The sequence below is a fragment of the Salmo salar genome, chromosome ssa14, assembly GCF_905237065.1.
Source record: "Salmo salar chromosome ssa14, Ssal_v3.1, whole genome shotgun sequence".
Lineage (NCBI taxonomy): Eukaryota > Metazoa > Chordata > Actinopteri > Salmoniformes > Salmonidae > Salmo > Salmo salar.
In genome coordinates, this window is record NC_059455.1 from 1517877 (window position 1) to 1584201 (window position 66325).

Genomic DNA, 66325 nt, shown 5'->3' on the forward strand with positions numbered 1-66325 from the left:
CAGGGCATTTGAACTCATTCCAGAGGCTGACCCAAAACAACGCCGCTGGAGAAGAGGTAGACGGAGCGGTCGTCTGGTCAGACTTCGGAGGCTCGCACACCACCCACCGCTTCTGAGTATATGACTCGCTAATGTTCAGTCTTTAGATAACAAGGTAGACGAAATTAGGGCAAGGGTTGCTTTCCAGAGAGTCATCAGGGATTGTAACATCCTCTGTTTCACGGAAACATGGCTCTCTCGGGATATGCTGTCGGAGTTGGTACAGCCACCTGGAATCTTCGTGCATGACGCCGACAGGAAAATACATCTCTCCAGGAAGAAGAAGGGTGGGGGTGTATGTTTCATGATTAACGACTCATGGTGTAATTGTAACAACATACAGGAACTCAAGTCCTTTTGTTCACCTGACCGAGAATTCCTCAAAATCAAATGCCGACTGTGTTATCTCCCAAGACAATTCTCCTCTGTTATAGTCACAGCCATGCATATCCCCCCACAAGCCGATACCACAACGGCCCTCAAGGAACTTCACTGGACTTTATGCAAACTGGAAACCATATATCCAGAGTCTGCGTTTATTGTAGCTGGGGATGTTAACAAAGCAGATTTGAGAACAAACTACTTAAATTCTATCAGCATTTTCACTTTAGAACTCGCACTGGTAAAACACTGAATCACTGCTACTCTAACTTCCGCGATGCGTACAAGGTCCTACACCGCCCTCCTTTCGGCAAATCGGAATCCACGCTTCAAGATTGCTTTGATCACATGGATCACATGGATCACATGTTCCGGGTAGCCTCAGAGAATAATATTGACGTATATGCTTATTCGGTGAGTGAGTTTATAAAGAAGTGTTTAGGAGATGTTGTACATCCTGTGACTATTAAAACCTACCCTAACCAGAAACCGTGGATACAGTGAGGGAAAAAAGTATTTGATGCCCTGCTGATTTTGTATGTTTGCCCACTGACAAAGAAATGATCAGTCTATAATTTTAAAACATGCTTACTGCCCCAATAGGTGCAAAACATGACTTAGTACTTGGTGGCAAAACCCTTGTTGGCAATCACAGAGGTCAGACGTTTCTTGTAGTTTGCCACCAGGTTTGCACACATCTCAGGAGGGATTTTGTCCCACTCCTCTTTGCAGTTCTTCTCCAAGTCATTAAGGTTTCGAGGCTGACGTTTGGCAACTCGAACCTTCAGCTCCCTCCACAGATGTTCTATGGGATTAAGGTCTGGAGACTGGCAAGGCCTGTCAGGAAGTCCTGGACCCAATTGCACAGGGCGGGATTAAGACCCAGGGCCTCAAGCTTAATGATGAGCTTGGAGGGTACTATGGTGTTGAATGCTGAGCTATAGTCAATGAACAGCATTCTTGCATAGGTATTTCTCTTGTCCAGATGTGATAGGGCAGTTTGCATTGTGAATACAATTGCATCGTCTGTAGACCTATTGGGGCGTTAAGCAAATTGAAGTGGGACTAGGGTGACAGGTAAGGTGGAGGTGATATGATCCTTGACTAGTCTCTCAAAGCACTTCATGATAACAGAAGTGAGTGCTACGGGGCGATTTAGTTCAGTTACCGTTGCCTTCATGGGTACAGGAACAATGGTGGCCATCTTGAATCATGTGGGGACATTAGACTAGGAAAGAGAGAGGTGGAATATGTCCGTAAACACATCAGCCAGCTGGTCTATGCATGCTCTGAGGACGTGGCTAAGGATACTTATTTCCCTGATTAAAATGCAAATTAATTTATAACATTTTTGACATGTGTTTTTCTGGATTTTTTTGTTGTTATTCTGTCTCTCACTGTTCAAATAAACCTACCATTAAAATGACAGACTGATAATTTCTTGGTCAGTGGGCAAACGTACAAAATCAGCAGGGGATCAAATACTTTTTTTCCCTCACTGTACCTATAGCCCCCTGGGGATCAGACACAACATCTACATATAGCCCCTTAGAGATCAGACAGAACATCTACCTATAGCCCCCTGGGGATCAGACAGAACATCTACCTATAGCCCCTTAGAGATCAGACAGAACATCTACCTATAGCCCCCTAGAGATCAGACAGAGCATATACCTATAGCCCCCTAGAGATCAGACAGAACATCTACCTATAGCCCCCTAGAGATCAGACAGAACATCTACCTATAGCCCCCTGGGGATCAGACATAACATCTACCTATAGCCCCTTAGAGATCAGACAGAACATCTACCTATAGCCCCCTGGGGATCAGACAGAACATCTACCTATAGCCCCGTGGGGATCAGACAAAACATCTACCTATAGCCCCTTAGAGATCAGACAGAACATCTACCTATAGCCCCCTGGGGATCAGACAGAACATCTACCTATAGCCCCCTGGAGATCAGACAGAACATCGACCTATAGCCCCCTGGGGATCAGACAGAACATCTACCTATAGCCCCTTAGAGATCAGACATAACATCTACCTATAGCCCCCTGGAGATCAGACAGAACATCTACCTATAGCCCCTTAGAGATCAGACATAACATCTACCTATAGCCCCCTGGAGATTAGACAGAACATCTACCTATAGCCCCCTGGGGATCAGACAGAACATCTACCTACAGCCCCCTGGAGATCAGACAGAACATCTACCTATAGCCCCCTGGGGATCAGACATAACATCTACCTATAGCCCCCTGGGGATCAGACATAACATCTACCTATAGCCCCTTAGAGATCAGACAGAACATCTACCTATAGCCCCCTGGGGATCAGACATAACATCTACCTATAGCCCCTTAGAGATCAGACAGAACATCTACCTATAGCCCCCTGGGGATCAGACAGAACATCTACCTATAGCCCCGTGGGGATCAGACAAAACATCTACCTATAGCCCCTTAGAGATCAGACAGAACATCTACCTATAGCCCCCTGGGGATCAGACAGAACATCTACCTATAGCCCCCTGGAGATCAGACAGAACATCGACCTATAGCCCCCTGGGGATCAGACAGAACATCTACCTATAGCCCCTTAGAGATCAGACATAACATCTACCTATAGCCCCCTGGAGATCAGACAGAACATCTACCTATAGCCCCTTAGAGATCAGACATAACATCTACCTATAGCCCCCTGGAGATTAGACAGAACATCTACCTATAGCCCCCTGGGGATCAGACATAACATCTACCTATAGCCCCTTAGAGATCAGACAGAACATCTACCTATAGCCCCCTGGGGATCAGACAGAACATCTACCTATAGCCCCGTGGGGATCAGACAAAACATCTACCTATAGCCCCTTAGAGATCAGACAGAACATCTACCTATAGCCCCCTGGGGATCAGACAGAACATCTACCTATAGCCCCCTGGAGATCAGACAGAACATCGACCTATAGCCCCCTGGGGATCAGACAGAACATCTACCTATAGCCCCTTAGAGATCAGACATAACATCTACCTATAGCCCCCTGGAGATCAGACAGAACATCTACCTATAGCCCCTTAGAGATCAGACATAACATCTACCTATAGCCCCCTGGAGATTAGACAGAACATCTACCTATAGCCCCCTGGGGATCAGACAGAACATCTACCTACAGCCCCCTGGAGATCAGACAGAACATCTACCTATAGCCCCCTGGGGATCAGACATAACATCTACCTATAGCCCCCTGGGGATCAGACATAACATCTACCTATAGCCCCTTAGAGATCAGACAGAACATCTACCTATAGCCCCCTGGGGATGTGAACTAGTCTCCCTCTGGTTTAGTTAAGTCCATCCCCCTCACCCATGCCCACCTCACCATTACGAGGCCTTACTTTTTAGTTACTGAGGTAGATCTGCTCAGGCGTCTGCTTGGCATATAAATGGGGGACGTTAGCCTCAGGGCAGGCATATTGACATAGACTGTGAGGTGTCAAAGCCCATATGTTCAATGGCAACATCCCTACTCACACACACACACACACACACACACACACACACACACACACACACACACACACACACACACACACACACACACACACACACACACACACACACACACACACACACACACACACACACACACACACACACACACACAACCCCATGGCCCAGTGGTCCCCTACCAAAATGACAAAGGAACACATATCAAAGTCTAGGCTAAACCATTGTATGCTTGCTTGACAAGCACTTAAAGGTGTCAAATTTGAGACATAATTTTGGGTGATGATGACCACAGCCTGTGTGTGTGTTTGTTTCTTTCCCACACAGAAGAGTGTGGGAAATCTCAGCATTCCTACTTTCAGAGACAACAAACCACCTTTCGTCTGACCTTGAAGCTAGAATCCTCAACTGAAAAAATAACAAAGTGGTAACCCAGCCTCTGTTTTGGTAGAAAGGTGAAGGATGGGCCTCTAGAAATGTAACCATTCGGGAATTTATAGACAGAGCTATCGATGCAAGGACTGACCATCCATGATATCAAAATTATGGTTTTAATCATGTTGAGGCTATACAGCGTTTGTTTACATTTACACTGTTTACAAAAATACCTAGTAAAACATGCTCATCTTTTGATTTCTGATGGGGTACGACAGTTAAACTAAGCTCAAGAGGCAATTATAAGTTTTATATTCTTTAAGAATCAATATGTATATATATCATTGTAATAACTGTTTTGCTAGTACAGACTGGAATATGTTCTGGGATTCCTCCGATGGCATTGAGGAGTACACCACATCAGTCACTGGCTTCACAATATGTGCATATATGATGTCGTCCCCACAGTGACTGTACGTACATACCCTAACCAGAAGCCATTGATTACCGGCAACATCAACACTGAGATAAAAGGTAGAGCATCTGCTTTCAAGGAGCGGGACACTATCAGAGAAGCTTATAAGAAATCCCGCTATTTGTTTTTTTAAATGTATTTAACTAGGCAAGTCAGTTAAGAACAAATTCTTATTTACAATGACAGCCTACCCCGGCCAAACCAGGATGACGCTGGGCCAATTGGGCACCGCACTATGGGACTCCCAATCATAGCCGGATGTGATGCATCCCGGATTCGAACCAGGTACTGCAGTGACGCCTCTTGCACTGAGATGCAGTGTCTTAGACCACTGCGCCACTCAGGAGCTGTGCCCTCCGACGAACCATCAAACTGGCAAAGCGTCAACACAGGACTAAGATCGAATCATACTACACTGGCTCCAACGCTTGTCGGATGTGACAGGGCTTGTAAAATATTACAGACCACAAAGGGAAGCACAGCCGAGAGCTGCCAAGTGACACGAGCCTACCAGACAAGCTAAATGACATCTACGCTCGCTTCGAGGCAAGTAATCCTGTAACATTAAGCATTTCACTTTAAGGTAAACATGTTGTATCTGGCGCAGGTGACAAATAAAGTTTGATTTGAAATGCCAGCTGAAAAGTACCAGTGGTGGGAGCAGGTCCACCGGAGCAATGGCCCAGTGAGACACAGGTGCCGGCCCTCGTAGTCTGAGCCTTTTGGATAAAACACTGTGGTAAATCCTGTAAGGAAATGTGCCATTAGGAATAGAGTGACATTTTGGACTCAGACTTTTGTGTGGGTGGGAGTGTAATGGGACACGCCCTCTCTCCTACACACACATGAGGAAACAAGGAAATGAGAGAAAGAGAGAGATAGTAACATTTAAAGTTACACTTCAAGAAAATAGATTTCTCCCTCTATTCATGGGGGATGGGGAGGAGGGGTGTAGAGGTGAGGGAGTAGGGGAGGGAGGGATGGATGGGTGTGGGGTGAAGAAGTGAGGGAGTAGGGAAGGGAGGGAGACAACCAATGACAGGAATCAGGTGGTGATCGTATCGTTTTTTTGTCCAGATGGCCCAGCAATCTCCTTTTCCTTTACACATGAGGGATGGTCAGGGGTCAAAGAGAGGAGGGAGGAGATGGGGGGACAAGAGCAAAACAAATCCTCCCTGGGGAGAGGTAGTGCTTCATTTTTGTTAGCTTTGGCCTTCGGCAAGGGTTTTTTCTGCTGTTTGTGCACACAAATGTTTTTCTCTAGACAATCTGAAGTTTGAAAGCCGAAGTCTACGCCCCTTTGTCTGTTATTGGTCAACAGTAGGGATTCTTCAATTAAGTTTTTATTGTCATTCAACTATAGACAACATGTTTTCATGCACATTTTTTCACTTGAGAAATAATGCACCAAACATCCTAGTTAAATTGCACAACAAAGATTCCTCTGCAAAAACATCAAAATGAATGCCAGATTTCTTCAGTTAACTTAGATTAATTCTGACTATTTTGAGGGAGAGTATACTGGCTAGGGCATCTCAAGATGGACAAACAATACTGTTGCTGCTTTTTTCTTGTTTTTCAAGCGAAGGTCGAAGCTGCGGAAGCTTTAACCTGTTTGGGATAGGGGGCAGTATTTTCACGGCCGGATAAAAAACGTACCTGATTTAATCTGGTTACTACTCCTGCCCAGAAACTAGAATATGCATATAATTAGTAGATTTGGATAGAAAACACTCTAAAAGTTTCTAAAACTGTTTGAATGGTGTCTGTGAGTATAACAGAACTCAAATGGCAGGTCAAAACCTGAGAGATTCCTTTACAGGAAGTGGCCTGTCTGACCATTTATTGTCTTTCTTTGACATCTCTTTCCAAAACATAGGATCTCTGCGGTAACGTGACACTTCCCACGGCTCCAATAGGCTCTCAGAGCACGGGAAAAACCTGAATGTCGTCATTCCAGCCCCAGGGTGAAACACATTATCGCCTTTCTCAAGTGGCCGATCAAGGGACAGTGGGCTTAGGCGCGTGCACTGGCTGCCCCCGTCTTTGTGTTTTTTCCTCTGTTTACCGAAAAGGAGATTCCCGGTCGGAATATTATCGCTTTTTTACGAGATAAATTGCATAAAAATTGATTTTAAACAGCGGTTGACATGCTTCGAAGTACGGTAATGGAATATTTAGACATTTTTTGTCACGAATTGCGCCATGCTCGTAACCCTGATTTACCATTTCGGATAGTGTCTGGAACGCACGAACAAAACGCCGCTATTTGGATATAACGATGGATTATTTTGGACCAAACCAACATTTGTTATTGAAGTAGAAGTCCTGGGAGTGCATTCTGACGAAGACAACAAAGGTAATAACATTTTGTTATAGTAAATCTGATTTTGGTGAAGGCTAAACTTGCCGGGTGTCTAAATAGCTAGCCCGTGATGGCTGGGCTATGTACTTAGAATATTGCAAAATGTGCTTTCACCAAAAAGCTATTTTAAAATCGGACATATCGAGTGCATAGAGGAGTTCTGTATCTATAATTCTTAAAATGATTGTTATGCTTTTTGTGAACGTTTATCGTGAGTAATTTAGTAAATTGTTAGTAAATTCCCCGGAAGTTTGCGGGGGGTATGCTAGTTCTGAACGTCACATGCTAATGTAAAAAGCAGTTTTTTTATATAAATATGAACTTGATTGAACAAAACATGCATGTATTGTATAACATAATGTCCTAGGGTTGTCATCTGATGAAGATCATCAAAGGTTAGTGCTGCATTTAGCTGTCTTCTGGGTTTTTGTGACATTATATGCTAGCTTGAAAAATGGGTGTCTGATTATTTCTGGCTGGGTACTCTGCTGACATAATATAATGTTTTGCTTTCGTTGTAAAGCCTTTTTGAAATCGGACAGTGTGGTTAGATTAACGAGAGTCTTGTCTTTAAATAGCTGTAAAATAGTCATATGTTTGAGAAATTGAAGTAATAGGATTTTTAAGGTATTTGAAAATCGCGCCACTGGATTACACTGGCTGTTGCATAGGTGGGACGAATTCGTTCCGCCTAGCCCAGAGAGGTTAAAAACTGTAATATCTCATGTTTCACCGAGTAGTGGCTGAATGACGACATGGATAACATACAGCTGGCTGGGTCTTCGGTCCATCTGCAAGATAGAACAGCTGCCTCCGGTAAGACAAGGGGTGGCGGTCTGTGTCTATTTGTAAATAACAGCTGGTGCAGCTCCTACACTACCGGCGCCACCAGGCAGGAGGCGGGGAGTATGGGAGTGGGATCCATGGACCGCTCCTCTGTGTCATACAGCCGGGACAATGCGTCTGCCTTCACGTTCTGGGAGCCTGGTCTGTAGGAAAGGGTAAACACAAACATGGCACACCTTGCCTGACGAGGGTTCAGTCTCCTCGCTGCCCGGATGTCCACCAGATTGCGGTGGTCAGTCCAGATGAGGAAAGGGTGTTTAGCCCCCTCAAGCCAATGTCTCCACGTCTTCAAAGCCTTGACGACAGCTAACAGCTCCCGGTCCCCCACATCATAGTTTCGCTCCGCCGGCCAGAGCTTCTTCGAGAAGGCACAGGGGCAGAGCTTCGGTGGCATACCCAAGAGCTGAGAGAGCACAGCTCCTATCCCAGCCTCGGACGTGTCCACCTCCACTATGAAGGCCAAAGAGGGATCCGGACGGGCCAGCACGGGAGCCGAGGTAAACAGAGCTCTCAGGTGACCAACAGCCCTGTCCGCCTCAGCCGACCACTGCAAACGCACCGGGCCCCCTTTCAGCAGTGAGGTAATGGGAGCCGCTACCTGACCAAAACTCCGGATAAACCTCCGGTAGTAGTTGGCAAACCCTAAGAACCGCTGCACCTTCTTTACCTTGGTGGGAGTCGGACAATTACGCACGGCTGAAATTGGGTCACTCTCCATCTCCACCCCTGAGGTGGAAATGCGGTACCCTAGGAAGGAGACGGACTGCTGGAAGAACAGGCACTTCTCAGCCTTGACGCACAGGTCATGCCAACAGGCGACCAAGCACCCTGCGCACCAGGGACACATGCTCGGCCCATGTAGCGGAGTATATCAGAATGTCGTCAATATACACCACTACACCCTGCCCATGCAGGTCCCTGAAAATCTTGTCTACAAAGGCCTGGAAGACTGATGGCACATTCATCAACCCGTACGGCATGACGAGGTACTCATAGTGACCTGAGGTGGTACTGAAAGCTGTCTTCCATTCGTCTCCCTCCCGGATACGCACCATGTTGTAAACGCTCCTGAGATCTAGTTTGGTGAAGAAGCGCGCCCCATGCATTGACTCAATCGCTGTGGCTATGAGCGGTAGCGGGTAACTACAGTGAGAGAAAAAAGTATTTGATCCTCTGCTGATTTTGTACGTTTGCCCACTGACAAAGAAATGATCAGTCTATAATTTTAATGGTAGGTTTATTTGAACAGTGAGAGACAGAATAACAACAACAAAAAAATCCAGAAAAAAGCAAGTCAAAAATGTTATAAATTGATTCGCATTTTAATGAGGGAAATAAGTATTTGTCCCCCTCTCAATCAGAAAGATTTCTGGCTCCCAGGTGTCTTTAATACAGGTAACGAGCTGAGATTAGGAGCACACTCTTAAAGGGAGTGCTCCTAATCTCAGCTTGTTACCTGTATAAAAGACACCTGTCCACAGAAGCAATCAATCAATCAGATTCCAAACTCTCCACCATGGCCAAGACCAAAGAGATCTCCAAGGATGTCAGGGACAAGATTGTAGACCTACACAAGGCTGTAATGGGCTACAAGACCATCGCCAAGCAGCTTGGTGAGAAGGTGACAACAGTTGGTGCGATTATTCGCAAATGGAAGAAACACAAAAGAACTGTCAATCTCCATCGGCCTGGGGCTCCATGCAAGATCTCACCTCGTGGAGTTGCAATGATCATGAGAATGGTGAGTAATCAGCCCAGAACTACACGGGAGGATCTTGTCAATGATCTCAAGGCAGCTGGGACCATAGTCACCAAGAAAACAATTGGTAACACACTACGCAGTGAAGGACTGAAATCCTGCAGCGCCCGCAAGGTCCCCCTGCTCAAGAAAGCACATATATATGCCCGTCTGAAGTTTGCCAATGAACATCTGAATTATTCAGAGGACAGCTGGATGAAAGTGTTGTGGTCAGATGAGACCAAAATGGAGCACTTTAGCAACAACTCAACCCGCCGTGTTTGGAGGAGGTTGGAATGCTGCATATGACCACAAGAACACCATCCCCACCGTCAAACATTGAGGTGGAAACATTGTGCTTTGGGGGTGTTTTTCTGCTAAGGGGACAGGACAACTTCACAGCATCAAAGGGACGATGGACGGGGCCATGTACCGTCAAATCTTGGGTGAGAACCTCCTTCCCTCAGCCAGGGCATTGAAAATGGGTCGTGGATGGGTATTCCAGCATGACAATGACCCAAAACACACGGCCAAGGCAAGAAAGGAGTGGCTCAAGAAGAAGCACATTAAGGTCCTGGAGTGGCCTAGCCAGTCTCCAGACCTCAATCCCATAGAAAATCTGTGGAGGGAGTTGAAGGTTCGAGTTGCCAAACGTCAGCCTCGAAACCTTAATGACTTGGAGAAGATCTGCAAAGAGGAGTGGGACAAAATCCCTCCTGAGATGTGTGCAAACCTGGTGGCCAACTACAAGAAACATCTGACCTCTGTGATTGCCAACAAGGGTTTTGCCACCAAGTACTAAGTCATGTTTTGCAGAGGGGTCAAATACTTATTTCCCTCATTAAAATGCAAATCAATTTATAACATTTTCTACATGTGTTTTTCTGGATTTTTTTGTTGTTCTTCTGTCTCTCACTGTTCAAATAAACCTACCATTAAAATTATAGACTGATCATTTCTTTGTCAGTGGGCAAACGTACAAAATCAGCAGGGGATCAAATACTTTTTTCCCTCACTGTATACCTCACAGTGATCTGGTTCAGACTCTGATAGTCAAAACACGGGCGCAGACATCCCTCCTTCTTCTTCACAAAAAAGAAACTCAAGGAGGCGGGTGAGGTGGATGACCGAATGTACCCCTGACGCAGTGATTCGGAGACATATGTTTCCATATCCTCCATCTCCGCCTGTGAGAGGGGATACACGTGACTCCAGGGAAGTGCAGCGTCTACCAGGAGATATATCGCACAATCGCCCCGTCGATGAGGTGGTAATTGAGTCGCCTTCTTTTTGGAGAAGGCCAGAGCCAAATCGACATATTCATGGGGAATGCGCACGGTGGAGACCTGGTCTGGACTCTCCACCGTAGTAGCACCAACGGAAACCCATAAACTTCTCCCCGAGCACTCTCGCGACCACCCAGTGAGAGCCCTCTGTGGGAAAGAAACAGTGGGGTCATGACAAACTAACCAGGGTAGGCCTTGCACCACGGGAAACGCAGGAGAGTCAATAAGGAAGAGACTAATTCTCTCCTTGTGACCCCCCTGCGTCACCATGCCCAGAGGAGTTCACGCGGGACGGCTGCGAACTGCCAGGCGTTCCTCTTGCAGATGGACTTGTACCTGACAACCATCCACCGCGCTCCTTCGGGCTGTGAGAGGGTGTCCGCACTCGTCTTGTGCCTCATCGGGAAAGCCCTGGAGTAGGCCAACGCCGTGTGGAGAGCGGGAGATGTGGCGTTGGACCAGTTTGAGGAGTTCACGCGCCGCTTCTGGGCGCTCCACGTCTCCTGCCTCAGATGGAAGAGGCGCTCACCCGCCACTCTACCCTTGTGCGGGTGGTCGAAGACCGCCCAGAAGCGGCGCGTGAACTCCTCAAACTGGTCCAACGCCACATCTCCCGCTCTCCACACGGCGTTGGCCTACTCCAGGGCTTTCCCGATGAGGCACAAGACGAGTGCGGACACCCTCTCACAGCCCGAAGGAGCGCGGTGGATGGTTGTCAGGTACAAGTCCATCTGCAAGAGGAACGCCTGGCAGTTCGCAGCCGTCCCATTGTATTCCTGGGGAAGGGAGAGACGAATCCCACTGGGACCAGGAGAAGGAGGGGCACGTAGTGGAGACCCCGGCTGTGCTGGTGGAGGTGCTGGGAGAACTCCCTGTCTCTCCCAGCGGTCCATTGTCTGGACAACGCGGTCCATGGCGGTTCCAAGATGGTGGAGCATTGCTGCATGCTCCCGGATGCGCTCCTCCACCCCTATACCCGGGGTACCTGCTCCTGCTGACTCCATACGTTTGGTCCGGTATTCTGTAAGGGGTGCTTACTGGCGTCAGAGAAGTCAGACGCAGGAGAGCAAAAACTGTGTTTCCAACGGCGCAGTTTAATAATAAAAACCCATTGGAAAACAGAACAATCAATAAATGGGTACAAAACCCGACGCACACCAGACATAACGTGCACAAGCACTTACTTTAAACAATTCCCGAACAAGGACATGGGGGGAAAAGAGGGTTAAATACACAACATGTAATTGATGGAATTGAAACCAGGTGTGTGGGAAGACAAGACAAAACAAATGGAAAATGAAAGGTGGATCGGCGATGGCTAGAGGACCGGTGACGTTGACCGCCGAACGTCGCCCGAACAAGGAGAGGGACCGACTTCGGAGGAAGTCGTGACATTCTAGCTAAATCTAAGTCTGTGTTTTGAATCCTATTCGTTATATTCCGGTTGAAACATGTATAGTTGAATGTCACCATGTAGCATAAAAAATTCTCCATCTTTGAATTTGTGTTGATGAGAGGAATCACTTGAAGCCACAGTTTTTTCCGTTCTGCCCAAAGGATTGTGTTATTAGTGTTCGACTCCCTTTCCAAAAAGCCAGCCTTGGGACGGGGCCGGAGCACAAAGCACCACCCCTTACCAGTTGTAATCTTCCAGAAACTGGAAAAAATGTGTCAGCTTGTATATTTAGCAATGAATCCGCTGATAGGAACATCGCTGAAAGACATTCAATGGCTCTATCGAACAAGGACAACCACATCTACACACTCAAAAACATATAGTGTGATCAGTATCACATGGAGCCTTCACGAAATGCCACCAAGCAGGACTACATTTATTTTCAGACCCCCCCCTTCAAGACACAGTCTGAGGAAGACTACAAGAGATCAGTGCCTTCAGAAAGTATTCACAACCCTTGACTTTTCCACATTTTGTTCTGTTACACGGTGGTATTAAAATGTATTTAATTGTAATTTCCTGTCAACGATCTACACAAAATACTCTGTAATGTCAAAGTGGAAGAACAATTCTGACGTTTGTAAAAAATGTATGAAAATCCAAACACGAATATACACTGCTCAAAAAAATAAAGGGAACACTTAAACAACACAATGTAACTCCAAGTCAATCACACTTCTGTGAAATCAAACTGTCCACTTAGGAAGAAACACTGATTGACAATAAATTCCACATGCTGTTGTGCAAATGGAAGACAACAGGTGGAAATTATAGGCAATTAGCAAGACACCCCCAATAAAGGACTGGTTCTGCAGGTGGTGACCACAGACCACTTCTCAGTTCCTATGCTTCCTGGCTGATGTTTTGGTCACTTTTGAATGCTGGCGGTGCTTTCACTCTAGTGGTAGCATGAGACGGAATCTACAACCCACACAAGTGGCTCAGGTAGTGCAGCTCATCCAGGATGGCACATCAATGCGAGCTGTGGCAAGAAGGTTTGCTGTGTCTGTCAGTGTAGTGTCCAGAGCATGGAGGCGCTACCAGGAGACAGGCCAGTACATCAGGAGACGTGGAGGAGGCCATAGGAGGGCAACAACCCAGCAGCAGGACCGCTACCTCCGCCTTTGTGCAAGGAGGAGCAGGAGGAGCACTGCCAGAGCCCTGCAAAATGACCTCCAGCAGGACACAAATGTGTATGTGTCTGCTCAAACGGTCAGAAACAGACTCCATGAGGGTGGTATGAGGGCCCGACGTCCACAGGTGGGGGTTGTGCTTACAGCCCAACACCGTGCAGGACGTTTGGCATTTGCCAGAGAACACCAAGATTGGCAAATTCGCCACTGGCGCCCTGTGCTCTTCACAGATGAAAGCAGGTTCCCACTGAGCACATGTGACAGAGTCTGGAGACGCCGTGGAGAACGTTCTGCTGCCTGCAACATCCTCCAGCATGACCGGTTTGGCGGTGGGTCAGTCATGGTGTGGGGTGGCATTTCTTTGGGGGGCCGCACAGCCCTCCATGTGCCCGCCAGAGGTAGCCTGATTGCCATTAGGTACCGAGATGAGATCCTCAGACCCCTTGTGAGACCATATGCTGGTGCGGTTGGCCCTGGGTTCCTCCTAATGCAAGACAATGCTAGACCTCATGTGGCTGGAGTGTGTCAGCAGTTCCTGCAAGAGGAAGGCATTGATGCTATGGACTGGCCCGACCGTTCCCCAGACCTGAATCCAATTGAGCACATCTGGGACATCATGTCTCGCTCCATCCACCAATGCCACGTTGCACCACAGACTGTCCAGGAGTTGGCGGGTGCTTTAGTCCAGGTCTGGGAGGAGATCGCTCAGGAGACCATCCGCCACCTCATCAGGAGCATGCCCAGGCGTTGTAGGGAGGTCATACAGGCACGAGGAGGCCACACACACTACTGAGCCTCATTTTGACTTGTTTTAAGGACATTACATCAAAGTTGGATCAGCCTGTAGTGTGGTTTTCCACTTTAATTTTGAGTGTGACTCTAAATCCAGACCTCCATGGGTTGATAAATTGGATTTCCATTGATTATTTTTGTGTGATTTTGTTGTCAGCACATTCAACTATGTAAAGAAAAAAGTATTTCATAAGATTGTTTCATTCATTCAGATCTAGGATGTGTTATTTTAGTGTTCCCTTATTTTTTTGAGCAGTGTATATTGATTACATAAATCTTGTTAGAATCACCTTTGGCAGGGATTACAGCTGTGAGTATTTCTGGGTACAGTTCCTAGAACTTTGCACACCTGGATTCTACAATATTTACACATTCTTTTTTAAATTATTCAAGCTCTTAAAGTTGGCTGTTGAGCATTGCTAGACAGCCATTTTCAAGTCTTGCCATACATTTTCAAGCTGATTTAAGTCAAAAGTGTAACTCTGACAATCAGGAACATTCACTGTCTTCTTGGTAAGCCATTCCAGTGTATATTTGGCCATTGCGTTTTAGGTAATTGTCCTGCAGAGAGGTGACTGTCTCCCAGTGTCTGGTGGAAAGCAGACTGAACCAGGTTTTCCTCTAGGATGTTGCCTGTGCTTAGCTCTATTACGTTTATTTTTATCCCCCCCAAAAAACGAGTTCTTGCCGATGACAAGCATACCCATAATATGATGCAGCCATCACCATACTTGAAAATATGAAGAGTGGTACTCAGTGATGTGTTGCGTAGGATTTGCCCCAAACATAGCACCTTTATATTCAGTACATAAAGGTAATTTATTTGCCAATTTTTTTTCAGTTTTACTTTATTGCAAATAGGATGCATGTTTTGGGATATTTGTATTGTGTACAGGCTTCCTTCTTTTCACTCTGTCAGTTAGGTTAGTATTGTGGAGTAACTACAATATTGTTCATCCATCCTCAGTTTTCTCCTATCACAGCCATCATTGGCCTCATTGTGAAATCCCTAAGCGGTTTTCTAACTCTCCGGCAACTGTGTTAGGAAGACACCTGTATCTTTGTAGTGACTGGGTGTATTGATACACCAACCAAAGTGTAATTAATAACTTCACCATGCTCAAAGGGATATTCAATGTCTGCTTTTTATTACATTTTTGTCCATCTACCAATATGTGCCCTTCTTTGCAAGGCATTAGAGAATCTCCCTGGTCTTTGGGGTTGAATCTGTATTTGAAATTCAGTGCTATACTGAGAGACCTTACAGATCATTGTATGTGTGGGGTACAGAGATGAAGTAGTCATTCAAAAATCATGTTAAACGTTATTATTGCACACAGAGTGAGTCCATGCAACTTATTATGTGACTTGTTAAGCACATTTTTACTCCTGAACTTATTTAGGCTTGCCGTAACAAAGGCGTTGAATACTTAATGACTCAAGACATTTCAGTTTTTCATTTTTAATTAGTTAAAAAAAAATATCTAGAAACATAATTCCACTTTGACATTAATGGGTATTGTGTGTAGGCCATTGACACAAAATCTCAATTTAATCCATTTTAAATTCAGGCTGTAAAACAACTACATTTTGTTTCTGAAGGCACTGTATTTAAAACAATTTCCTGACTTGGACCTGGTTGACCACCTGCTAAACCTGCTATGCCATTATTACGATATTTTTTAATTGTATTGAACTGATTTAGCCACTGCACAGAATATGAAGAGAGAGGGGAAAGCCTTTTCTTATTCTAAGCATGTGCCAGCCTTTATAAGGCTTAGCATATAATGTACTAAGTCTGAAAGCACTGTACATGGTTTCAAAACCCAAATATCCTTACAAGGCAATCCCTTTTCCTGGTCTCTGTTTCAATGAAAATGTTAAGTGTGTGAAGTGTGTGTATCTCTTGGCAGGGGTACAGCTTTGGTGTTTTTAGAGGTCAACAGGGTGTGTATGTGTGCATATCATTTTTATGTGTGTGTGTGTGTTTTGGGGGGCATCATAAAGATCATCCCGTGGGGTTACGTGGGACTAGTCCAGGTTTCTTCTGACAGAAAGGGACATATTCAAGGCTCAAAGGAAAGAGAGACCAGGGACTCCCTGGACACCTGCTGTCACCCTGACAGAGTCTGGGTCTGCTCCCCAATGTCTGAGACGGGCTCAAGAAGAAGAAGAAGGAGAGAGACAGAGAGAGAGAGAGAGACGGAGAGAGAGGGAAAGATAAAGAAGAAGGAAAGACACTAAATGGGGAATGATAACTGTCACAGATTTGTTGTCCCTACTATGGCTGTGGAGAAAGAATAGCCCCAGGTGGGTAGACACGTTGTGGGTGGAAGAGGATATGCCCCTCTGATATTAGCACAGTGCCGGCATGCTTTCCACGAAAGCCTCGTGTTCCTCAACTCCAGTTCTGGCTCACTGTACCGACTCCTTGCTGCCAGGGGTAACCACAGGTCATGTGTACACGCATACGCACACACCCAGACAGCAGGACAGCGGGGTATGTAAATATACACTGCACTTGGACCCGTTTGCTGCGTTGGCGTCCAGACGTGTTCAGTGAGGGAAAAAAGTATTTCATCCCCTGCTGATTTTGTACATTTTCCCACTGACAAAGAAGTGATCAGTCTATAATTTTAATGGTAGGTTTATTTGAACAGTGAGAGACAGAATGACAACAAAAAAATCCAGAAAAACGCATGTCAAAAATGTTATAAATTGATTTGCATTTTAATCAGGGAAATAAGTATTTGACCCCTCTGCAAAACATGACTTAGTACTTGGTGGCAAAACCCTTGTTGGCAATCACAGGTCAGACGTTTCTTATAGTTGGCCACCAGGTTTGCACACATCTCAGGAGGGATTTTGTCCCACTCCTCTTTGCAGATCTTCTCCAAGTCATTAAGGTTTCGAGATGATATTGAAGAAAATGTGAAGGGAGGCACAGTGATAGAGGCCAAAAGGTTGAGCAGTAGGAAAGAGGGTCAAATACAGGCTCCCGAGTGGCGCAGCGGTCTAAGGCACTGCATCTCAGTGCTAGAGGCGTCACTACAGACACCCTGGTTCAAATCCAGGCTGTATAACAACCAGCTGTGAGTGGGAGTCCCATAGGGCGACGCACAATTGGCCCAGTGCCGTTCGTGTTTGGCCGGTGTAGACCGTCATTGTAAATAACAATTTGTTCTTAACTGACTTGCCCTGTTAAATAAAAAATAAGTAAATGCATATCGATGTGCTGCTGAGGTTTTAGAAGGTTTTTCCTGGAAAAGTACAGATAGGATTCCTTCGTTTCAATATCAGAGAATTTGTCCCATCCCCATTGCGGTGTTTTAAATGCCAAAGAATGGGCCATGTAGCTGCTCAGTGGAAAGGAAAGAAAAGATGTGTGGAGGGGAACATGATTACAGTGACAGTGGAAGCAATGTGAAGGTTAAGTAATGTAATTGTGGGGGGGAACGTAGTGCAGCATTTGGTGGATGCCAGGTACAGAGAGAGTATAGAATGGCCCAGAGATATAGAAACAATCATGATGTATCATACGCAAAGGCTGTAAGACAGATTGGTGGAACTACTAGGCAGACTGATGGAGCTACTATGGCCGCTCCTGTAGTAAGTGGATCTACTGTCAGACTGATGGAGCTACTATGGCCGCTCCTGTAGTAAGTGGATCTACAGTCAGACTGATGGAGCTACTATGGCCGCTCCTGTAGTAAGTGGATCTACTGTCAGACTGATGGAGCTACTATGGCCGCTCCTGTAGTAAGTGGATCTACAGTCAGACTGATGGAGCTACTATGGCCGCTCCTGTAGTAAGTGGATCTACTGTCAGACTGATGGAGCTACTATGGCCGCTCCTGTAGTAAGTGGATCTACTGTCAGACTGATGGAGCTACTATGGCCGCTCCTGTAGTAAGTGGATCTACTGTCAGACTGATGGAGCTACTATGGCCGCTCCTGTAGTAAGTGGATCTACTGTCAGACTGATGGAGCTACTATGGCCGCTCCTGTAGTAAGTGGATCTACTGTCAGAACTGGTGCTTCTACTAGTCCTGACATGTTTTCTAGGCCTGTTCAGAAAACTTGTTCCAATTAATGTGCTGTGTCAAAGGACACTTTGACAGCAAATAAAATTGACTTCATTGCTTTCATTGGAAAGTTTATCAACATGACTCGCATTGTGGAAAGCAGAAATGCCAGGTTGAAGATTATTGTGGATATGACAACGGAGTTATTAGGGGTAACAGATGACATGATTTTTTAAATGCTGAATAATCCTAAGGATGGATTGTCTCGCATGATAAAGTTTGAAGAGGTTGGATGGGGTTTGGAGGAGGGTTTGTTAGCAGTTGATAGGAATTTATTTATTTTTCTTGGTAGTACAGAATGTGGCAAACCATGATTGATTGCACACTCTAGCACAGCAGGCGGCAGCATGAACCTTAAACGTTTGTTCGCGGACCGCCATTAAACCAAAGGAGAAGAAGAAGAAGAAGCCCATTATTTGGTTAATTGGTGTTGCTATAGCGCTCATGTGATTGCAGAGTTTGCAAACAAAATGGCCAATGGATTGATGCAAATAATCATGATATCATTCTGCTAGGTAAGCATAGGCTACTTTGTAGTTAACATTTAATTGAGAAGGTTTTTGGGAAAGTCTTTCCATCTCCACTAGAAAACTGTTCCCACTGGGCACACACTGGTTGAATCAACGTTGTTTCCATGTCATTTCAGTGAAATTGCGTTGAACCAATGTGGAATAGATGTTGAATTGATAACCCACTGTTCCCAGTGGGTTATCATTATCATTAGCACTAACTGCTACACAAAGACTAGCGCGCACTGCACATATACACACAGACAGGGGCATTCCTGTGCCTTTTCAGATTGTTGCATGAAAATACAAATCACTGATGCATTTTGTTCATGTCTATTATTCACTTGGTCAAATTAATGTTTTTTCTAATAAGTTCAATAGATGTAGTTAATTTCCTAGAAAGTAAACTGTTTTTTTTTGTATTGTTGAATTCCATTTTAATTTCTGGATTCTGTGATTCTGTCCACATTCTCCACAACATGGATTTCATAGAGCCCTACGTGTAGTAATGCTGAGGCCAAACTGCCAACACAGCACATCTTAGTTTGGATGACTCTAGGCACAGGTAAACATTTTACGTCTGTGTTGGGTAGTTGAGTGTTTGTACATTAAACTCAGCTCACAGCCTATACACATGGCACGTACTGTATATGGCTGAGGAAAAAGTTTTATGTTAGTTTACCTAAGCTTTTTAGGGCTAGGCGTCCCGCTAGCGGTACAACTTCCGGTGAATCTGGAGGGCGCGCAATTCAAATAAATAATGATAAAAATTATGGATATTAAACATTTAGGTACATACAAGTGTCTTATATCGGTTGAAAGCTTAAATTCTTGTTAATCTAACTGCACTGTCCAATTTACAGTAGCCATTACAGCGAAAGCATGTCATGCAATTGTTTGATATTTTTCCACCGGCACTGTCACAGATTCCTTCGTCGTCAGACGATATAGCGAAATCATCGTCGGAGAAAGTGGACCAATACACAGCGGGTTGCGTGTTCAACATCATATTTATTAAAGGGCGTTGACCACGGAAAAACAAGAAATGCAGACAAGACAACAGAAGACAGTTTCGCAGGCTATACCTAGCAGTGCAAAAAAACAACTAACCACGAAACACAAAGACAAACACACCCTGCTATATAGGACTCCCAATCAAAGGAAACTCAACACACCTGCCTTCAATTGGGAGTCCAACCCCAATTAACTATACATAGAAAAACAAACCTAGAACAACTAACACACCCCACTACACCACACACAAAACCCCATAATAGAAAGAAAAAAATTACCTCTGCCACGTCCTGACCAACTAATAATACAAATAATACCTAAATATTGGTCAGGACGTGACAGGCACAAGTTTCATAAATTCACAAATAGCGATTAAATATTCACTTACTTTTTGAAAATCTTCCTCTGATTTGTCATCCAAAGGGTCCCAGCTATAACATGTAGTGTCGTTTTGTTAGATAAAATTCCTATATTATATCCCAAAGTCAGTTTAGTTGGCGCCATCGATTTGAGTAATCCACTCGTTCAACATGCAGAGATAGGAATCCGAAAATGTACCCCTAAACTTTGTTTCAACAAGTCGAAAAATGTTTCTATTGACTCCTCAGATACCCTAAAATGTAATCAAACTATAATATTTCATATGGAAAGAAGTATGTTCAATAGGAAACCGATTTTAGCAGCTGTGTCTTGTCTTCATCCCGCGCCAAACACAAATTTCCAAGACTGTGTCCCTGTACTAAAACTCATTATTCTTATTCGTTTTGGAAGTTACAAGCCTGAAACCTTGAACATAGACTGCTGACACGCTGTGAAAGCCATAGGAATTGCATCCTGGGAGTGAGAATTAAGTATGCCCCTATAGTTTCCATTGTAAGAGCATGGGCTCTGGTTTTTCTTTAGATTTTCTCCTATCATATCTATTGTGTTATAGTGTCCTACATTATTTTAACATTTCTACAACCTTCAAAGTGTTTTCTTTCCAATGGTACCATTATATGCATATCCTGGCTTCAGGGCCTGAGCAACAGGCAGTTTACTTTGGGCACGTCAGTCAGGCGGAAATTGAGAAAAAAAGGACCCTAAACCCTAACAGTTACCCTGTGGTGATGTACACGAGTTCACTACAACAACAGAAAGCAGTAGTTCCTAAATCACGGGTTACTATTTTTGGGTCATTGTCTAATGGCTGGGTCAAAGCTAGAGATTTGTTTTGTTTATTCAGTCGGTAACAGTAAAAACCCCAAAGCTTTCGGTGGTTCAGAGAATACAACAAGTCTTTCCCAACTCCAGTCCTCGAGGACCCCCAAAGGAGACATTTTTGTTGTTGCCCCCAACAAACAGACCTGATACAACTCATTGAGGGCTTGGTGATTAGCTGACAAGTTGAATGAGGTTTGCTTATCCGAGGCTACAACAAAAATGTGTGCTGTTGGGGGTACTGCAGGACTGGAGTTGGGAAACACTGCCCTAAAGGATCAACAAAACAACAAGACATTTCATTTCTCTTGACCCTGGTATGTTGATTCACAGACGGTATAATTCACATCCTCTTTTTACTGAAGCCTTCATTTTTAAAGCTGTGTGTGTTGCCGAACTTTCATATTACTCAAACTCTGGGATAGACACCATGCAGCGTCCCTTCCATAGGGACGGCAGTTTGAACTGGCAACCTAACTGACCACTTGACTGAATTTCTAAATGAAAGACATTGCTTGATTCTTCCCCATCACCCCTCTGATTTTCTCTGTCATCTGACGGAGACAAATCAAAATGTGCAGCTGGCTTCCAATCGCTAACTGTCTAGGGACACCACCTGCCCCAGCTGAGCCACACTGTCTGTACCCCGTGAGTAATGACGTCTATGTGACACACACACACACACACACACACACACACACACACACACACACACACACACACACACACACACACACACACACACACACACACACACACACACACACACACACACACACACACACACACACACACGCTGTTACAGGCTGTTTACACAGTGAGGCATAACATAAAGCAGAAACAGACGGGCAAAACAGACCATACATACACACACACACACACACACACACACACACACGCACACAGAGAAGCAAGACAAACAACATTTCACAATGTGTGGACAAGGGTCGCCACATATGACCTAATTTTCGAAATCCCAGCGTAGTCAATTCCAAATAGAGTTGAGGGTTTGATAGGATGCACACCCAATGTCACCTCAGTGATCAATCTTATGGTGAAGTGAACAGTGTCGAATGATTGTAAAAGCATGCAAAAAGGTAATATTCATACATTGGTAATAGGGGATATGTGGCATCTTCCCTCTGGGGTAGGCAACACATATACATCAGGGAAAAGGAAAGTGAGAGAACTGGGGTATCCTTCTTGTGAAATGACACTGACCAATGTCCACCTTGTAAATCAACTTGACTGAATGCTTCATTTTTTATAAAACATTTTTACAGACTCAATATTTCATGTTTGTATTATCACAACGTTCAGCAGATTGTCCTAAGAAACAAATAGCACTAGTAAGAATCAGTTGTAAGGGTAAAAAAATGCACTTGAAATCATATTTCAGAAAATAAAATAGATATTGGTCTGTGTCAACGTTGTTAACATGTTCCATCCCCTTTGGCCGAAATTCAAACAATCTACAAGCCTTTTGGTTGTTCGGTGGTTCTTCAGTCATGACTAATCTGCCATAACGTTAGAATTGAGCTCAACCTAATAAGGGGCGTCCTACAGGCCCATAAGAAAGAGAGGAGGTGGAAAGGGGCTATCCCTGTGCCTGCTACCACAGGCCTTGAGCATCGTAAATCCCTTGTCAAATTCTTAACGAGGCAATCTAATAGCCGCATCACACTATGAGGGGCATATTTATGAGTGCTGCACTCCCCATATACCATCATGGGTCGAGACTCACAGCCCAGGACCACCGTCCAGGTCCAGCCACTCAAGGTTTTACCACGCTAGGGATTCCCACAACATACAAATCTTCCCCACTGAAGCAATCAGATAAGAACTTGCCAATTGAGAAAATGTGTACTCCCAAGTTGTGGATATTACATTGAATACACATCAAGTACATACTGTACAGTCGTGGCAAAACGTTTTGAGAATGACACACATATTAATTTCCACAAAATTTGCTGCTTCAGTGTCTTTATATATTTTTGTCAGATGTTACTACGGAATACTGAAGTATAATTACAAGTATTTCATGAGTGTCAAAGGCTTTTATTGACAATTACATGAAGTTGATGCAAAGAGTGAATATTTGCAGTGTTGACCCTTCTTTTTCAAGACCTCTGCAATCTGCCATGGCATGCTGTCAATTAACTTCTGGGCCACATCCTGACTGATGGCAGCCCATTCTTGCATAATCAATGCTTGGAGTTTGTCAGAATTTGTGGGTTTTTGTTTGTCCACCCACCTCTTGAGGATTGACCACAAGTTCTCAATGGGATTAAGGTCTGGGGAGTTTCCTGGCCATGGACCCAAAATATTGATGTTTTGTTCCCCGAGCCACTTAGTTATCACTTTTGCCTTATGACAAGGTGCTCCATCATGCTGGAAAAGGCATTGTTCGTCACCAAACTGTTCCTGGATGGTTGGGAGAAGTTGGTCTCGGAGGATGTGTTGGTACCATTCTTTATTCATGGCTGTGTTCTTAGGCAAAATTTTGAGTGAGCCCACTCCCTTGGCTGAGAAGCAACCCCACACATGAATGGTCTCAGGATGCTTTACTGTTGGCATGACACAGGACTGATGGTAGCGCTCACCTTGTCTTCTCCGGACAAGCTTTTTTAAGGATGCCCCAAACTTTCAAAAGGGGATTCATCAGAGAAAATGACTTAACCTCAGTCCTCAGCAGTCCAATCCCTGTACCTTTTGCAGAATATCAGTCTGTCCCTGATGTTTTTCCTGGAGAGAAGTTGCTTCTTTGCTGCCCTTCTTGACACCAGACCATCCTCCAAAAGTCTTTGCCTCACTGTGCGTGCAGATGCACTAACACTTGCCTGCTGCCATACCTGAGCAAGCTCTGTACTGGTGGTGCCCCGATCCCGCAGCTGAATCAACTTTAGGAGACGGTCCTGGCGCTTGCTGGACTTTCTTGGGTGCCCTGAAGCCTTCTTCACAACAATTGAACCTCTCTCCTTGAAGTTCTTGATGATCCGATAAATGGTTGATTTAGGTGCAATCTTACTGGCAGCAATATCCTTGCCTGTGAAGCCCTTTTTGTGCAAAGAAATGATGATGGCATGAGTTTCCTTGCACGTAACCATGTTTGACAGAGGAAGAACAATGATCCCAAGCACCACCCTCCCTTTGAAGCTTACAGTCTGTTATTCAAACTCAATCAGCATGACAGAGTGATCTCCAGCCTTGTCCTCTTCAACACTCACACCTGTGTTAACGAGAGAATTACTGACATGATGTCAGCTGGTCCTTTTGTGGCAGGGCTGAAATGCAGTGGAAATGTTTTTGGGGGATTCAGTTCATTTGCATGGCAAACGGGGACTTTGCAATTAATTGCAATTCATCTGATCACTCTTCATAACATTCTGGAGTATATGCAAATTGCCATCATACAAACTGAGGCAGCAGACTTTGTGAAAATTAATATTTGTGTAATTCTCAAAACTTTTGGCCACGACTGTAAGTGCCCTGATGATTTAACAACGGATAACCTGGTGTGTACCAATCATTCCCTACCCTAATGGGAGGTGACAACTACCAAAACTAACTTAATTTCTCTGGGAAACTTGGCATGTATTGTAGGCTAAGTATCCTCAGTCTGTTCCTCTTTTAGTCAAAATATCTGAGCTTTTACCATTTGTGATGCCCTGTAAGCTCAATTTGAGGTTAATTGAATCCCTTTCATTTACATTTAAGTCATTTAGCAGACGCTCTTATCCAGAGCGACTTACAAATTGGTGCATTCACCTTATGATATCCAGTGGAACAACCACTTTACAATAGTGCATCTAAATCTTTTAAGGGGGGGGTTAGAAGGATTACTTTATCCTATCCTAGGTATTCCTTAAAGAGGTGGGGTTTCAGGTGTCTCCGGAAGGTGGTGATTGACTCCGCTGTCCTGGCGTCGTGAGGGAGCTTGTTCCACCATTGGGGTGCCAGAGCAGCGAACAGTTTTGACTGGGCTGAGCGGGAACTCTGCTTCCTCAGAGGTAGGGAGGCGAGCAGGCCAGAGGTGGATGAACGCAGTGCCCTTGTTTGGGTGTAGGGCCTGATAAGGGCACTGCGTTTCATAAATGGAAAGTTTATGACATTTCAAGACAACTGAATGTCTGCATACATTTTTATCTGGCCAATAATTGTATTACATCTGAAACAAAATCATGCGTGATTACACCCCTATGTAAGTTGATATTCACGAAAAAGCAATTATCACAAGGTGCAATTTGGCAATGATGCATTGCACCTGCACTTTTTCCATATTCAGACAATTTCAGATATGTAGACTAAGGCAGTGTCACGGTTGTCGTGGGGAAAGGAGGACCAAAACGCAGCAGGAGTGTGGATGCTCATCTTGATATTTATTGAAACCAAGAAAACACCAAAATAACAAACGACGAAGAACTCGCACGAACAACCAAACAGTCTTGTAAGGCTCACACACGCAAAACAAGAGACAATCTCCCACAAACACTAAACCAAACACATACCCATATATAGGAATCTCAATCAGAGGCAACGAGAAAGCACCTGCCTCCAATTGAGAGTCCAACCCCCCATTAACCTAAACATAGAAATACAACCAACTAGACTAGACATAGAAATACATAAACAAGGAACAGTGCCCAAAAACCCCGGAATACATAAATCAAATACCCTTCTCCAAAAACACCACCCCGAACCACATAAAACAAATACCCTCTGCCACGTCCACGTCCACGTCCTGACTACAATAACAAATAACCCTTATACTGGTCAGGACGTGACAGGCAGGCTATATCTCAATAGTGTACAGTGGTTTTTACCTCCCTCGTGTCCCCCTGTCCACCTCACCTGCACTGATCCGAAAACACAAAATAGGCCAATGCGATATGGCAGGAGAATTGGCTTACACCTGCCAAACAGTGTCATCATTATACCAGCCAAGTACCTACATGTCAGTGTGGACTGCAGATGAAGGAAAGAAGACAATGAGAGGAGGCCCCCTTACACTATTGAGATGCACACCAAGTGGTGCATCAGAACATCTCTCACTTGCCAATTTTTGGATGAGATGTTACCACAGTCATGATTCAGTCTGGTCATTTAAGATGTAATACTTCAGAATCAAGTTCCTCTACAGCTCTCTCATGTCTCAATCTGGTTGAAAAACAAAAGATCCCTAGAAAGGCTAAATAAAATTGAGTTTTTCTACATACAGTTGAAGTCGGGAGTTTACATACACTTAGGTTGGAGACATTTAAACTTGTTTTCAACCACTCCACACATTTCTTGTTAACAAACTATAGTTTTGGCAAGTCGGTTAGGACATCTATTTTGTGCATGACACAAGTAATTTTTCCAACAATTGTTTACAGACAGATTTATAATTCACTGTATCACAATTCCAGTGGGTCAGAAGTTTACATACACTAAGTTGACTATGCCTTGAAACAGCTTTGAAAATACCAGAAAATGATGTCGTGGCTTTAGAAGCTTCTGATAGGCTAATTGACGTCATTTGAGTCAATTGGAGAGTTACCTGTGGATGTATTTCAAGGCCTACCTTCAAACGGAGTGCCTCTTTGCTTGACATCATGGGAAAGAAATCAAAAGAAATCAGCCAAGACCTCAGAAAAAACAATTGTAGACCTCCACAAGTCTGGTTCATCCTTAGGAGCAATTTCCAAATGCCTGACGGTACCACGTTCATCTGTACAAACAATAGTACGCAAGTATAAACACCATGGGACCACATAGCCGTCATAGCGCTCAGGAAGGAGACGCGTTCTGTCTCCTAGAGATGAACGCACTTTGGTGCGAAAAGTGAAAGTCAATCCTAGAACAACAGCAAAGAACCTTGTGAAGATGCTGGAGTAAACAGGTACAAAAGTATCTATATCCACAGTAAAACGAGTCCTAAATCGACATAACCTGAAAGGCCGCTCAGCAAGGAAGAAGCCACTGCTCCAAAACCACCATAAAAAAGCCAGACTATGGTTTGCAACTGCACATGGGGACAAAGATCATACTTTTTGGAGAAATGTCCTCTGGTCTGATGAAACAAAAATAGAACTGTTTGGCCATAATGACCATCGTTATGTTTGGAGGAAAAATGGGGAGGCTTGCAAGCCGAAGAACACCATCCCAACCATGAAGCACGGGGGTGGCAGTATCATGTTGTGGGGGTGCTTTGCTGCCGGAGGGACTGGTGCACTTCACAAAATAGAAGGCATCATGAGGCAGGAAAATTATGTGGATATATTGAAGCAACATCTCAAGACATCAGTCAGGAAGTTAAAGCTTGGTCGCCAATGGGTCTTCCAAATGGACAATAACCCCAAGCATACTTCCAAATTTGTGGCAAAATGGCTTAAGGACAACAAAGTCAAGGTACTGGAGTGGCCATCACAAAGCACTGACCTCAATCCTACAGAAAATTTAAAAAGCGTGTGCGAGCAAGGAGGACTACAAACCTGACTCAGTTACACCAGCTCTGTCAGGACGAATGGGCCAAAATTCACCCAACGTATTGTGGGAAGCTTGTGGAAGGCTACCCGAAACGTTTGTACCCAAGTTAAACAATTTAAAGGCAATGCTACCAAATATTAATTGAGTGTATGTAAACTTCTGACCCACTGGGAATGTGATGAATGAAAGAAAAGCTGAAATAAATCATTCAATCTCTACTATTATTCTGACATTTCACATTATTAAAATAAAGTGGTGATCCTAACTGACCTAAGACAGGGAATTTCTACTAGGATTAAATGTCAGGAATTGTGAAAAACTGAGTTCAAATGTATTTGGCTAAGGTGTATGTAAACTTCCGACTTCAACTGAAAGTAGGGTGGGGGGTATAAGCTGACATATGGAAATGTTTTAAAACGTCCATACTATGGATCATTTAGATATTTGATTTTAAATTGTTGGACCCCTTTAGGTATAAAATATATATATATAGTGCATTCGAAAAGTATTCAGATTCCTTTCCTTTTTCCACATTTTGTTACGTTAAAGCCTTATTCTAAAATGGATTAAATAACAAAAAATCCTTATCAATCTACACACAATACCCCATAATGACAAAGCAAAAACAGGTTTTTAGAAAACAGATCTTATTTACATAAGTATTCAGACCCTTTGCTATGAGACTTGAAATTGAGCTCAGGTGCATCCCTGTTTCCATCGATCATACTTGAGATGTTTCTACAACTTGATTGGAGTCCACCTGTTCAATTGATTGGACATGATTTGGAAAGCCACACACCTGTCTTTATAAGGTCCCACAGTTGACAGTGCATATCAGAGCAAAAACCAAGCCATGAGGTCGAAGGAATTGTCCATAGATTGTGTCAAGAGACAGATCTGGGGAAGGGTAACAAAACATTTATGCAGCATTGAAGGTCCCCAAGAAAACAGTGCCCTTCATCATTCTTAAATGGAAGAAGTATGGAATCACCAAGACTCTTCCTAGAGCTGGCCGCCCGGCCAAACTGATCAATTGGGGGAGAAGAGCAGCTTGACAGACCTCTTGGAGTTTGCCAAAAAGTACCTAAAGACTCTCAGACCAAGAAACATGATTTTATGGTCTGATGAAACCAAGATTGAACTATTTTACCTGAATTCCAAGCATTACATCTGGAGGAAACTTCGCACCATCCCTACGGTGAAGAATGGTGGTGGCAGCATCATGCTGTGGGGATGTTTTTCAGCGGCAGGGACTAGGAGACTAATCAGGATCGAGGGAAAGATTAACAGAGCAAAGTACAGAGAGATCCTTGATGAAAACCTGCTCCAGAGTGCTCAGGACCTCAGACTGGGGTGAAGGTTCACCTTCCAACAGGACAACCACCCTAAGCACACAGCCAAGCTAACCCAGGGGTCGCTTCGGGACAAGTCTCTGAATGTCCTTGAGTGGCCCAGCCAGAGCCCGGACTTGAACCCGATCGAACATCTCTGGAGAGACCTGAAAATAGCTGTGCAGCAACGCTCCCCATCCAACCTGACAGAGCTTGAGAGGATCTGCAGAGAAGAATGAGAGAAACTCCCCAAATACAGGTGTGCCAAGCTTGAAACATCATAGCTAAGAAGACACAAGGCTGTAATCACTTCCAAAGGTGCTTCAACAAAGTACTGAGTGGAGGGTCTGAATACTTATGTAAATGTGATATTTCAGTTTTATTTATTTATTTTATTGCTTCGTCAATATGGGGTATTGTGTATAGATTGATAAGGGGGGAAAAAAACTATTTAATTCATTTTAGAATAAGGCTGTATTGTGACCAAAATGTGGAAAAAGTCAAGGGGTCTGAATACTTTCAGCAAGCTAAAAACACAGAGCCTAATGTTAGCTAGCTAGATGCTAGGAGGATGTCATGTCATGCCATTGGATGAGTGTGTGAGTGACTTTTTCCCCTGCTATCGTTTTTCAGTGGCTATACACAGCTAGAGATGCAGCTGTCATTTGGTTAGATAGAAAGAACTTTAACGACTGTTATCCAGTTAGCGTATGTCTTGGATTCGCAAATTCACTATCGCTATATTCTGAGATTTCTGAGCACAGAACTGCTGAATTTACTAATGTGCAACAGCTGCTGAATATGACCGGTATCAGTAAACATAGGCAAAAAAAGTAATAGTTTGTCAAGGACTCTCTAGACAACATGTAAACAGCCTAACCAGCTCTGCTACGGCGAGGAAAATGGTCCGAGTGAGGTGTTCTCTCGTTTGTGTCTTGAAGTAGCTAGGTAGCAAGCTAGCCAACTTTAGCCAGTTAGCTTGGGTGGTTGGTTGGGACAAGCACGCATTGGCAGGCAAGCTACAGAAGGACGTGGAGGCTACAATTCCCCATTGTTTATCAGTGCGATTTTGATGGCCAACTAGCTGAAAAAGTTTGAGAGTGTTTATCTAATGTTCCTTCGTTAGATTTTAGCTCATAATGCTCTGGCTAGCATTAGTTGTTGATCTTGTTGTTGTTGATGTGCATAACTGATGGAGAGAGAACCTGTCTTTTCATGGTTGTTTGATCAATAGGACTGTAAAGTTCCCAAATGTAAGAGGACTCCCGTGGTATTTACATATTTGCAGAAATCCATTCAGGTGTATTTTGTGGATTTGGTCGAATGCGTTCTAATGATCTAAAGTCGAGCTGTTGCAACTGCCTGTAAACACACAGTCCAGTTCAAAGATGGCAGACCTGTGTGACAAATGGCATGTTTCTATAAAGGCCTCTGGAGCTCTGATTGGCTATAGCGCACCGGTCTGTGTAGAATCCAGCCCTGGACAAGACAGATGTTTTTATTCAGTTTTATTTACAGCAGTGTATTTTAAATTGTCCAAACGCAAGGCCGCTTTCCCACTCTATATTACTATAGAATTTTCACAAATGCCTTAATATTACGTCATTCCCAAACATTCCAAGAATTTATGAAAACATGAAAATTGCCAATATCTATAAATTCTTCAGTGTTAACCCTTTCCTGAAGACATTAAATCAGAACATAATTGAAAATATCATTATATTATTCTTTTATAAATCCTTAGCCCTTCTCTGAAGGAGAAGAAGGCCCATTGTTCCCCACTGTGTTTGGGTTAGTAATAATTTGTAGAATGGCTCTATTTTCCCTCAGCATTCATTTTTTTACTGTTCTGAATGTCTAAAGAATCCATATGTTGTTCCGAAATATGAACACAGAAATACTTTGAACTCTTATTATGGTGGTGATTTGACAAAATTACAATCATGGTCTTGAATTGGGCTCACATTTTTCTTGTCTCGGTCTTTACTTGGTCTCGGACCCTTTGTCCCACTCCCGGTCTCGGTCTTGACTCTGACTCGATTTGCTCCGGTCTTGAATCGGTTCTCGCTTTAGATGGTCTCGAACACAACACTGCATTTTACTGCTCAAGATTAACTATAATCCAAACACAGACTGTATTTGTGGCTTTTAAAAATGAGAAATGGCGCTAGGGTAGACACTTGACTAAAACAGAAATATGACTCAGCCTTTCAGCATTTTTTCAGACATTCCTGAGTTCTCGTGGCAGTCTGAGAAGTAGGACAAGCACCTGACGTAAGGATAAGTCATCTCCAAAACATTGCCAGCTGGGGAGGAATAGCAGAGACACTGGGACTGGGGAATGAGGGAAAGGGAAGAGAAGGGGTGTCAAACTACTGCCAGATAAGATTTCCCATTCAAACTGCCAAGTATACAATTCAAGTGAATGTATACTGAACAAAAATATAAACACAACATGCAACAATTTAAAAGATTTTGCTGAGTTACAGTTAATATAAAGAAATCAGTGAATTGAAATAAATTCATTAGGCCCTAATCTATGGATTTCACATGACTGGGCAGGGGCGCAGCCATGGTTGGGCCACAAAAGGGCTAACAGGGATGTAGACAACAGTGCACAGAATTGAGAAATAAGCTTTTTGTACATATGGAACATTTCTGGGATCTTTTATTTCAGCTCATGAAACATGGTGCACTTTACATGTTGGGTTTATATTTTTGTTCAGTTTAGTTTGCTTTAAAAAATAATTTGTAGCGTACAAGTCATTCAAGATCCACCTCTTTAAGGAATACCTAGGATAGGATAAAGTAATCCTTCTAACCCCCCCTTAAAAGATTTAGATGCACTATTGTAAAGTGGTTGTTCCACTGGATATCATAAGGTGAATGCACCAATTTGTAAGTCGCTCTGGATAAGAGCGTCTGCTAAATGACTTAAATGTAAATGTAAGATTCTAAACTGAAAGACACTGAGTGATTAACTAAAATGACTTGAGTGTAGCCAAATTCTTAGGTCATAAATGATAGTCGGATAGCTTGGCTTGTTCAGTGTGACAGGAGCCGTGCGAATACTCATACCTGCGTTTGAGAATGCTAAAAAAGTTTAATAGTATGCAACATTTTGAAAATCAAGTATACTTTAAATGCCCGGATGTCATACCAATTTAGGCTTTGACAACAGCTGATCATTAGATATGGGGATGTGCTACCGATACCAACCAGTAGCGGGAAATAACGCAATCACGCTTGTTGCATTCTCAGCATGCCAAAATAATGTTTTATAGTATGTGATATTTTTTTAAACCTACTATGGTTTAAATGCCAGGATGTTACTCATTTCAGCTCTTCATCTAGTAGAATTCGATGCACACTTTTCCACAATGCATTGGAAGAGGTGGGCTGAGTGACTAGTTCAAGTAGCCAAACAAAACCAGGCTACTTATTTGGGAAGATGCTGAATAGCAAAGCTTCTGCAGTGGTGTTCAAATGTAGGCTAATGTAGTTTTTGTTCTCCTTAAAATGACTAGTATTGCATCGTTTGCCCAAAGCGGATATCTGTTTTGTCATTGAAGTGTTTTTTTGTTCTCCTGGCCTTCATCAGCACAGGGGAGCTGAATGCGGCAGTGTTATTGATGTCAACTTAATCAGACCTTCTGATTTGAACATATGGATTGGTTTAGTTTTGTAGGCTAGGCTACGTATTTCATTTATGGAGCAAGCCTTAGCTGTCATTCTGATCTTGTTCCCAATGATCGGTGCTTTAGTTTTGTTGCCGTTCAGCAGATGTGAATTTGCTATGCACCCCACTCTACACGTTTCTGTGCAATACCTTTTTGAGAGTTGAACAGTTGGTGTGTACTAGAAAGCAAAGTATACAGCACTTTGGTTTCTCTAAATATGTTGAATTCAAACTATTAATGTATTCAGTCCTTTTTAAATAGGATAGACGGGCTATATGCACTACAGTATAGGTAGAATGTGATAGGAATACTGAGTAGGCCTATAACTGCATTTCTATTGAGTTTAGATTAATCAAATTAGAAATGATCTATTGTGATGCAGGTCTGTTGAATTTGGTATACTTTTTACCAAATGGTACGTGCTAAAAAGTATGCGATGAGTACATAGTATGCAGTACGCTAGTACAGGTATTCAGACACAGCAAGGGTCTTGGTTTGTCGATTAATTACCACTACATGTGGTCATAGGCTCCGACAAAGTTCTGACAGTTAGAAATGTTGAGCCTTTATTGTATAGTGTGGCTGGCGTTACAAGATGATCCCTGTGACTGACCAATAGGAACACAGAAATGACACCATGCTGGTTTCTCAAACAAACAGATTGTTCTTCGATACCATGCTTGAGACGCCCAGTTGACGTAGCCAGCCTACGTCGGTTGACAACTAAGCAGAAATCGTACAAATCTGGCCAGGGCCCGGTTTCCCAAAAGCACTGAAGTTACTATTGAGAACGCTCGTTATTTAGAACAGTTAGGCGCATCGTTAGATCTTTTTCTGCCCTTCCTCGTAATTTTATACACGATCTCCACTAAACATGTCTGACCGCCAATAACTTCAGAACAAAATTGACTACAAATACAAAAAGGTTGCCAATTTCTTTACAATTGTTACAAAACAAGCAAAGGATAAAAGTATGCCTCAAATGAAAACCGAGATTTCTGCATAAAAATTTGAATATAGTAAGCTACAAGCCCATTTCAAAAATCATATTGAAATAAATTTCATTCAATTAAGACGCATGTTACGGCAGCTGTTGTAGAAACAATGCATCGGTAAAAAACACTCGTAAGCCTATGTTCTATCGGGAAACCGGGCGGTCAGTGTGATAGGTAATGATCATTAGACACTAACGTAGTGTGGGAAGGCCTTAAGCACATCATGCACATGCCTGTGTGCAGTAAACCTAAGCAGACATGTACAGTGAAATGGAGCTTTGACCTTAAAGGGTTGGCGAAAGGCCAGCTAGCATGAGGCCGCTAGGACTTTGTGTGAAAGTTGTCAGTGTAAGCAGCCATGCTGATGACTATCTAATGCAAATTAAGTTCTAATTTCAAGGTAGGACACGTGACTCCAGTCATACGTGATTTATAAAAATGTATTTGAGATCAATACATTCAAGAATTATGTACAAAACATACAAAAGCATTAAGGTAGATAACTGTGCAGAACCTTTCATCAATAAAAATAAAATACTTAAATAAGAAATTGATAACCCCTAGAAAGTTCAAGTGAGGCAGTGAAAAAAAATAATTCTGATTCCAGCCCAGGTGTCTGGCCGATACCTGTGATAACACGAGTCATTTTTGCATTTGCATGCACCACCACTCTACACAGTAAGTTACTTGAGGCATAAAAACATGGCATCCTTTCATTCATTAAACTTGCTGAGAGTTCCTTAGCTGCTCTAGTCTGCTTGTCAACTGTTCACTCTTTTTCCTCAACTGCTCTTTCAACAATAACAGTTTCTGCTCGTCCATTTGCATACTGAAAATGCACTCCGTTGCCTTTTTGAGTATGACCACTTTGGCTGCCTTCTCATTGTTCGCTACGTCCGGGATCTCGTCCCGTAATGCAAAAAAGCTCAACTTCAGCTCGTTTCGCCTTTGCCTCTCCAGCACATTGTGAGTCCTGCGTTTGTCATTATCCTCAGAGTCTGACGTTCTGGGACTCAAGCACTTGCGGTTGTTGCTGATTTGCTTGAGTACTCTCCCACTGCTCTCAAATTTAATCCTCTTGACGGGCTGCTCGCTCCTCGTCGACGGGTGAGCGGCGTAGTTGTGTTGGTGGATGTTGACGTGACACCGTTTCAGGACAAGGGGGCAGAGGTGTGTGCTGCTAGACATGTGCGAGTCTGACCTCCTTACAGACTTTCTCTTTTCCACTGTCACCACATCAATCTCTTCTTCTTCCTCCTCCTCCTCCTCTTCTTCTTCTGTGAAAAAAAAGAAAGCATTTATTATCCATGTGGACTATATCACCATATCCATTTGATAACTTTGGCTCCCTGCCCCTCAATGATGAAGTTCGTTTTCATGGCCCAGTTCCCCGGGTGGGCGGAGTTTGCTAATTTTAGACCATTCCATTGGTCTTTAGCTGAAATCGCCACCCACCCGGTAACACAAAACGAACTCCACCATTCTGCTGAGCATTGCTGCACAAGGTGGGTGCAATGGCCAACCCCCCCATGCTTGGAAATTGAGGGAGACAGCTCCTTTAAGCAAAAAACAGTGACATGGCAAACCCCATGCACCACTTAAAAGCAGTACTCGCATAGTAGTGTAGTAATACAAGCCACAAAACGCAATTCTAATTTATGCATGTTATCACAATATGAGTATTATCTTTCTGCAAGCGATATGCAGTCCAGCTATGAATAATTTAATTGCAGCATTAACATGTGGCGCTAATACACACCTGAATCGCTATCGCTGCTGCTACCACTGTTTGGTGGGGTATCCAAAGGCAATGCCATGGCACACGCTGTAGTCTGTGTGTGTTTAGGGTTCTCGGCAACCGGGTAAGGGAACAACACCACAGAAGGGTCAATGCATTCCGATGCGGAGTTGTTCAGGTCTTGCAGGTAATTCAAGTTTGGATTTGTGCTGGTTACTGTACTAGCTTCCCCGGTCGCACTAGAGTCCCTCCTCGCTTGCAGCGTTGCTAGTCTCTCGGACACTACTTTCTCCAGTTTAGCGGCAGCCGAGAAACTGCTCCACATACAGTCCTGGATAATGATAGATTTGAGAAAAGACTGGGAGTAGTCCGCATCACAAATGAAACTATGGTTCACCACGTCGTCCCCGAGAAACTCCGTGACCATCTCCAGCTGGTCTGCAGTGGAGGGGAAGAGGCTTGATAAAGACGGTCTCCGGCTGGGAGAAAGCGGTGGTGTCGGCAGCAGCTCGAATTTCTTCCATATATCCTCGCTTGGAGCAGGGGGTTGGAGTTGGCTGTGTTGCCGGTGATAGAAATTTTCCTCCTCAATGTCGAAGTAGAAGTAGGGCTGGACCGAGTCATAGTCGTAATCATAGTTTTTACTAGCCATGTTTGAATTCAGCGGCATTGTGACTGCCTGTAACAAAGTGGGAGAAAATAAATTAGTAATGTTAGATCTGCTTCAGATTCCAGCATGTGAGAACCTTAGCTATCAGTTCATTTAACAGCCCATGTCGAGCCTCGGTTGTTGGGCAATTATTGAATTGCAAAATCCATACATTTAAAATGTCAAAACTTGGATGAACCCATTCCAAGAGTTCAGCAACAACTAACATTGGTTAACTAGGAAGCTAATCCAATGCATGCCAAAGGAGACGCTGTCAATTAAAAAAAAAATAATAATAATAAAATAAAAGCACCCGGCATTTCATGAGTCGATTTCGCTGTTAACAGTCCAGTTTGACATTACATTTTACAGTGAGAAGCCATAATATTAGCCGAGAGATAGTTAGCTAGAAAAGTCTAGCATGACTAAAACGTCAAATTTCAATTTATTGACCAGTTTGTACAAAGCTGTCCAAAAAAAAAAAAAAAAATTATAATACATTAATAGGAATAAAGCATATTTTTTTTACCGTAGCAGTGACACCACAAGCAGGACGAAATAAAACAGCCGATGTGAAGTGAAAGTGGCAGAGAAGTCGACCCAATGCAGTGTGTGTGTCTCTATAACACCCTGCTGACTGCAAGATTAACAACCATTAAAAGGAATACAGCATATTTTTACCGTAGCAGTGACACCACAAGCAGGACGAAATAAAACAGCCGATGTGAAGTGGGCGAAGTCCTTGGACCCTATGCAGTGTGTGTGTCCATAACACCCTGCTGACTGCAAGATTAACAACAGCTGCTCCCGCGGGTTTTAATACTACGGATTTAGTTTCTCACTCCGCCGAACCCAGGCGCTCTTTCCCGCCAAATGCACATTGCGTAGTAACATAAACACTGCATATGGGGATTATTTTACACAACAGAAATGATCCCTCAACTTTATATAATTGGAGTATGTGTTTGATTTAATATAAAGGATGAAGACTTTTAACGCAATGGCGCTGCTATTTCTGGAACTATTTCGCAGGGCGGAGTCATACATAGTGTGACCGTAGTAACAGACGAGACCGGAGAATGGTGATGATGCAGCGGTGGGTGTTCCGGGAAAACTCGCTCACCGTTTTCTGCAGACATCTTTCAGCCAAGTGTGTACCTCCAAATTCTATTTCAATTGAACGGAGTCAGTGATTTATTTTGATATTTATCTTGAATCTAAGCGTTTTTTTTTGTACACGTCATTGATTTTAAAGGGAGTTTTAACAATATGAGTAACACGATCGTATTTTGTTTGAATGAATGGAATTAATAAATAACCTTGTGTAGATACAAGAAACCACGTTAATATATGTCAGCTGGCTCAAATATGGGCATCATGGTGCACTGTTTATTTGTCACAAAACTTCACTCATGGCTTCCTTCACACTTAGACCTAACTAGTAGCTTACATGTAGAAAAGCCAATGGTGAAATGTCAATGATGAACGTTTGCATTGAATGTGAAAACGTTATGCCTTTACTATGGGTGCAAGCCACTGTGAAATTTGAAGACTGCAATATGCATTCTTGAAACATGATCTTTTATCTGCTATAGGCTGTATTCATATAATAAATGGAATGCTTCACATTCATAGACTAGAATGAATCAAACTTAATGTAATATAATGTTTGTAGGGCTAATTCAGTTGCTGTATATATTAAATACTTGTTGTAATTATACAACATTGTCGTTTTTTTTAAGTAAAAAAGACAACATAATGCACATTCCTGTCAGCATTAGTGGTTTACGGGGAATTTTGCTGAATTATATGATAACCTTGACAATCCTGCGGTGTGCCCACGCCTAGTAACAGAGTGCACTGAGAGAACTGAACTATTGAGCAATTGCTCCCTCAGCTGGTGAAAAGTGATATCCCCAATTTCCCAAGTTGTAAGGAGATTGGCTTAGTGCAGTAAATCAGGGACACATTACACAAACACACATGCAGACATAGGCTAAATAAATAAAGACGTAGCAGATAGCTAAGTGCAGCACTACCGCCTTCCTTTCGAAGCACTGCCCCTAGATCTAGATTCCCTGCTACCAGGGACGCAACTTTGGTTTTAGAAGTGGGCAGGACATAACCTGGCAGGGGTCCTCCCTTTTTTGGGCATCTACAACTAATTTCCTGCATTTCTACTAGGGCTGTCCCCGACCGAAAACAAAAAATCTTGCTTCACCAAGAGCAGTCTTTTCTTTCGACCAATCGATTGGTCAACATTTTTAAACTTGTATTTTTAATAAAAGGAACTGATTCTTTAAGCATACTATTTTATTAAATAATGAAGACACACAAATGTATTTTTTTATTTATTTATTTCACCTTTATTTAACCAGGTAGGCAAGTTAAAACAAGTTCTCAAATGACTCAAAGGGAGCCAGAGATCAAGATAGCCTAACAAGAAGAAAAAACCCTGTTCCGAACCCTCCTCCCGCTGCTGCTGGCCTTCACAGATTCTGCCGTTATGCTTCTGAAGTTGTAGGTAATAGGCTACACCAGTGATCGGCAACCTTTTCCATTTAGAGGGCCAATTTATCTTAACATTTCTACCAATCTGCGTGTCAGTTATGATTTTCATATGCACATTTTCGTGGAACAGTTTAATTTAATTTATAATAGACTTTGTATCTCAAAATCATTGTCTGTGGTTAATCTACATTCTATCTAAATCTAAATGAAAATTACACAAATCTAAAAGTAACTTTTATTGCCATTGCCAACTATGTAATTAATAGCCAACATTTTGAGGGCCTATTGTCATTCTCAATTGATTCTAAAAACAGACTTTGTTTACTTGCTATTTGAGGTGAAAAAAAAAATTCTCCACAGCTCATTAGTGGTGGTGAGTTAAGACAATCAGACATCCCCAGATTGGCACATTTGTGACCGACCTGCTCAAAATCGGTCTTATGTAAGACAATTTGAAATTGTGTTTTTACATTGGATAAAAGTAGAGACTCCGAGCTACAAAATGGTATATCATACACAACATTTGAGGAACAATAGGAAAGTCATTTTTCTTTGAAAGTTGATAAACTTGTAAACTCACTTTTGAGAAAATGGCCTTTGAATGTTTTGGTACTACTACTGGAGAGCCCTCCTTTGTCTACACCCATTCGGCATTGTTCACACCCTCTTAAACTTTAGCCCCACCCATCTCTTTAACGGTTGATCCGAGCGTTCTGTACTAACAACAGCAGTCAATACCTTTATTATACACAAATTCAAAATAGCTATTGATAACAAATGTGTATTTTCTTGTCATAAGATTTTGTAATGAGCTAGAAAATTTTATTTTAAAATAAACTACTACTAATGTTAATTTGAAAGACTCTGATATTATGTTTTATTTTGATCCAAATTATATGGACCCTGATTTAACTTTCATTGTTAAATTGTTTATTTGTCATGGCAGATTCTTTATCCATAAAATGAAGTGGGCGGAGAACAAACCCCTCTTCACATTGTTTAAGATAGAATTGAAATATTATTTTGAAATGATCATTAAGTCTAAAAACAAAGCAATAGGTACCATAAAACTTTTTAACAAATTGAAAATGTATCTTAATATGTAAAAGTCTGTTAGGTTTATGTACTCTTGTTTGTATATTTCTGTTTTTGTATTTGTTTTGTTCATAATTATAATAAAAAAATGTAAAAGCAGTCAGGCAAGCTAACTTGCTAGCTACTTCCAGACACAAATGAGAGAACAGCTTACTGAACATTACTCACCTAGCAGAGCTGGTTAGGCTGTTACGTTATCCAGAGCGCTGGTGACTGTGCTGTCAGATTGTCCGTTCGTAAATTCAGAGTGTTTTACTCTCGGAGCAATCAAGCGCACACTGGACGCTCTGGCCGAGGAGTAGTGTTGATCCGAGCGTTCTGACTTCACAACGGCAGTCAAGGACCCAAGCTAAAGTTAGCTAGCTTGCTAGCTGCTTCCAGACACATCATGAGAGAACACTCCACTCTGACCATTTTACTCCCCCGAGCAGAGCTGGTTAGGCTGTTTTCATGTTATCCAGAGCGTTGGTGACTGTAAATGTGCTGCTGGCAACAATTTAATTATGCTTTTTTTGCCAATGTTTACTGACACCGGCCATATTCAACGGGTGTTGAGTGTTCGTAAATGCATCAGTTATTCTGCAATCTGGCACACTCAGATGAGAGTCTTTTGATAACACATGTAGCTAGCTAACTAGGTTGGTAAACATTGAACCATAGTCCCAAATCATGACGTTACTACCCTGCATGAATCTGTAGGTAGCTAACCAACCAGGTTCAATGTTAGCTAGCTAACATTAGGCTATAACTAGTCAAGCAAATGGGTCTGAGATACGAATAATAATATCATACACGTAACATTAGCTAGTGAGCCAGCTAGCTAACAGTACACTTTAACTTGAAATGAAACCACTTTGTCAAAATTATAAATGTGTAATATCTGAAAATGTAGCTAGCTAGACTATCTTACCCATGGTCTGAAATCGGAGTTGATAGCCAGCGGGAATTTACCCGCTAATACGTCTATCAACAGTTGTTGCAGTGACATTCTATTCAAATGTATACTTGTGTAGTGGAATATTTTGTTAAGCTATGTAGCTAGCTAGCTAAACAGTTTATTTATTTTACCTTTATTGAACTAGGCAAGTCAGTTAAGAACAAATTCTTATTTTCAATGACGGCCTAGGAACAGTGAGTTAAACTGCCTTGTTCAGGGGCAGAACAACAGATTTTTACCTTGTTAGCTCGGGGATTCGATCTTGCAACCTTTCGGTTACTAGTCCAATGCTCTAACCAATAGGTTACCTGCCACCCCCGAACCATAATACCAACTCATGACGTTACTACCCTGCATGAATCTGCAGGTAGCTAACCAAACAAGTTCAATGCTAGCTAGCTAACATTAGGCTATAACTAGTCAAGCAAATGGGTCTGAGATACGAATAATAATATCATACACGTAACGTTAGCTAGCGAGCCAGCCAGCTGACGTTAGCTAGCTAACAGTACACTTTAACTTGAAATGAAACCACTTTCTGTCAAAATTAAAAAACGTGTAATATCTGAAAATGTAGCTAGCTAGAATAACCCATATACATCATCGATAGACGCGTCTCCTGCCGAATGCCATGATTGCCCTTAGTTTGAAGATGTAATCCGAAGACAGTTGTTTTCTCAATCTCCATTTCTCCATAACATTAGCAAGCTAACAGTACACTTTAACTTGACATTAGGCTTATGCAGTTTTACTATGCAATACATAAAAAGAAAGCCATGTTAGAGAGGATTACCTAGACATACTGACAAGCTCAGATAGACAGAAGCGTGCTATATGGCAGACCAATCCAAACTCATCTCTCGGCATGTCCAGCCCACTCATTATCTCAGCCAATCATGGCTAGTGGGAAGGTTCCTGCCTTTTTCTGTGGCTAAACTAACTAGGCTCGTAATTTAACAATTGTATTCTCATTTACAGATGGCATACAAGTTTGTTATTAAAGGCACATGAAAGTTCACATGTTTGAGAAGGCATTTCTGCTCCAAAAACGTATTTTGATAATAAAAAAAAGGTTTCCGTTCAGATGGCGACATAGGCCTAGTTTCCTGAAACGGGTCACATTTATAGGCCTACAATTGCGCACAGGCCAGGTAAACTAGTGCTCCTCTATATGCGTAATCAGGTGCATGTCCTTACTCAACATTGACAGGAGCATTTCAAACAAAAGACGATGAATAAATTGATAAAACTCGTAAATGTAATAAAATAAACAAAAACTTGTTCCTCACAAGTGTAGTATAGGTTGTGAGTTCTGCAAAACACATGTCCACTCCGACAATGAGAATGAATGATAAATGACTAATAATAATAATAATAATAATATGTTGAATGCATTAACAGAAATTACCATAACCAAACAAAAATTGCAGATTAGAAATTATGGAAATGAACAGTAAATAGGCTACTACTGGTGATGTATGTAATGGGGAATTGATAGACACAGCAAACAATGCACACAATGAAGTTATCTTCTCTAGGCTTGGGGGTGCAATTTTCACGTCTGGATGAAAAGTGTGCCCAAAGTAAACTGCCTGCTACTCAGGCCCAGAACCTAGGATATGCAAATAATTGGTAGATTTGGATAGAAAACAATCTAAAGTTTCTAAAACTGTTTCAATAATGTCTGTGAGTATAACAGAACTGATTTGGCAGGCGAAACCCCGAGCACAATCCATCCAGAGAAAAATCTGTTTTCCATTGTTTTCTATGGTAAGCCCGTTTTAATAGAAATATGCTTGCAGTTCCTATAGCTTCCACTAGATGTCAACAGTCTTTAGAAATTGGTTGATGTTTTTCTTTAGAGAAATGAAGAAGTACAGCTGTCCAGAACGAGGGTCCAGCCTAGGGCTCTCTAATGTTTTGATGCGCGCGACCTGGAATGCGCTTTCTTTGTTTTCCTCCGGTATTGAACACAGTTTATCCCGTCTTAAATTTTATTGATTATTCACGTAAAAAAATACCTAAAGTTGTATTAGGAAAGTTGTTTGAAATGTTTGGATTAAGATTACAGGTAATTTATAAGATATTTTGTAGTCATGGTGCACGAGTTGGAACCTGTGTTTATTTCAATCAAACGCGCCAAATAAATGGACATTTTGGAGATATAACGACAGAGTTAATCGAACAAAAGGACCATTTGTGATGTTTATGGGACATATTGGAGTGCCAACAGAATAAGTTCTTCAAAGGTAAGGCATGAATTAAATCGTTATTTCTGACTTTTGTGTTGCGCCTGGCGGGATGATATATGATTGTCTGTGTTTGTTTGATGGGGTGCTATCCTCAGATAATAGCATGGTTTGCTTTCGCCGTAAAGCCTTTTTGAAATCTGACACGGTGGCTAGATTAACAAGACGTTCAGCTTTAATTTGGTGTATTGCACTTGTGAATGTATGAAAGTTAAATATTTGTAATAATTTATTTTGAATTTGGCGCTCTGCCATTTCATCGGATGTTGTCAAATCGATCCCGTTAACGGGATTTGAGCCATAAGAAGTTATGAAACAATGAATACCCATGAAATGGAGGGAGAGAGCGCATTTTGGAGAGAGTTGGAGAGAGACGTGCCTTGTGCATCTGAGCCACAATCCCCATAATCTTGGAACGTGGATCCCTGTGGCATCCTCAATGGACAAGTCCACTGAGACAGGCACAAATCACACAGGTGTCTCATGTGCCATGAAAAAATATATATGTTTGTGACTGCTCGACTAAAAAAATCTAATGTTTTCAATACAGACCCCTTTTGTCATACAGTAGGCTATTCAATATAAGGAACCCAGACCTTGTAAAAGTTGCAAGGTATACCCTTGTAATAAATCAGATTGAGTGATACATAACATTTCTGCCATCCATTGTGACATTGTGAGAGGATAACCAACCTTCCAATTAACGGCAATGCATTTCTTAGCCGCTAGAAATGCTAGGTTACAGAGTTTTCTGTTAACAGTATCAACATTTCCAAGCAAACAAAAACAGGGAGAATCTGTAGACATGCTGAGATAAAAGAACATACTCTGCCAAAATTCAGCCAGCCTTCACAAGATCATAGCATTATGAAAATGCAGTGCATTCAACAAGTATTCAGACCCCTTCACCTTTTCCACATTTTGCTATGTTACAGCCTTATTCTAAAATGTATTAAATTGTTTTTTTCTCTCTCATCAATCTACACACAATACCCCATAATGACAAAGCAAAAACAGTTTTTTATTTTTTGGTGCACATAAAAAATAGCATAAGTATTCAGACCCTTTACTCAGTACTTTGTTGAAGCACCTTTGGCAGAGATGACAGCCTCGAGTCTTCTTGGGTATGACGCTACAAGCTTGGCGCATCTGTATTTAGGGAGTTTCTCCCATTCTTCTCTGCAGATCCTCTCAAGCTCTGTCAGGTTGGATGAGGATTGTCGTTGCACATCTATTTTCAGGTCTCTCCAGAGATGATCGAAAAGTTCAAGTCCAGGCTCTGGATGGGCCACTCAAGGACATTCAGAGACTTGTCCCGAAGTCACTCCTGCATTGTATTGGCTGTGTGCTTAGGGTGGTTGTCCTGTTGGAAGTTGAACCTTCGCCCCAGTTTGAGGTCCTGTGTGCTCTGGAGCAGGTTTTCATCAAGGATCTCTCTGTACTTTGCTCCATTCATCTTTGCCTCGATTCTGACTAGTCTCCTAGTCCCTGCTGCTGAAAAACATCCCCACAGCATGATGCTGCCACCACCATGCTTCAACGTTGGGATAGTGCCAGGCTTCCTCCAGACGTGACGCTTGGTATTCAAGCCAAAGAGTTCAATCTTGGTTTCATCAGACCAGAGAATTTGGTTTCTCATGGTCTGAGAGTCTTTAGGTGCCTTTTGGTGAACTCCAAGGGGGCTGTCATGTGCCTTTAACTGAGGAGTGGCTTCCATCTGGCCACTCTACCATAAAAGCCTGATTGGTGGAGTGCTGCAGAGATGGTTGTCCTTCTGGAAGGTTCTCCCATCTCCACAGAGGAACTCTGGAGCTCTGTCAGAGTGACCATTGGGTTCTTGGTCAGTTTGGTCAGTTTGGCCGGGCAGCCAGCTCTAGGAAGAGTCTTGGTGGTTTCAAACTTCTTCCATTTAAGAATGATGGAGTCCACTGTGTTCTTGGGGACCTTCAATGCTGCGTACATTTTTTGGTACCCTTTCCCAGATATGTGCCACGACACAATCCTGTCTCGGCACTCAATTCCTTCGACCTCATGGCTTGATTTTGGCTCTGACATGAACTGTCAAAAATGGGACCTTATATAGACAGGTGTGTGCCTTTCCAAATCATGTCCAATCAATTGAATTTACCACAGGTGGACTCCAATCAACTTGTAGAAACATCTCAAGGATGATCAATGGAAACAGGATGCCCATGAGCTCATTTTTGAGTCTCATCGCTAAGGGTCTGTATACTTATTTAAATAAGGTATATCCGTTTTCATATTTTATAAAATTGTAAAATGTAAAGAAAACTGTTTTTGCTTTGTCATTATGGGGTATTGTGTGTAGATTTCTGAATGATTTCTGAAAATGTTATCCATTTTAGAATAAGGCTGTAACATAACAAAATGTGGAAAAGGTCAGTGTCTGAATACTTTCCGAAGGCACTGTTTATCCACTGTATACATGAATATAGCCGTGGAAATATGGGTCCTGGATGACAGGTTGCCACTGAGAAAGGACCATAGCTTTCACCTGGTCAGTTTATTCATTGTATTGTTCTATTAACCAAAATGATGCATTTTGCAGAATGAGACTGACAGTTAAAAAAATAAACAAACATTGGCCTTGGGATATGATTGTTTATGGCAGTTTATTTTCTTCTGTTTTATCTATTTCCTCTATGAGATAAAGCCCCAGTTTTTGTTTGATTTTCTTTCATTTATTTCCTAGTATATTTTAATAAGTTGGATGAAAAATACATAATAGATCTAGTTTTCAAAGAAGTCCTTTTAAAGACATTGAAATTTAATGAAAAATGGATGCATAGGCATAGAGTGTAAGAATAGTTTGAATCTCCATTAAGGGCTGAAAAACATATTGCTGCATTCTAAGTGAAATGCTAGCCCTTTCAAGCTACAGAAGAAGTATTACACGTTCATACAAACTACAACCTAAGGCCTGAAAAGGCCACTGTTGCATTGAGTTATTGTTTTGTAATGGATCCCAACCCTTAAAATCTCTGGAAAGTCTCCTGAGGTCAAGGAGGTGTCTTTTCTCACCCCATTTTGGACTGCTGCCTCTCAAATGTGCACTGCCCCCCATTTGGATGTTATATGTGATTACCTCAGCTCCCTAATGCTTGATCGTCAGTTGAACCCACACTCACTTGACTTTTCTGGCTCCCTCTTAGATTCTTCTAGGAACAGCCTGTGCATTTCACTAATCGCCCCCACCCCAGTACCATCACCTCCGGTTTCACCAAGTAGGTTTCACGCCATCCAAAATGTGGGGGGACAGACAGATCCCATGTTTAGTCATGAAATAAGGCAACAGGGTCGAGTGGCCACCTGTTTTGACCCCCACCTGTTTAGCTAAAATATAAAATACATTTGTTGCCTGTTTTGCATTTTATTTTTGGCATTAATCCATGTCGCATATCAGTTTGCAATTTTTTTTAAATAATCATTGATTTAATATAGACATATACAAATATGGCCTCTTTTTTGCTTTCTTGAGTAAGGCAGCTCCAAAAGGCAGGTGTTTCAGCATAGCTCAGTTTGGCTCAGTGTTCAGGGCTCAGTACGTCACCCCAAAATCAACGGGGAGAGCTCGGAAATTCAAGCCCATTGGGTGCTGCCATAAATTTACATTAGAAGTGCCTATCCAAGAAGGCTCAAGGTCATTGGCCACAGATAAAATGATTATGTCAACATCATACGTTCAAAATCTTAGCTAGACAAGCAGTCATCACCATGAATCAAGTTGACAATCTACAGTGCCTTGCAAAAGTATTCATCCCCCTTGGCGTTTTTCCTATTTTGTTGAATTACAACCTGTAATTTAAATAGATTTTTTTTGATTTCATGTAATGGACATGCACAAAATAGTCAAAATTGGTGAAGTGAAATGAAAAAAATTACTTGTTTAAAATAATGATTTAAAAAAAACCCCGGCAAAGTGCTGAGTTCATATTTATTCACCCTCTTTGCTATAAAGCCCCTAAATAAGATCTGGCCCAACAAATTACCTTCAGAAGTAATATAATTAGTTAAATAAAGTGTGCAATCTAAGTGTCACATGATCTCATGACCTGTTCTGAAAGGCCCCAGAGTCTGCAACACCACTAAGCAAGCGGCACCATGAAGACCAAGGAGCTCTCCAAACAGGTCAGAGACAAAGTTGTGGAGAAGTACAGATCAGGGTTGGGTTATAAAAAAATATCTGAAACTTTGAACATACCACGGAGCACCAATAAATCCATAAAAAATGGAAAGAATATGGCACCACAACAAACCTGCCAAGAGAGGGCCGCCCACCAAAATGCACGGACCAGGCAAGTAGAGGATTAATCAGAGAGGCAACAAAGAGACCAAAGATAACCCTGAAGGAGCTGCAAAGCTCCACAGCGGAGATTGGAGTATCTGTCCATAGGACCACTTTAAGCCGTACACTCCACAGAGCTGGGATTTATGGAAGAGTGGCAAGAAAAAATAAGCAAACACGTTTGGTGTTCGCCAAAAGGCACGTGGTCCCCAAACATATGGAAGAAGGTACTCTGGTCAGATAAGACTAAAATGTAGCTTTTTGGCCATCAAGGAAAACACTTTGTCTGGAGCAAAGCCAACACCTCTCATCACCCCGAGAACACCATCTCCACAGTGAAGCATGGTGCTGGCAGCATCATGCTGTGGGGATGTTTTTCATCGGCAGGGACTGGGAAACCGGACAGAATTGAAGGAATGATGGATGGTGCTAAATACAGGGAAATTCTTGAGGGAAACCTGTTTCAGTCTTCCAGAGATTTGAGACTGGGCGGAGGTTCACCTTCCAGCAGGACAACGACCCTAAGCATACTGCTAAAGCAACACTTGGGTGGTTTAAGGGGAAACATTTAAATGTCTTGGAATGGACTAGTCAAAGCCCAGACATAAATCCAATTGAGAATCTGTGGTAGGACTTAGATTGCTGTACATCAGTGGAACCCATCCAACTTGAAGAAACTGGAGCAGTTTTGCCTTGAAGAATGGGCAAAAATCGCAGTAGCTAAATATGCCAAGACATACCCCAAGAGACTTGCAGCTGTAATTGCTGCAAAAGGTGGCTCTACAAAGTATTGACTTTGGGGGGTGAATAGTTATGCAAGTTTTCTATTTTGTCTTATTTCTTGTTTGTTTCACAGTAAAAAATATTTAGCATCTTCAAAGTGGTAGGCATGTTGTGTAAATTAAATGATACAAACTCCCCCAAAATCCATTTTAACTCCAGGGTGTAAGGCAACAAAATAGGAAAAATGCCAAGGGGGTTGAATATTTTCGCAAGCCACTGTACTGGCAAATCCTTTTTAATCCTTGTCATATGAAGATAAAACATACCGGTCCTTATTGCCCATTGGACAAAAACATTACACAACTAGTTGGAAATTGCAAAATCAACAACGAGTGGTTTGGAAGGAATCAGTGGCTAACTGCAAGCTTTGCAAAGCAATCACTAGCCTGCTATTCAGTGGATAAGGTGTGATCTACAAGTCTAAGTTTAATGGTCGCTTTTTCAAGCTTAAAAGGATAAACATTAACATGCAACACCATAAGCCAGAAAAGGTTGAATACATTGGCCATGCTGTCAATCCAGCATGACTTCTGCCGCGTTCAAAACAACTGGAAACTCTGAACTGGGAAATCTCAGATTTCAGTGAATTTGAGACAACTGGGAACTCTGATAAAAATGCGCTCCGACTGGGAAAATACGTTTTGAATGGTCATCTGACTCGGAATTCCAAGTCGGTAACTTGGCCCTATTTCTAGAGATCACTGACGTCATGATTTGAGCTTGTTTTTTTTTCAGAGTGTCAGGTGATGGGTGTAGCTGGTGCATGAAGTCAGGTGCAGGAGAGCAGAGATGAGTGAACAACGCACTTTACTTAAGAAATAGCACAAAGTAACAATACCAATGTACAAACAATAACGGTTACCACAAAGCACGAGTGAAAACAGCACCTGGAAAAAAACAGCCGGAAACATACCGACCTGAACAACAAACAATCACACACAAAGACATCGGGGAAACAGACGGTGGAACTCCCGCAGCATAGAAGGGTCGAACACGTCCTCCAGCAGAACCCAGCGTCTCTCCTCCAGACCGTACCCCTCCCACTCCACGAGGTACTGAAGGCCCCTTGCCCGACGCCTCGAGTCCAGTATAGATCGAACTGAATACGCCGGGGCCCCCTTGATGTCCAGAGGGAGCGGAGGAACCTCCTGCACCTCAGACTCCTGGAGCGGACCAGCCACCACCGGCCTGAGGAGAGACACATTGAACGAGGGGTTAATACGGTAATCGGGGGGAAGCTGTAACCTGTAACATACCTCGTTTAGTCTCCTCAGTACTTTAAATGGCCCCACAAACCGCGGACCCAGCTTCCGACAGGGCAGGCGGAGGGGCAGGTTTCTGGTCGAGAGCCAGACCCGGTCCCCCTGTACGAACACCCGGGCCTCACTGCGGTGACGGTCTGCGCTGGATTTCTGGCGCAGCACGGCCTGCTGAAGGTGAACATGAGCGGTGTCCCATGTCTCCTCCGCGCGCCGGAACCAGTCGTCCACCGCAGGAGCCTCGATCTGGCTCTGATGCCAAGGTGCCATTACCGGCTGGTACCCCAATACGCACTGGAAGGGGGATAGGTTAGTGGAGGACTGGTGGAGTGAGTTCTGTGCCATCTCTTCCCAGGGCACGAACTCTGCCCACTCCCCCGCCGGTCCTGGCAATAAGACCTTAGAAACCTACCCACATCCTGCCCATTACTCTCTTAGTGAAAACCCGAGGTAAGGCTGACCGAGACCCCCAGACGTACCCATGAACGCCCTCCAGGTCCTCGACGTGAACTGGGGACCCTGATCAGGCACTATGTCCTCAGGCACCCCGTAGTGCCGGAAGACGTGTGTAAACAAGGCCTCCACAGTCTGTAGGGCCGGAGGGAGACCGGGCAGAGGGAGGAGATGACAGGACTTAGAAAAACAATCCACAACGACCAGGATTGTGGTGTTACCCTGTGAGGAAAGAAGATCGGTCAGGAAATCCACCGACAGGTGTGACCACGCCGTTGTGGAACAGGTAAGGGTTGTAACTTACCTCTGGGCAGGTGCCTAGGAGCCTTGCACTGGGCACACACTGAGCAGGAGGGAACATAAACCCTCACGTCCTTAGCCAAAGTGGGCCACCAGTACTTCCCACTAAGACAGCACACCGTCCGACTGATACTATGATGACCAGAGGAGGGTGACATGTGGGCCCAATAGATCAGCCGGTCGCAGACAGCAGACGGAACGTACAGATGCCCAGCTTGACACTGGAAGGGAGCGGGCTCTGTACGTAACGCCTGCTCAATGTCCGCGTCCCTGCTCCCACACGACCGGCACTACCAGGCAGGAGGCCGGGAGTATGATCCATGAGCCGCTCCTCTGTGTCATACAGCTGGGGCAGTGCGTCTGCCTTCACATTTTGGGAACCTGGTCTGTTGGACAGGGTAAACACAAAACGGGTAAAAAACATTGCCCACCTTGCCTGACGAGGATTCAGTCTCCTCACTGCCCGGATGTACTCCAGGTTACGGTGGTCAGTCCAGATGAGAAAATGGTGTTTAGCTCCCTCAAGCCAATGTCTCCATGCCTTCAAGGCTTTAACCTCTATGGGCTAGCGTCCCACCTACTCAACAGCCAGTTGAATCCTGTGGCGCGTTATTCAAATCCTTAGATATGCTATTACTTCAATTTTTCAAAAATATGACTATTTTACACCATTTTAAAGATAAGACTCTCGTTAATCTAACCACACTGTCCTATTTCAAAAAGGCTTTACAACGAAAGCAAAACATTAGATTATGTCAGCAGACTACCCAGCCAGAAATAATCAGACACCCATTTTTCAAGCTAGCATATAATGTCACATAAACCCGAACCACAGCTAAATGTAGTACTAACCTTTGATGATCTTCATCAGATGACAACCCTAGGACATTATGTTATACAATACATGCATGTTTTGTTCAATCAAGTTCATATTTATATCAAAAACCAGCTTTTTACATTAGCATGTGACTAGCATGTGACTAGCATTCCCACCGAACACTGCCGGTGAATTTACTAAATTACTCACGATAAACGTTCACAAAAAGCATAACAATTATTTTAAGAATTATAGATACAGAACTCCTCTATGCACTCGATATGTCCGATTTTAAAATAGCTTTTCGGTGAAAGCACATTTTGCAATATTCTCAGTAGATAGCCCGGCATCACAGGGCTAGCTATTTAGACACCCAGCAGGTTTAGCACTCATCAAAGTCAGATTTACTATAAGAAAAATGTTCTTACCTTTGTTGTCTTCGTCAGAATGCACTCCCAGGACTTCTACTTCAATAACAAATGTTGGTTTGGTCCAAAATAATCCATCGTTATATCCAAACAGCGGCGTTTTGTTCGTGCGTTCTAGACACTATCCTAAAGGCTAAATAAGGCTGACGAGCATGGCGCAATTCGTGACAAAAGAATTTTAAATATTCCATTACCGTACTTCGAAGCATGTCAACCGCTATTTAAAATCAATTTTTATGCCATTTTTCTCATAAAAAAGCGATAATATTCCGACCGGGAATCTGCCTTTAGATAAACAGACAAAGGAAAAGAAACCATTCGGTCGAAGCGGGCACGCGCCTAAGCCCATAGTACTCTGAGTGGCCACTTGCCAAAAGCGATAAAGTGTTTCAGCCAGAGCCTGCCTCGATATCGTTCAACGTTTTCCCGGGCTCTGAGACCCTATGGAAGACGTATGAAGTGTCACGTTATTGCACAGATCCTGAGTCTTCAATAAAAAGAGCCAAGATGAAACACTACTTCTCAGATAGGCCACTTCCTGCTTGAAATCTTCTCAGGTTTTGGCCTACCATAGGAGTTCTGTTATACTCACAGACACCATTCAAACAGTTTTAGAAACTTTAGGGTGTTTTCTATCCAAAGCCAATAATTATATGCATATTCTAGTTACTGGGCAGGTGTAGTAACCAGATTAAATCGGGTACGTTTTTTATCCAGCCGTGCAAATACTGCCCCCTATCCCCAACGGGTTAACCACAGCCAACAACTTCCGGTCCCCCACATCATAGTTCCGCTCCGCCGAGTTTCTTCAAGAAGAAAGCACATGGACGGAGCTTCGGTGGCGTGCCCGAGCGCTGAGAGAGCACGGCCCCTATCCCAGCCTCGGATGCGTCCACCTCCACTATGAACACCAAACAAGGATCCGGATGGGCCAGCACGGGAGCCGAGGTAAACAGAGCCCTCAGGTGACCAAAAGCCCTGTCCGCCTCAGCCGACCACTGCAAACGTACAGGACCCCCCTTCAGCAGTGAGGTAATGGGAGCTGCCACCTGGCCAAAACCCCAGATAAACCTCCGGTAGTAATTGGCAAACCCTAAAAACCACTGCACCTCCTTTACCGTGGTGGGAGTCGGCCAATTACGCACGGCTGAAATGCGGTCACTCTACATCTCCACCCCTGAGGTGGAAATGCGGTACCCTAGGAAGAAGACGGCCTGCTGAAAGAACAGGCATTTCTCAGCCTTGATGTACAGGTCATGCTCCAAGAATCGTCCAAGCACCCTGCGCACCAGGGACACATGCTCAGCGCGTGCAGCGGAGTATATCAGAATGTCATCAATATACACCACTACACCCTGCCCGTGCAGGTCCCTGAAAATCTCGTCTACAAAGGCTTGGAAAACTGATGGAGCATTCATCAACCCGTACGGAATAACGAGGTACTCATAATGCCCTGAGGTGGTACTGAACGCCGTCTTCCACTCGTGTCCCTCCTGGATATGCACCAGGTTGTACGCACTCCTGAGATCCAGTTTAGTGAAGAAGCGCGCCCCGTGCATTCACTCAATCGCTGTGGCGATAAGAGGTAGCGGGTAACTGTACCTCACCGTGATTTGATTTAGACCTCGATAGTCAATACACGGGCGCAGACCTCCCTCCTTCTTCACAAAAAAGAAACTCGAGGAGGCGGGTGAAGTGGAAGACCGAATGTACCCCTGACGCAGGGATTCGGAGACATATGTCTCCATGGCCGCCGTCTCCGCTTGTGACAAGCAATACATGTGACTCCTGGGAAGTGCAGCGTCTACCAGGAGATTTATCACACAATCCCACTGTCGATGGGGTGGTAATTGAGACTCCTTCTTCTTACAGAAGGCGAGAGCCAAATCGGCATATTCAGGGGGAATGCGCACGGTGGAGACCTGGTCTGGACTTTCCAACGTAGTAGCACCAACGAAAACCCCTAAACACCTCCCCGAGTACTCTCGTGACCACCCCGTGAGAGCCCTCCGTTGCCACGAAACAGTGGGATCATGACAGACTAACCAGGGTAGGCCTATCACCACAGGAAACGCAGGAGAATCAATAAGGAAGAGACTGATTCTCTCCTTATGACCCTCCTGTGTCACCATGCCCAGGGACGCGGTGACCTCCCTAATCAACCCGGACCCTAATGGTCGACTGTCTAGGGCGTGAACTGATAAGGGCATATCCACTGGAACAATGGGGATCCCTAATTTATGGGCAAATGATCTGTCAATGAAATTCCCAGCTGCGCCTGAATCAACGATCGCCTTATGCTGGGAATGCGGGGAAAACTCAGGAAAAGTAATTTTCAAACACATGTGGGCAACAGAGAGCTCTGGGTGAGCATGGTGCAGGCTCACCTGGGGTGACGCGAGAGTGCCCTGCCTGCTGCCTCAACTCCCAGAGGAACCTCCCCAGAACCTCCTCCGGTCTCCCTAAGCGCAGCACTTCCCAGCTCCATGGGCGTCGGAGCAGTGGTGCTGGGGGATGGAACTGACAGACCCCGATCTGGATGTCCGCGGGTAGCCAGCAGGTTATCCAACCGAATGGACAGGTCCACCAGTTGGTCGAAAGTGAGGGTGGTGTCCCTGCAGGCCAACTCCCGACGGATGTCCTCGCGCAAACTGCAACGATAGTGGTCGATCAGGGCCCTGTCGTTCCATCCCAGGGTCTGGAAGTCCAGAGCGAACTCCTGGGCGCTCCTTGTCCCCTGCCTCAGATGCACGAGACATTCTACCGTCAGGCGGGTGGTCGAAGAAGCATCGGGTGAAATCTTCAAAGTGGTCCAGCGCCCCATCTCCTTCTCCCAACACGGCGTTGGCCCACTCCAGGGCTTTCCTTGAGAGGCATGAGATGAGGGCGGACACCCTCTCTCGGTCCGAATGCGCCGGGTGGACAGTTGCTAAGTAGAGCTCCAGTTGTAATAGGAAACCCTGACATTGTGCAGCCGTCCCATCATATTTCCTAGGGAGGGCAAGACGAATCCCACTGGGACCGGGTGAAAGAGGGGCGAGTAGTGGAGACCATGGTTGAGCTGGCGGAGGCGCTGAAGGACCTCCCTTTCTTTCCCAGCGATCCATAGTCTGTAGGACGCGGTCCATGGTGGCGCCGAGATGATGGAGCATCACCGCTTGCTCCTGGATGCGCTCCTCGACACCAATAACAGGGGTACCTGCTCCTGCTGATTCTGTCAGGCAGTGGGTGTAGCTGGTGCATGAAGTCAGGCGCAGGAGAGCAGAGATGAGTGAACAATGCACTTTACTTAAGAAATAGCACAAAGTAACAATACCAATGTGCAAACAATAACGGTTGCCACAAAGCATGGGTGAAAACAGCACCCGGAAAAAAACAGCCGGAAACGTACCGACCTGAACAACAAACAATCACACACAAAGACATGGGGGAAACTACATGTAAAATACATAACCAGTAATTGGGAAATGACAACCAGGTGTGTGGGAAACAAAGACAAAACCAATGGAAAATGAAAAGTGGATATGCGATGGCTAGAAGACCTGCGACGTCGACCGCCGAGGGCCGCCTGAACAAGGAGAGGAACCGACTTCGGCGGAAGTCGTGACACAGAGTTCCCAGTTGCCTTGAAGGCACCATAAATCCAGACGATGCCAGACTTTAATGACAAAATTTGCCCACAAGAAGGACTGCCGTGCCACCTTCCTGTTCAAGGAGGCACAGCACAAAAAGGTGAGTCCAAAAATGTATTGTATTCTGCTTCATAAATTATGTAATATGCCAGGGAGATTTGTATACTGTAGCTAAGAAAGTAATACTAAGTGTATGTTGTGTAGTAAGCTGTTGTGCCTCACCCTAATAATTTGGTTGCTGTCCCCCTCATAACTTAGCCTACTGTTCTGGTGGTGAACGATGGCTAGAAGACCTGTTTTAGAGAAATGTCGTCATCGAATATTATTCATCAAAACACAAACACAAAACAAACGTAACATAATGCAAAACAAGAAACCACGAACAACACACAGACATGACACAGAAACAATGACGCCTGTGGAAGGGCCCAAAGGGAGTGATACATATAGGGAAGGGATGGAATCCAGGTGAGTCTGACGACACGCAGGTGCGCGTAATGATGGTGACAGGTGTGCGCCCTAACGAGCAGCCTGGTGACCTAGAGGCTGGAGAGGGAGCACACGTGACAGTAGGACACTTTTTTCTGTAGTCTACTTCGAGAACACAAACTCTTGCATCTTTCACAGCAAAGAAAGAGAGAGCTTTCACTTTTGTATATTATCTACTTCACTTGCTTTGGCAATGTTAACATATGCTTCCCATGCCAATAAAGCCCCTTGAATTGAATTGAATTGAATTGAGAGAGATGGGAGGGGAGGGGAGGGGCACAGCTAAGCATGTCCGCCACCAGGCAGACATTCAGAACCGTGCATCGGTAATCAAAATATGAAGGCTATCGCAATGGTTTATTTCGCAATTTCTTGGCTTGCAATGTCTCACGCAAGTTCACTAAAGTAGGGGCTATCAATGAGTAGGCTGAACTATTCTACACACCAGCGGTTTTAATAGAAAAGAGAAAGAGGAGCAGGCAAAGGAGAGAGAGGACCGGGGCAGGCAGAGAGACAGCCAGAACCGTGCACATAGGCAATAGCTTGGTAATCTGTATCTAGCTTTGTGTTGTAAATTCACTAAAAGTATGTTAAAGTATATATTGAGTATAAGTATGGCAAAACTATTCTTCATAATCCCAGTGAATTCCCTTACAAGAAAAGATTGCCGTTTTGAAATTGCAGTAAAAGTGCAGTAACTGCAGTCAACTGTGGTATTTTGGACACAGTAATTACAGAATAACTGCAGCATACTGCATTTGGTCTACAGTTATACTGCAAAATGACAGGGGGGAAAAAAACAGTTTTATTTTGGATGCAGTATTTGCAGCATACTGCAGTAATACTGCATGCACTCTGACTGCAATCTTTTTTTGTAAGGTTTCAAGTTGAACATTGCCAAATGCATCCGTTTAATTAGGGCTAAATGTCCAATAAAATGTTTTGCCTATAGGAAACCCTGGCTGGCTATTGATGTCCTAGGTCAGGGCTCTCCAACCCTGTTCCTGTAGAGCTACCTTCCTGTAGGTTTTCGCTCCTACCCCAGTTGTAACTAACTTGATTCAGTTTATCAAACAGCTAATTATTGAATCCAATGCGCTAGATTAGGGTTGGAGAGAACCTACAGGATGGTAGCTCTCGACGAACAGGGTTGGAGAGCCCTGTCCTAGGCAATAGATCGCAAAGCAGCATCCCCGCTAAACTTTTTGGAAATGGCAAGTTCACTTTCTCATCCATTAACACAGCCATGTGCAAATACGGTTCAGCAGTTCAAATCAGCAGGATGTGGGGCATTGTTATTAGGAAGGACGTATACTATGGATGGATCACTAAGAGAATGATTGTGATCACACTTCATCAATTTAAATATTATGGGAAGACCTATACGTTTAGCAGCCAAGCACGAGTTATCAGTGTAGCCTATTATCGTCTAGACATGATGTTGAAATAACTTCACGCCTACAATAAAAACCTCCAGGCTTCCGTCATAAAAGTAAATTCAAACAAAATTATAATTATAGGGGGCAATTTGGAAAAATGAGTCCTGTGTGAATCGTCCTCTGAATTACACATATGCTTGGATAATAATTACAAAACCAAGGCCTCTAGTAATAACGTCCAAATAGGGCTATGACATGGAAAAGAATAGACCTATCAGCATAGTGTGCTGCATCATCCAATGGGATCCGTCAAGGCTGCACACAGCAGAAATATCACTGAAATATTGTAGTTCCTGCACATCACCTTCTATATTAAAACAAAATAGGCAAATGGGCTGCATCATTTTTATTTATTTTTGGTTTTATTTCTGATGTAAATGCCTTAATGTATTTCGACCCCAGGAACAGTAGCTGTTGCCTTGGCAGCAGCTAACGGGGATCCCTAATAAATACAAATCATGCTTATGTCAGTCCTCTGGAACGCAAATGTAGTCTTCCTAGTAGGGCTCTGCTACAATGAGATGTTGTGTATGTGTGTGCGCATCCGTTTCAACGTAATTTGGGAGTCTTGCAAGAGTCGACTCCTACGACTCCAACCACAGGAGCAAGAGTCGACTCCAAAAATCCTGGAGTCGTGCACCACTAGCCTTCACACAGCCTGTCCGCATGCTCTGTGGTGTCCGAGTGGTCCTAAATCCAGTCCTCTGAAACCTCCAAACAGCCTAACCTACCGCTCTGAGGCATCCGCATGGTCCTAAAGCACACCGATACCCTATATTTTGTATCACAGTGCAATGATAAAACGTTTTACACATGGTAAAAAGATTTTGATAGCCTCGGTACCGGAGTGCCAAGTCTAGGACAAAAAGGCTTCTCAACAGTTTTTACCCCCAAGCCATAAGACTCCTGAACAGGTAACCAAATGGTTACCCAGACTATTTGCATTGTGTGCCCCCCCAACCCCTCTTTTACGCTGCTGCTACTCTCTGTTTATCATATATCCATAGTCACTTTAACTATACATTCATGTACATACTACCTCAATTGGCCCGACAAACCAGTTCTCCCGCACATTGGCTAACCGGGCTATCTGCATTGTGTCCCGCCACCCGCCAACCCCTCTTTTTACGCTACTGCTACTCTCTGTTCATCATATATGCATAGTCACTTTAACCTGTTAGGGCTAGGGGGCAGTATTGACACGGCTGGATAAAAAACGTACCCGGTTTAATCTGGAATATGCATATTATTATTGGCTTTGGATAGAAAACACCCTAAAGTTTCTAAAACTGTTTGAATGGTGTCTGTGAGTATAACAGAACTCATATGGCAGGCCAAAACCTGAGAAGATTCCATGCAGGAAGTGGCCTGTCTGACAATTTCTTGCCCTTCTTGATTATCTCTATCCATTACAGAGGATCTCTGCTGTTACGTGACACTTCCTACGGCTCCCATGGGCTCTCAGAAGGCGGCAAAAAGCTGAATCGTGGCTTTGCAGGCTCTGGCTGAACAAAAGTAGCGCGTTTGGGTAGTGGCTGGTTACAGTACTGTGAGACTCAGGCGCGTGCCCGCGTCGACCCCATGCTTTGTTTTCTTTTGTCTGTTTACCTAAACGCAGATTCCCGGTCGGAATATTATCGCTTTTTTACGAGAAAAATGGCATAAAAATGGATTTTAAACAGCGGTTGACATGCTTCGAAGTACGGTAATGGAATATTTAGAATTTTTTTGTCACGAATTGCGCCATGCTCGTGACCCTTATTTCACTTCGGATAGTGTCTTGAACGGCACGAACAAAACGCCGCTGTTTGGATATAACTATGGATTATTTTGGACCAAACCAACATTTGTTATTGAAGTAGCAGTCCTGGGAGTGCATTCTGACGAAGAACATCAAAGGTAATCAAACTTTTGTAATAGTATATCGGAGTTTGGTCAGGGCTAAACTTGGTGGGTGTCTAAATAGCTAGCCGTAATGGCTGGGCTATGTACTCAGAATATTGCAAAATGTGCTTTCACCGAAAAGCTATTTTAAAATCGGACACCTCGATTGCACAAAGGAGTTCTGTATCTATAATTCTGAAAATAATTGTTATGTTTTTTGTGAACGTTTATCGTGAGTAATTTAGTAAATTCACCGGAGGTTTGCGGGGGGTATGCTAGTTCTGAACGTCACATGCTAATGTAAAAAGCTGGTTTTTGATATAAATATGAACTTGATTGAACAAAACATGCATGTATTGTATAACATAATGTCCTAGGTGTGTCATCTGATGAAGATCATCAAAGGTTAGTGCTGCATTTAGCTGTCTTCTGGGTTTTTGTGACATTATATGCTAGCTTGAAAAATGGGTGTCTGATTATTTCTGGCTGGGTACTCTGCTGACATAATCTAATGTTTTGCTTTCGTTGTAAAGCCTTTTTGAAATTGGACAGTGTGGTTAGATTAACGAGAGTCTTGTCTATAACCTGTAAGGGCTAGGGGGCAGTATTGACACGGCTGGATAAAAAACGTACCCGATTTAATCTGGTTACTACTCCTGCCCAGTCACTAGAATATGCATATAATTATTGGCTTTGGATAGAAAACACCCTAAAGTTTCTAAAACTGTTTGAATGGTGTCTGTGAGTATAACAGAACTCCTATGGCAGGCCAAAACCTGAGAAGATTTCAAGCAGGAAGTGGCCTGTCTGAGAAGTAGTGTTTCATCTTGGCTCTTTTTATTGAAGACTCAGGATCTGTGCAATAACGTGACACTTCCTACGTCTTCCATAGGGTCTCAGAACCCGGGAAAACGTTGAACGATATCGAGGCAGGCTCTGGCTGAAACACTTTATCGCTTTTGGCAAGTGGCCACTCAGAGTACTACGCTTAGGCGCGTGCCCGCTTCGACCGAATGGTTTCTTTTCCTTTGTCTGTTTATCTAAACGCAGATTCCCGGTCGGAATATTATCGCTTTTTTACGAGAAAAATGGCATAAAAATTGATTTTAAACAGCGGTTGACATGCTTCGAAGTACGGTAATGGAATATTTAGAATTCTTTTGTCACGAATTGCGCCATGCTCGTCACCCTTATTTAGCCTTTAGGATAGTGTCTAGAACGCACGAACAAAACGCCGCTGTTTGGATATAACGATGGATTATTTTGGACCAAACCAACATTTGTTATTGAAGTAGAAGTCCTGGGAGTGCATTCTGATGAAGACAACAAAGGTAATAACATTTTTCTTATAGTAAATCTGACTTTGATGAGTGCTAAACCTGATGGGTGTCTAAATAGCTAGCCCTGTGATGCCGGGCTATCTACTGAGAATATTGCAAAATGTGCTTTCACCGAAAAGCTATTTTAACCTCTATGGGCTAGGCGGGACGAATTCGTCCCACCTACGTAACAGCCAGTTGAAGCCTGTGGCGCGATTTTCAAATACCTTAAAAATCCTATTACTTCAATTTCTCAAACATATGACTATTTTACAGCTATTTAAAGACAAGACTCTCGTTAACCTCTATGGGCTAGGCGGGACGAATTCGTCCCACCTACGTAACAGCCACTTGAAGCCTGTGGCGCGATTTTCAAAACCTTAAAAATCCTATTACTTCAATTTCTCAAACATATGACTATTTTACAGCTATTTAAAGACAAGACTCTCGTTACTCTAACCACACTGTCCGATTTCAAAAAGGCTTTACAACGAAAGCAAAACATTAGATTATGTCAGCAGAGTACCAAGCCAGAAATAATCAGACACCCATTTTTCAAGCTAGCATATAATGTCACAAAAACCTAGAAGACAGCTAAATGCAACACTAACCTTTGATGATCTTCATCAGATGACAACCCTAGGACATTATGTTATACAATACATGCATGTTTTGTTCAATCAAGTTCATATTTATATCAAAAACCAGCTTTTTACATTAGCATGTGACGTTCAGAACTAGCATACCCCCCGCAAACTTCCGGGGAATTCGCTAACATTTTACTAAATTACTCACGATAAACGTTCACAAAAAGCATAACAATTATTTTAAGAATTATAGATACAGACCTCCTCTATGCACTCGATATGTCCGATTTTAAAATAGCTTTTTGGTGAAAGCACATTTTGCAATATTCTAAGTACATAGCCCAGGCATCACGGGCTAGTTATTTAGACACCCGGCAAGTTTAGCACTCACCAATATCAGCTTTACTATTATAAAAGTTTCATTACCTTTTGTTGTCTTCGTCAGAATGCACTCCCAGGACTGCTACTTCAATAACAAATGTTGGTTTGGTCCAAAATAATCCATCGTTATATCCGAATAGCGGCGTTTTGTTCGTAGCGTCCCAGACACTATCTGAAATGGTAAATCAGGGTCGTGCGCATGGCGCAATTCGTGACAAAAAAAATCTAAATATTCCATTACCGTACTTCGAAGCATGTCAACCGCTGTTTAAAATCCATTTTTATGCCATTTTTCTCGTAGAAAAGCGATAATATTCCGACCGGGAATGTCCATTTAGCTAAACTGAGGAAAGTAAACAAAGCTTTCGGTCGACGCGGGCACGAGCCTGAGTCTCACAGTACTGTAACCAGCCACTACCCAAACGTGCTACTTTTTTTTCAGCCAGAGCCTGCAAAGCCACGATTCAGCTTTTTGCCGCCTTCTGAGACCCTATGGCAGCCGTAGGAAGTGTCACGGGACAGCTAAGATCCTCACTCTTCAATAAACAGAGACAAGAAGAACGACACCTTGTCAGACAGGCCACTTCCTGCCTGAAACCTTGTCAGGTTTTTGCCTGCCAAATGAGTTCTGTTATACTCACAGACACCATTCAAACAGTTTTAGAAACTTTAGGGTGTTTTCTATCCATGTGTAATAAGTATATGCATATTCTAGTTACTGGGTAGGAGTGGTAACCAGATTAAATCGGGTACGTTTTTTATCCAGCCGTGTCAATACTGCCCCCTATCCTAAACAGGTTAATCTAACCACACTGTCCGATTTCAAAAAGGCTTTACAACGAAAGCAAAACATTAGATTATGTCAGCAGACTACCCAGCCAGAAATAATCAGACACCCATTTTTCAAGCTAGCATATCATGTCACAAAAACCCAGAAGACAGCTAAATGCAGCACTAACCTTTGATGATCTTCATCAGATGACACACCTAGGACATTATGTTATACAATACATGCATGTTTTGTTCAATCAAGTTCATATTTATATCAAAAAAACAGATATTGGGCTCATTTGAGCTGATCATTTTTGTCAGGTCGGTCACCGCCTTTCAAAGTCTGTTGAATTATGGGGTTAAACATTTTCCAACTTGTACCTATCTGTTGACTGCCTGAACTTTACAAAAATCATATGATCAAAGATCATGAAGTTTTCACAGCAGTCGACTGAGTGTGAGTGAGTGTTGCCAAGAGTGTGCAAAGTTGGCATCAAGGCAAAGGGTGGCTACTTGAAAAAATCTCAAATATAAAGTGCATTTTGATTTGCTTAACACTTTTTTGGGTTACTACATGAGTCCATATGTGTTATTTCATCGTTTTGATGTATTCACTATTATACTACAATGTAGAAAATAGTAAAAATAAAGAAAAACCCTTGAATGAGTAGGTGTGTCCAAACTTTTGACTGATACTGTATATACTAAAAAAATATAAACGCAACATGTAAAGTGTTGGTCCCATGTTTCATGAGCTGGTGAGCTGAAATTAAAGATCCCATAAATGTTTCATATGCACAAAAGCTTATTTCTCAAAAATGTTGTGCACCAATTATTTTTGTATTCCTGTTAGTGAGCATTTCTCCTTTGCCAAGATAATCCATCCACCTGACAGGTGTGACATATCAAGAAGCAGATTAAACAGCATCATCATTACACATGTGCACCTTGTGCTGGGGACAATAAAAGGCCAGTCTAAAATGTGCAGTTTTGTCACACAACACAATGCCACAGATGTATCAAGTTTTGAGGGAGCATGCAATTGGCTTGCTGACTGCAGGAATGTCCACCATAATTTAATGTTCATTTCTCTACCATAAGCCGCCTCCAACGTTGTTTCAGAGAATTTGTCAGCACGTCCAACCGGCCTCAAAACCGCAGACCATGTGTAACCACGCCAGCCCAGGACCTCCGCATCTTCACATCTTTACCCGCGGGATTGTCTGAGACCAGCAACCCGGACAGCTGATGAAACTGTGGATTTGCACAATCAACAGCCGATCAACTCCATGTGAATGATATGTGTCGTGCTGCATGAGGAAAATGCTGGTCACACCAGATACTGACTGGTTTTCTGATCCATTTCCCTAACTTTTTTTAAAGTATCTGTGACCAACAGATGCATATCTGTATTCCCAGTCACTTGAAATCCATAGATTAGGGCCAAATTGATTGATTTTAATTGACTGATTTTCTTTTATGAACTGTAACTTAGTAAAATCTTTGAAATTGTTGCGTTTATATTTTGCACAAATTAATGTAATATTTGATGCTCTCTCTCACTGATTATATAATGTATGCACATACTGCATGATTTCAGTTTGTGAATATGTGATATGGGGATTGGAGCGATGTTTATTTTTGAAATGTATCTAGAAAAACCTTTATAAAAAATGGCAACAATGGCATGTTGATCTGAGCCTTGCTGTTGGAAAACCACATTAGTGTCTGACTTTCGGCTATCACAAATGCACCTCCCCGACTTCACTCCTCGACTTGTCGGTTGCTTTCACTTTACCACTCCAACTGGCCCATATGCAACTTTGTATTTGTAGTCAACTTTGTTCTGAAGTTATGTGATTATTTGTTCTGAAGTTATGTGATTCGGATGTTTAGCGCAGATCTTCTGTGTATAAAGTGACGGTCCATGCTATCCTGGAGGTTAAGGTTATGTAATGGTAGGGGTTTAGGGTAGGGACATCCCAAGGATCCTTTGATAGCACTGACCATAAAGTGACGCTAGAGACGCACTTAGCTTTTCTACGAGTGGTCTGAGGCAGGCGTTAAGCTTTGTTCACATTACCCATAAGCACTCCGTTAAGTTGCGCCGGTTGTCATGCATTTCAATGGGGATGTCCACAACGAAGTGTAATTACCACGCCCCCTTGCGAGAAATGTTGCTACCTTTAAGTCGTTTTCAGTCCAGTCAGAATCCAGCGAAGAACAGGAAGTTACCAAACTACAGAATTTTCATATTATGTGGTTTTCGGTGATGGCTTTATAGGATAATTAGCAACTTGTAAACAATTACCCATTCCTATAAGTGAGTACTTTTTTAATAGTAAAGTTAAATAATACACATTGTCTGTTAAGCCAATTATATGACTGTTGCCTCCCATATACGTTTATTGTGATGGTAATGATGTTTGTTTTTGATAATTATTATGGGGAGGTCGCTAGCTACAGTGGTATCTTCAACCTAGCCTAGCTTTTAGCTAGCTAGCTGCTCTGCAGCGCAAGCTAGCTTAGCTTGCTATAAAGTTCGAGAAACAAGTTAAGGAAAGATTAACTAAACAAAGTATGTTTTATTATCACCTGAAACAATATATTTATCCTGTCTTCAGTGAAAAGGTCAAATTTTGCAACCTCCAAAACTAAATGTGATCTCTGACGTTACAAACACTACACAGTGTAGTGGGGTGTAGTCAGGAAAGACTCCGTCAACATGACATACGCCGTAATGAAATACATCACGATGTAAATGGGGCATTAGATTACTAGCGTTTTCAAGTGCAACGTTTATAACGATAGTTTTGGGAAACAGCTCGAATATTTAACAATGCTCCTACGAAGGTTCTAACAATAAACTCAGCCTGAAGATGATTTTAAGAAACAGGGCTCAGAATGATACCCCCAAGTCTTTCGCCTTTTATATTTTTTGTAAACAAAAATATTAAACTAAAAAATCTATAAAAAATAAAAAATCCACTATAGAACACATACAATAACATGCCTACACTTGTTCACAATCATACAAAAATTGCTGCTCTCACGCACCAGTCGGAACTAGGAAAGTCAGAGACCCCCGACCCGCAATCAGACCTAGATTACAAAACATTCTCTGATATTGATTAACAATATTTCCCGTACAGACATAATCATGGAGATGAATTCCTAGACACAATGAAATGATAGCACATACTGTACATTATCCCACAATAGTGTAACTTTGTCACAGAACCACAGCATATGTAATAGGGTTCCTTTGTGCTTTTTGCATCTCCAACAGAGATGTGATATTTCTGAGTGCATTACATGTATTCTGGCAGTAGTTTATGTCTAGGGATGTAGGAGCAGATAAGAACATTTTCACATACACTACAATTCAAAAGTTTGGGGTCACTTAGAAATGTCCTTGATTTTGAAAGAAAAGCAATTTTTTGTCCATTAAAATAACAACAAATTGATCAGAAAAACAGTGTAGACATTGTTAATGTTGTGACTATTGTAGCTGGAAACGGCAGGCGTACAGAGGCCCATTATCAGCAAACATCACTCCTGTGTTCCAATGGCACGCTGTGTTAGCTAATCCAAGTTTATAATTTTAAAAGGCTAATTGATCACTAGAAAACCCTTTTGTAATTATGTTAGCACAGCTGATTAAAGAAGCAACAAAACTGGCCTAGTCCATTACAATCGTAAAATACCTCTGTTGTCATTGAGTTTCAAACCTTCACATAGTGCAATTCATTCTCAGAAGCCGGAAAGGAAATATGAATTAAACATCCATACATACTTTATCACCACACACAAGGCAATTGCTTCGTTGAGACTGTCCATATTGCCACAGGGCCACCATGACGGTAGGCCCTTAACTCTACCTTGGGAGCAGCATTCACATAACCCCCGCCATGAGCCAAAGGACATGCTGCACCATTAACTCAATGTTTTTACCTTGGTGCTATGTATTATCATCTTCATCAGACATGTAATCAGACATAGGAAATAAATCAGGTAAATGGGGTTCTGAGGCGTCTCCTTCAGGGGTCAGTAATGGCATGGTAAGAATAGTCTCAACGACTTTGCTGCACAATTTCTTAACACAAGGAAGAATAAGCATCAAAAGATAAGCTACAATATCTTAGTTAACACCAAATCATGACTGAACCCATCCAAACGGATTCCAATCGTTGTCTGGTTGGTGTTCGTTTGCGAGATCACCGCTAAGCATTTTCAGATGTTCCACTACAATAGTCAAGTTACCCTCACCCTGGGGTATGAATGTACAGCAATGGTCACCTATCATTTGGCACCCTCTGCAGGAGATGTGATGCTACTACTACAGCGAACTTCCCTTCCAGTGATGTGGCCTCCTGTTACAAATATATTTGCATATAAATCATTCCATATATAGTTATTAACATACTAAAACATGCTCAAGTCAATTGTACTGTATCATCCAGAAAGCCATATGTATTGATGCGCTTTAATATTATAATTCTTATAACATGGTTAAAAAAAAATACTATCAATGTAAACAACCTAAATTTAGAATGACAGTGCTCCACGTTTAGAATGACAGTCTTCAGTGCTCCACGTTGAGTCTATCACTCAAATTC

General features: G+C 43.0%; 1 protein-coding gene across 3 annotated transcripts; it reads right to left on the reverse strand.

The window, feature by feature from the left end:
* Positions 1 to 33237: 33237 nt before the first annotated feature.
* On the reverse strand, positions 33238 to 37039 carry mycb (MYC proto-oncogene, bHLH transcription factor b). Of its 3 annotated transcripts, none has more exons than XM_014139093.2 (3): positions 36748 to 37039; positions 35439 to 36096; positions 33238 to 34956 (listed from the first exon to the last, which is right to left on the reverse strand). In XM_014139093.2, the coding sequence occupies exons 2-3, from the start codon at positions 36085 to 36087 to the stop codon at positions 34400 to 34402; spliced, it is 1206 nt and encodes a 401-aa protein (XP_013994568.1). In that variant the 5' UTR covers positions 36088 to 36096; positions 36748 to 37039; the 3' UTR covers positions 33238 to 34399. The 3 variants fall into 3 exon arrangements, with proteins under 3 accessions (XP_013994568.1, XP_045549748.1, XP_013994567.1); XM_045693792.1 differs by having other exon boundaries at positions 33238 to 34953; positions 36596 to 36892; XM_014139092.2 differs by having other exon boundaries at positions 36596 to 36892.
* Between the last annotated feature and the right edge of the window lie 29286 nt (positions 37040 to 66325).

What these genes read in the sequence shown, in the direction of transcription:
- mycb (XM_014139093.2), bottom strand. Translation starts at nt 36,087, where the DNA reads ATGCCGCTGAATTCAAACATGGCTAGTAAAAACTATGATTACGACTAT. An exon ending in CAGCAGCGATAGCGATTCAG is followed by an intron (nt 34,957 to 35,438) that starts GTGTGTATTAGC and finishes TTTTTTTCACAG; the next exon opens with AAGAAGAAGAGGAGGAGGAG.